Below are 72,089 nucleotides of genomic sequence, written 5' to 3' on the forward strand. Positions count from 1 at the left end.
ACAGTGAAGGGACAATGCTGTCCTCAGGAAGTAAGGGATTCATACAGCTCTGAACTCTGGGAGAAATATTTGTTTTGTACTTGTGATGCTTTGGGTTTTAATCGTCCTTTGGTTAATTCATTCCTTTGTGGAGCATGAGATAGCTGCCTGTTATTGCTGCTTAAAGATCTTAAGATTTATGATGCAAAGAAACATTTAGGGCTTGTCTACACTGGCAATTTGCAGCACTGCAACTTTCTTGCTCACCCCCCCTGAGCACAGCAAGTTTCAGTGCCAGTGTAAACAGTGCACAAGCGCTGGGAGCTACGCCCCTTGTGGAGGTGGATTTTTTTAGAGCTCACTCAGAGCTCTGCTGTGACTACACAAGCCACATTAAAACATTGCTGCTTTAGCGTTGCCAGTGTAGACTAGCCCTCAGAGTAGAGGCATTAACTGTGAGATTGCAATTCTAGAGACTTTAAGAAGCAGAACAGATTTTGGAAAAAAGCAGACTGGACTGGTGAGAAGCAAATTTGTATGATAGCATTAAAGAATATTTAGGCACTTCCTGTTGCTGAGACTTCAAAACAGTTAAGGATCAGGGTATTGAGTTTAAGTGGTAGATTCTCCATCTCTTCAAATGGAAATTGGATGTCTTTTGTGAAGACATGCTTTATTAACATAAGTAATGGGCTTAATATGGGGTAACTGTATGAAATTTACCAGCCTGTGTTGTGTAGGTCAGTCAGACAAAATGGTCCCTTCTGGCCTTAAAAAATAATCTATGAATAAAACTGTGAAAGAAGTTATGTGTATATAATTTTGTAAGACATCTAAAAGAACCAGCCACCTCCAAATGTGAGATTAGGTTTGTTCTTGAGTTTGATCTCTTGTTTTCCAATCAAGCAAAGAGTAGAAGTATTGTTGACTCCGCAAGTTTCTCTTGACAATGCAGGTGTAATATTGATAGTTTGTCAAGTCCCATTTGGCAGTTTTTAACCTGGAGAAAGTTTGCAGTGACGTGGAACTTCAAGGAAAGGGGGACAAAAATGATCTTATGTATATATACTGTAGCACCTTTCCTCTATGGAGATCAAGATGTTTAATATATGTATGAGTAAATGTATTGAGGAAATATATAGACAGGCAGATTCCTTTATAGATCTATGGTCCCCAGAACTGTGATATCTGAGCATCAACTACCGAAACATAACCACCTAACAAGGGTGCTGGAACCTTCATAGACATGATGGGGAAGGCAAGGCCAAAGTGGTAGAGGAATTAAAATACTACTTAAATATCCCAGATATGATCTGTACCTGCTAATAGTGGTGGGGGGAGAGGAGACGACAATTTAAAGGTTTGTGCCTGTCACTGTGCCTCAGTGGATCACAACTAAGAATACCAGATTCAGGACAAACTGCTGAGAAATGGGCAGACTCACACCAAAACTGGTGGCTATTCTTCCATAAAATATACTAAACCAGCAACAAAAAGTTAAGTTCTGGCTCACCACGTTGGCTAACCAAAAGTCAGAAATTCAGTCTTAGGTATCCTCGTCCTTGTTTCAATACTCAGACACTAGACAATCCTTTTGATCCCAAAGGACCAGCTACATAGGAAGATCAATACATAACTCAGATCTTACCCAATAATCATGCTTTTAGTATCTAATATTAACAGTTTATTTATAAGAAAAAAAGGTTAAAGGTCAAAAAAATCATATCTAGACAATAATTGCAGAGTTCTTGTATCAGGCTTGACACAGTGATGAAATAAACTGCTGGCTTGTTAAGTCCCTGGTAGTTTCATCCTCAGTCCCTTGTTTCTAATGCTCCAATTAGTACAAGTCCATAGTCCAGAGATCAGAGCAGGAAACAGGCAAAATGAGATATTTCCAATGTCTTTTATAGCTTCTCTCTTGGAAGGAAACTCATTGTTCCAAGCATAGCTCTCAGCAGAGTTTGTAGAGAAGTATAGGCACAAGATGGAGTCCAGTGTCACATGAGCTGGTCACATGCCCTTGCATACTTTGATGAATCATAGCCATTACCCATATTATGAGTAAAAGGGCCACAGGAAAGTCCATCGGTGGGGATAGCTTCTTCTGTGTTCCATTGTGAGTTAAGTGTTCCATGGGCCATCAATTTGATGAATCCATTCACAATGTTCTTGCTAGACCCAATGTAAACTAACTATCTTGTGGGTGTCGCCACAAAAGCAAACATTTGAATTACAGGTACAGAGTCAATATTCATAACTTCAGATACAACAGTGATACATGCATACATATAGGGTAATCATTCTGCAAATCATAACTTTTCCATTGACACCTTACATGACATACTGTGTATAAGATGTGTTGTAATTATATGATATACATGGTCATATTTCATTCATATAATGTCAGTGCCCCCCTCAACAGATCCCTTCTTAGCCTCAGTCTCCCGTCCCTGCAGCTCCCAGATGTTGCTCATGCCTCTCCCCACACAGCTTGCCAGCTCTAGCAGCTGCCATGTAGGAAAGGGGCCCAGCCACTATGTGACTAAGTGGGGCTTGCAAACCCTGGCAGAAATCTGGTGGGGAATACATGACACAATGTGCCCTCCCATATTGCCTCTGCACACAGAGCTCACATGTTTCTTTTTTGTTAAAAGGGGGGCTATGGCCCCCCTGGTTCTAGCACCAGGGCCACCTATCAAGTGAAACGCAGTAACTGCTCAGCAGTGTACAGCAACATTACACAGCAATTAGGACAGGAAAATGAAGGAGAATACTATAAACTGAAACTTCGGGGGAAGTGAGATAGAGAGAAAAGCAGCAGCTAGTGACAAAGGAAGACAAACTGCAGAATTTGTCCAAGAAATGGTCTCCCCTGACATCACTCCGCAGTAAAATACAATACATACCAATTGTGTTTCAGCTCTATTTTCCTGTAGTTATATTTTCTCTCCTGGCAGTCAGTCCCTCTCGTGCTCAGGGGTGAAAGTAACATTAAGCATTCACCAGTACAGGGGCCCAGCTCCAGGCCCCTAGAAGGGGTGGTGCCTCAGGGGCTAGCCTTCCCCAGCTGCCTGGCCCATGCTGCCCGGGGCTCTGGCATCAATTTAAAGGGCCTGGGGCTCCGGCTGCTGCTGTGGCGCTGGGCCCTTTTAAGTTTTGCTGGCCCCATGGCAGCTGCCCCTTCCCCCTCCCCCCCCACATATCAGCAACCCAGGGGGATGGAGCAATGATGTTAAAGTGCTGCTGCAGCAGCACTTTAATGTTGGCAGCGTACGGGCTGGTACTGGTGGCCACTTTTTACCTGTATGTGGTACTGGCCCACTTTCACCCCTGCTCTTCTTTTCTCAGGTCTCATGTTTGTGTTTCTTCTACTGTTCTTGTTTCCCTGTATTCTCACATGCCATATTCACTTACACTTCTTCCCATATGACTTCTGTGAACACATGGAAAGAGACACTGGCAGATCAAGTGGCAGCTCATGCCAAAGCTCTAAGGCCTCAATGAACACTGGCAAATGAATAGCTATAAACCAGTTTGGCTCACCTGTGTGTTAGTATTGTTAAAATAGATATTGGATTTATAGAAATGCGTTTAGACTTTATGAAATGCTTGAGAGTTGCTGCATGCATTAATCTCATTTATGATATCCAAATCCCATATTATAGGTTAATTAAGAGTAGCACCACTGAGGTCCATGGACTGAATCTTATCTGGCCAAGCAGAGTTTGGCACACAACTGGAGGGAAGAGGGGAGATGGCTTTATGCCACCTCTGCACATCCTGATTCTGCCAATTGGCTGGTTAAGCCAAACCATTCCCTAATTAAGCTATGTTTAGGGCTGAATTGTGTTGCTAAATTAGCATAAAGAATTCTGATTGTACTGGTGAGCCCAGCCCTAGACATTTTCCATTGTTTTAAAATGATCTTAGAATATATTGTGGGTTCCAGCAAAATTTTATTGTTCTGTTGCTTGCTATATAAGTTGTCTGAATGGGATTTGTATTAAAGACAATTTAACTTGAGAAGTTCTCCAAGAAAGGAGGTTCAGACTTTACTCCCAAATGATATAATTGGAAATCTTACTTTCTTTTTCTTATGCCTAGACCAGGGGTCGGCAACCTTTCAGAAGTGGTGTGCCGAGTCTTCATTTATTCACTCTAATTTAAGGTTTCGCGTGCCAGTAATACATTTTAACGTTTTCAGAAGGTCTCTTTCTATAAGTCTATAATATATAACTAACTTATTGTTGTATGTAAAGTAAATAAGGTTTTTAAAGTGTTTAAGAAGCTTCATTTAAAATTAAATTAAAATGCAGAGCCCCCCGGACCGGTGGCCAGGACCCAGGCAGTGTGAGTGCCACTGAAAATCAGCTCACGTGCCACCTTCGGCACGTGTGCCATAGGTTGCCCACCCCTGGCCTAGATGGATTTCATTGATTAAATTGACCAGGATTAAAAGAAATATTATACTGATCTTCAGATGATAAGAGCCATTTAGGAGAACATTCTTATTTTTCCATAGGTCATTTATCTTCTATAAGAAATTGCTCCCATACCTGTTGTTGAGGCAGGTATGAGTATATTTGGAGACTTCTGTTTTTAAATGAATGTAGGCTTTTTATTAGGTCTGGTAAAATTAGACACTAAAAATTATAAATGTATATGATCAAATTTAATTCTACAAGTCACCTACCAGTCAACATAAATGATATAAGTTAATATTTGAGAGTAAAGTGAAAACCTGACCCTGATAGTGCTAAAGGAGTTTTGCCATGGACTTCTATAGGGTCAGGATTCCACCCCAAATATTTCTGCAATTTGTAATTTTTTTAAAATTGTAAATGCTTTCATATGGTTATATTCTGTCTCCAAATATGCACGTGCAATCCCCAATGACTTGGCAATGGGAGTTAGGTGCAGATATCTGAGGGATATTTGTTCCCTAGTGATTGTTGGATACATCAGACTCAGGCCTGGTCTACACTAGGCGTTTAAATCGGTTTTACGAGTGTAAAACCGATTTAACGCCACAACCGTCCACACTAGGAGGCACCTTATATCGATTTTAATGGCTCTTTAAATCGGTTTCTGTACTCCTGCCCGACGAGAGGAGTAGCGCTAATATCGGTATTAACATATCGGAATAGGGTTAGTGTGGCCGCAATCGACGGTATTGGCCTCCGGGAGCTATCCCACAGTGCACCACTGACCGCTCTGGACAGCATTCTCAACTCGGATGCACTGGCCAGGTAGACAGGAAAAGCCCCGGGAACTTTTGAAATTCATTTCCTGCTTCGACAGCGTGGAGAGCTCATCATCACAGGTGACCACGCACAGCTCATCAGCACAGTTAACAATGCAGTCTCCTGAGAATCGAAAAAGAGCCCCAGCATGGACCGCTCGGGAGGTAATGGATCTGATCGCTATATGGGGAGATGATTCAGTGCTAACAGAACTGCGTTCCAAAAGACGAAATGAAAAAGTATTTGAAAGAATTTCTAAGGCTATGACTGCTAAAGGCCACAGCAGGGACTCCGCAGTGCAGAGTGAAAGTTAAGGAGCTCAGACAAGCCTACCAGAAAACCAAAGAAGCAAACGGAAGGTCCGGTGCAGGTCGAAAAACATGCCGCTTCTATGCTGAGCTGCATGCAATTTTAGGGGGCTGCGCCACAAGTACCCCACCCCTGACTGTGGATTCCGAGGTGGGGGTTGTAATCTCTGCCATGTCTGAGGATTATGCAGACGGGGAAGATGAAGAGGAAGAAGAAGAGGAAGACCTCGCAGAGAGCACACAGCACTCCGTGACCCCCAGCAGCCAGGAGCTTTTTATCACCCTGACGGAATTACCCTGCTCCCAGCCCTCGCAAGCAACTATTGCAGAGAATGACGCCCTGGAAGGGAGCTCTGGTGAGTGTACCTTTGCAAATAGCAAACAGTGTTTTTTAAGCAAGCCTTTTTTAATGATTGATTTGCCCTGAGGACTTGGGATGCATTCGCAGACAGTATAGTTACTTAGAAAAGTTTGTTAACATGTCCGGGATTGAGAGGAAATCCTCCAGGGACATCTCGATGAAGCGCTCCTGTAGGTACTCCAGAAGCCTTTGCAGAAGGTTTCTGGGCAAGGCATCCTTGTTCTGCCCACCGTGGTAGGACACTTTACCATGCCATGCATGTAGCAAGTAATCAGGTATCATTGCGTGGCAAAGCATCGCAGCGTATGGTCCCGGGACTGCTGGCATTCAAGAAGCATCCGCTCTTTATCTTGTTCTGTTATCCTCAGCAAAGTGATATCGTTCAGGATAACCTGGTTAAAAATCAGGAATTTAAGTAAGGGGGGTGGCCATTTTTCTACTGGGTTCGTGGAATGCAGCAGCTTAAAAACACTTTCCTGCACGTAGCGGCGGGGAGGGGAGGGGTGAAATGCCGATGATCTTTTCTGTTTGGTCACCGGCGAGGCGAGCTTCCCAAGCTACCGGACAAGCAGTGGGTGGGGGGGAGGGGGAAGGTTGTTGATTAGCAGGGAGCTAGCGTGGTATTAGCCATGCGTTGGGGGGGGAGGGGTAAATCACTGAGACAGTGGCTTACCATGGCCGCATGCAAGCTGAATCCTGATGCCTGGACCTGTGTCTGTGAGATCTGTAACCCCAGAGATGCAAGCAGTCACTATTAAGATGAAAATGCGACCTTGTAGGGAAATCACATGTGCTATGTAAGGTGAATAGTGCTTTTCACTGTGAAAGAGTATAACCATTGTTCTGTAAAATGTATCTTTCTAAATATTTATCTCCCTCATGCAGCTGCAAATTTTTCAAGCGTCCCTCCTCCATCCCAAAGGCTAGCACAGATAAGGCGGAGGAAAAAGAAGACGCGAGATGAGATGTTCTCAGATATTATGGAAGTTACACGCAATGAAAGAGCTCATCTGAATGAGTGGAAGGACGTGGTTTCAAATTACAGGAAAGAGGCCAGTGAACGTGAGGACAGGAGGGATGAACGTGAGGACAGGAGGGACAACCGAGATGAGAGGTGGCGGCAGGAAGACCGGCAGGAAAATCAGCGGTGGCGGCAGGAAGATCAGCGGTGGCGGGATGCAACTCTGGGGCTGCTGCGTGATCAAACTGACATGCTCCGGCGTCTTGTGGAGCTTCAGGAACGGCAGCAGGATCACAGAGTGCCGCTGCAGCCCCTGTATAACCACCCTCCCCCCTCACCATGTTCCTTAGCCTCCTCACCCAGACGTGTAAGAACGCGTGGGGGGAGGCTCCGTGCACCCGCCCACTCCACCCCCGTGGACAGCCCAACCAGAAGGATGCCGTTACTCTGAATTTTTTTTTAATGGCCTTCTCCATCCCTCCTTTCCTCCTCCCAAAGCACACCCTTACTTCTCTCCCTCTTTTTATAATGAAAAAATAAAGAATTAATGCTTTTTAAATGAGAGTGACTTTATTTGCATAAGTAAGCTGTACTCGAAGGGGGAGGGGGAGTTGCTTACAGGGACTGAGTCAATCAAGGGGGTTGGGTGTTCATCAACAAACACAGCAGTCACACTGTACCCTGGCCATTGATGAAGCTCGTTTTCAAAGCTTCTCTGTTGCGCACCTTCCTGGTGTGCTCTTCTAATCTCCCTGGTGTCTGGCTGCGTAATCAGCGGCCAGGTGATTTGCCTCAGCCTCCCACCCCGCCATAAAGGTCTCCCTTACTCTCACAGAGATTGTGGAGAATACAGCAAGCAGCAATAACATAGGGGACATTGGTTTGGCTGAGGTCTGAGCGAGTCAGTAATGTGCGCCAGCGAGCCTTTAAACGGCCAAATGCACATTCCACCACCATTCTGCACTTGCTCAGCCTGTAATTGAACAGATCCTGACCACTGTCCAGGCTGCCTGTGTATGGCTTCATGAGCCATGGCATCAAGGGTAGGCTGGGTCCCCAGGATAACGACAGGCATTTCAACATCCCCAACTGTTATTTTCTGGTCTGGGAAGTAAGTCCCTTGCTGCAGCCGTTTAAACAGAGTAGTGCTTCTGAATACGCGAGCATCATGAACCCTCCTGGCCATCCCACGTGGATGTTTGTGAAACGTCCTTGTGATCCACCAGTGCTTGCAGCACCATTGAAAAGTACCCCTTCCGGTTTACGTGCTGGGTGCCCTGGTGCTGCGGTGCCAATAAAGGGATAAGGGTTCCATCTATCGACCCAAAACACTTAGGTAATCCAAATGCAGCAAAGCCATCCACAAAGGCCTGCACGTTTCCCAGAGTCACAACCTTCGTAGCAGCAGCTTAGTGATTGCTTTGGCTACTTGCATCACAGCAGCCCCACAGTAGATTTTCCAACTCCAAATTGATTCCCGACTGACCGGTAGCTGTCTGGTGTTGCAAGCTTCCACAGGGCTATCGCCACTCGCTTCTCTACTGTGAGGGCTGCTCTCATCTTGGTATTATGGCGTTTCAGGGCAGGGGCAAGCAAGTCACAAAGTTCCATGAAAGTGCCCTTACGCATGCGAAAGTTTCGCAGCCACTGGGAATCGTCCCACACCTGCAACACAATGCGGTCCCACCCGTCAGTGCTTGTTTCCGGGCCCAAAATCGGCGTTCAATGGATAGAATCTGCCCCATTACCATCAGGATCTCCAAAGCGCCGGGGCCGCGGTTTGAGATAATTCTGTGTCCACGTCCTCATCACTGTCATCGCCGCGCTGCCGTATCCGCCTCTTACTCGCCTCGGTTCAAGGTCCTGGTTCAGCATATACTGCACGAGTGCGCGAGGTGTTTAAAACATCCACGATTGCGGTATGGAGCTGAGCAGGGTCCATGCTTGATGTGCTATGGCGTCTGCAAGGTTCACCAAGCAAAAAGGGCGCGAAACGGATGTCTGCCGCTGTCAGGGAGGGAGGGGTGAGGCTGTACCCAGAACCACCCGCGAAAATGATTTTTGCCCCATCAGGCACTGGGATCTCAACCCGGAAATGCCAAGGGGCGGGGGAGGCTGCGGGAACTATGGGATAGCTACGGAGTAGCTACCCACAGTGCAATGCTCCAGAAATCGACGCTAGCCTCGGACCGTGGACGCACACCACCGATTTAATGTGTTTAGTGTGGCCACGCACACTCGATTTTATAAAATCTGTTTTACAAAACCGGTTTATGCAAATTCGGAATAGTCCCGTAGTGTAGACGTACCCTCAGATGACCAATTGGCATGAAGGCATATCTGTCTAACCCTAAAATCATCTGGACTGTGAAATTAAACATTGCTGTAACTTGCTTAGCTTCAAATGAGGCATGTTCTCTCAGTCTAACATGTCTCCTCCTTATTCTACTTAGTCTTACCCCAGTTCTATACACTATATTCCAACCTTATTAAAATGAGGAAATTGATATCAACTTTGTTGAAATATTCCCAACACAAAAACTGATTGTCAAATCAGCATTTTTCCAATGGAGAAAACATTCCATCAGAAAATTTTCAATCAGCTGTACTCAGAAGAGTGATCCCAAATCCCCTGCATTGATTAGATCATATATGCTGAAAACAGTCATGTGATAGACCAAGTGGAAGTCAAACTAGTATCTGACCTTGTTCCCACCTTGTCAACTAAACAATGAAATTTAAAAAACCAGAGCACTAAAAGAAAAGATCACCAAGACTTTTGCTTGGAGGAAGTATTATCCATAAGCGAATAAATTAAGAAACCAAGTTTTGCTTCCCACAAAAGACATGGCATTTTTTTGCATGGAAACTGTGGAAGATCCACGAGTCAGGCTTCTGTAGCAGCTGAGTAATTCTGGTTTATAATGGGCCAAGCTTTGCTTACCCTGTTTGTTTTCAGGACCTTTTACAGTCTGTTCCTACTACTCTGAAGAGTCACAGTATAAAAGCCATGTTTCCTAAATTACCATTAGAATAGTGCATCAATGCCAAGCAATAATGCATCCTGCTTGCTTTGAAACAGACATCTCTATGCGAGCAATCTATTCTTTTGGACGCTTTTGTGCTAGATTTTGTGCAAAATCTGTTTGGGTTTTGGCATTTCTTGACTAGCTCTAATGCTAGGGGTCAACAATGGTACCTGGAATACAGGCAAGCAGCAGACATTCCCCTATATCCATGTCTCCATCTCCCTCCTCCTCCCCCCAACCCCCAGATACACTAGTCTTACACTTTCAGATTCATGTAAAAATCTTTCTATCTTAGGTACTTACATGCCCCCACCCCCATTATCAAGGGGTTTGAGCACCTGACAATTTAATGTCTTTAGCCTCACAGCATATTCTTTTAGCCCATTTTACACACAGGGAACGGAGGCTCAAAGGTCCAAGGTGCCCAAGGTCACCCAGGAAGTCCAGATGGAACACAAAATTGAACCCTGCTCTTCCAAGTTCCAGGCTAGTGTCCGAATCCCTGGACCATCATTATTTTCTAAGCATAAGATTTCAGTCTTAGCCTAAGAGAAGTTACTCTTCCCAGAGGTAAGAGTATATAGCTCATTCAAAAATATATAATTATAGCAGACAAATTGTGTCAACCCCTGGAAATCTTGAATTTCATGAAGATCACATGTGCTATAGTTCAAATATAGTTCACCTTTTTTTATTATTACCTACTACCTGTTTTCCACCATGCAAAAGTGTCTTGGCACTTCTTGGAAGACATTAAAAAAGCAGTAGTCCCTACCCCAAAGACCATACAACCTAAAATTGTAGCCATAACATAAGTGAGGGAAAGAAACTTTAGGGAGGGAGTGGATGAGGATGGATGAGAGTTAAGCACCACAATTTTGCAGGTATTTAGTTTATTCATGTGACTATTTTGATCATTCCGTAAAATATTTTACATATAATTTAAATAAACATAGAATTCTAAAATAGTGAATGTTATTGATTCACTCATTGTAGGCATTGAGACTAAAGTAAGCATTCAAGAGGGAATTCAGTGAGAAGGTGGTTTGACAGACCAGAGTAGGGATCATGGTGACTGTTGCATCTCTGACCCCTTCTCTGGTCTGAGTGCTCCCCCTCAGCATGAGGCCTTGTGCCTTCACTTCCTCAGGAAGAAATTCTGTGATTCTTCACCATTTAGACCAGGTCCTGGCCTATATCACCCTGTGAGTCCACCATGCTTACTCCAGCAGGTCAACTGAGATTGGGTACCTGTGGTTCTTCCCTTTGAGAGCTTGTGCCAGTGGAGTATACAGTGACCAAACAGCCTTCTTAAGTCAAAGCATTGTTTAAGATTAAACATTAGGAACACAGTGTAACACAAGAGAAAGAATTCTAATACAACAAAAGGTCTATGCACCTATCCATCTCACCTAAAGTCCTAAGTATGCCTATGTAATCCTTCTACCATATGATGTCGGCAGCAAAAAGGGCCAAATTCAATTTTACTTAAACACTAGCTTAAGTCTTCAGTCAAAAAGCTCAGAAACAATATATACCACCTGGGCACTCTTGCTGGTCAATCAAGCCTTTGTTCTCACCTCTGAAGCTTTTTTAGTCCTGCTAGTCCAAAACCAGTTTGGTGGCCTCTGCAGGTAATTACCTTGATGCTCTGGCTCCAAATAGGTCTTGCATTATCTCAAATGTTGGTGGATAAGTGGATAATTGGTACTAGCACCCACACTTCCTGGGTGTATTTCCTGGCAATCCTGTGATTGAATTAACTCAATATATGGACTCAAGTACATATTCCAGTAACCAGGTGAATATTCATAAATTACCTTTTATTTGATTAAATTGGTTGTAAAAACCAGGCATCTTTAAGTCTAGTGTTTTTGGAAATGATATAAAGACTGGAATGCCTAAGGAAACTGCTTTTCTGGCTTCTTGTTAGCCAGTGTGGTGAAACAGAAGTTAAGATATACCAAACCAGCAACAAAAGTTATGAGTGAAGATCCAGTTTTGGGGTGTGTCTGCCCTATTTCTCAGCAGTTTGTCCTGAATTTGGTATTCTCCGTTTTGACCCACCAAGGTATGGTTACACCCAGTTCTACTGATTCTGAGTGGGTGGGCAATATGTACCCCTTAGGTATTACAAGTGATTGGCACTATCATGCTAACCACAAAAACTGGATAGATAGGATCAGGCCAGCTGAGTGATTCTCAAAGATTTTGGAAAGGAAAAGTGGCTTTTCAAGCCACTGCAACCTTTGGAAAATAACTAAAAGAAGGGAACTCGGATCTGTTATGGAGTGGAGTGCTTCTAGAGACAAAAAGGGCTCAGCACCTGCTGAGGGAGTTGATGACATAATTCACCTGATTTGTAACAAAACCAGCAAGTTACACCCAGATTGGCTTCAGTTCTGCTTTGGGTTCCTCCAAAACCAAAATGTAAACAAACTCCATGTGCAGACACCCAAGCGTGCACCCTAGAGGGAACTATCCACAGACCACCTGAATGGAGCTTGTGGACCACTGGTGGTCCACGGACCACAGTTTGAGAACCTCTGCCTTACATGACATTATTTTGGTGAACTCAGGGGACCCTGTAACCTGTACATTATTTTGCCCTCTGGCATCAAGAGGTCCTCGGGTCACAGTGTAGGTCTGATTCCTGTTACTGATGGACAGGTACCCCATATGTGCATGTGGGACATGTATATTCCATAGAGCTAATTTACAGGTATTTTATTAGCAGGACTGCAAGAAACCTACAGCTTTACATTAGCTTAAGAAGTCAGCATAAGGTTTTGAGACCTATGAGCCTTAACAAAAGTGAGTTGCCCAATGGTGACCCTGAGTTATTGCTTAGAGGATTTTGGTGAAAGCTTGTATAAAATGATACCAGGTAATTGCAGGAAATTAAACTTACACCAGGTTTGGATATTTTAGGATAGGAACATCAGCAAATGTATAACCAGTTCATTGCCAAGGCAACAAATTGACAGATATGACGATAAATTGAGATTATGAATATACTGAGATATACAATAAGGACACTCCAAAATTGTTAGAGTGAGGAAGTCATTTATGGACAAGAAAGGCTGAGAATTTATCTGAATATTCATGTATCAGAGGGGTAGCTGTGTTAGTCTGGATCTGTAAAAGCAGCAAAGAATCCTGTGGCACCTTATAGACTAACAGACGTATTGGAACATGAACTTTCGTGGGTGAATACCCACTTCGTCAGATGCATATAGTGGAAATTTCCAGAGGCAGGTATAAATATGCAGGCAAGAATCAGGCTAGAGATAATGAGGTTAGTTCAATCAGGGAGGATGAGGCCCTTTTCTAGCAGTTGAGGTGTGAACACCAAGGGAGGAGAAACTGCTTTTGTAGTTGGCTAGCCATTCACAGTCTTTGTTTAATCCTGAGCTGATGGTGTCAAATTTACAGATGAACTGAAGCTCAGCAGTTTCTCTTTGAAGTCTGGACCTGAAGTTTTTTTTGCTGCAGGATGGCTACCTTTAAATCTGCTATTGTGTGTCCAGGGAGGTTGAAGTGTTCTCCTACAGGTTTTTGTATATTGCCATTCCTAATATCTGATTTGTGTCCATTTATTCTTTTCCGTAGGGACTGTCCAGTTTGGCCGATGTACATAGCAGAGGGGCATTGCTGGCATATGATGGCGTATATTACATTGGTGGACGTGCAGGTGAATGAACCGGTGATGGTGTGGCTGACATGGTTAGGTCCTGTGATGGTGTCGCTGGTGTAGATTGGCTCCATTGTTGATCATGTCCTCAGTGAGACTAAGGATAGAATGGCCTTGGAGTCTGATCTATCCCTCCAGATGTGATCTTTCCAGAACTAAACTGAAGCATATTGGCAAAGGGATTCACAGAGTTTAATGCCAGATGGGACTATTAGCTCATCTAATCTGACCTTCTGTTTCTTACAGACCATTAAATTTCACCCTATTACCTCTGTATTGAGCCCAAAATTTGTGTTTTTCTAAAGCAATAAGTCACCAGAACCAGATGGCATTCACCCAAGAGTTCTGAAGGAATTCAAATGTGAAATTGCAGAACGACTAATTGTTATCTATCAGAGGGGTAGCCGTGTTAGTCTGGATCTGTAAAAGCAGCAAAGAATCCTGTGGCACCTTATAGAGTAACAGACATTTTAGAGCATTACTGTTATCTGTAACCTATCATTTAAATCAGCTTCTGTACCAGATGACTGGAGGATAGCTAATGTAACACCAATTTTAAAAAAGGGCTCCAGAGGTGACCCTGGCAATTACAGGCCTGTAAGCCTGATTTCAGTACCAGGCAAATGTTTATCCCTAGTAGATGTTGTTTAATGTCCTACTTAGTTACTAATGAACTGGAAAATACTTCATCATTTTCATTTTATATAAGTACATCATCCCACTTCTTTTCAAATACAGAACATAAATATTTATTGAATGGTGCTGCTTTTTCTGCCTCATTAACAATTTTACCATCTCCATCTAGTAGCAGGGGTGCTGGAACTCGGGGTGCTGAGGGAGCAGCAGCACCCGCTGGCTTGAAATGGTTACCATTATAATACAGGGTTTTTATAGTTTTGTTCAAAGGCTTTCAGCATTCCCACTTTAAAAATTGTTCCAGCGCCACTGTCTAGTAGTGGGCCTACACCATTGCTGGGATTTCTTTTGTTCATAATATATATTTTAAAAACTCTGTCTTACTGTTCCCAGTCCTACCAGCCATGAATATTTCCTTGATGTCTTTAGCTTCCCTTATCAATTTTTGCACTTCATAATTTCTAATTTATATCAATTGCTATTGTGACGGACTTAGGCTGGAAGGATATAAGAGGATAGTGGAAGGCAGGTATATCAGCCTCAGAATGAGCAAGTCCCTAGTTCCCTGGATAGCCAAACAAGGGCTACTCCAGGCCAATCAAGACACCTGACGCCAATTTAGTCAGTTAAGGCTATTAGGCTAATGGAGACAGCTGGAACCAATTAAGGTCCCACTTATACTGCTTTAAAAGCTCTCCTTTCCAGTTCTCTCAAGAGGAGCCCAGGTGAAAGGAGCTGGAGGAGAGGAAGCGTTACTGAACCCTGAGGTAAGGGTGAAGCTTGGAAAAGAGGAGCACGGGGAAGTGGCCCAGGGAATCAGAGCAGCGTCAGTGGAGGAGGGAAGTCGCTAACAGCTGCTATTATTAGGGTCCCTGGGCTGGAACCCGGAGTAGAGGGGGTTCTCCCTTTTCCCTCTGCATGAGCTACAGAGATCCCTTTGAAAGGGGAAACAGACTTTAGTCCAGGCAGGAGACCGAACTGTGCCTACGGAGCTCTAAGGAACAACAGAGACTGTGGGTATTCCACCTTCCCACCTCCCATACCGGCCTATGATGAAAATAGGTCAATAAGCTGTAACCTTTGCCACCATACTGGGAAAGGGCGGTCATATTGAAGGTCTTAGTGAGCTTCTGAGGCCACTGTATCTGCCAGGAAGCACGGGACCCACCAATATAGGCATGGCACTTTGTCACACTATCTATTTCTCCCTTTTTCCAATTTGTTATCGATTACTTCTTTATTTATAAATGCTGCTTTCACTTTGTCACTGGACCAGTATGGGTTTTTAGCCAAAGTTGTCCTCTTTCTTCACTGTGGAATCACAACTTTCAAAGGAGGTGGGGTGGGGATGGGGAAGCTTTCACTGCTCTCCACAATTATTCTGTAGATAAAGAAAGAAAATAGTTCAGAATTTCCAGTGACATGAATCTGGCACCTTTCATAAGCCATTGAAATTCACTTAATAAAGTAACTGTAGCACAAAAGCTACATAAGTTTAGTACTAATTCTCCCCAAACCCTTGTAGCTCTGTCAGATCTCACCACTTTTGCTGGCATATTATTAAGAAATTATTATTTTCTAGGGATGAATTTATACCTATTAGATATATATATATTTTACTATCTATCTGCCGGAAAGGAAGGTTGCCCAGGTTCTTATTCTCTCTAATGACTGGAATTCTGAAAATATATCAACTATATAATCATCTTCTCAACCCAATATAGCCTGTTCATTTAATTGACAGCAGTATTCAAAAACATGTCATTCCGATGCACCTGCTGACCTGTTTCTCTGAATTTTGTTTCGATAAGCAGAATCAACACAATGTTAAGCCACATGATGCTTTGTGAAAGAGTTGAATATGCAATTTACACAAAACTAGTCCCAATTAGAACAAACTAGATCTTATATATGTTGCCATATCCATAATTTTTAATTTTCATGGGTTTTTAAATAAGAAATTGTAACATTATTAGATGATAAGAGCAAGCTGGTCTCATATACAGAAGCAGGATGTTGCTGGTTACTTTTATTACCACAATTTCCTTTTCAGTTTTCCATTTGAACAGACATCTAAGATCTACATATAACTGGAAATGTTGGGAGATGCTTCTTTCACCCTCAGTCATTAGAGGTTCATAGGGGAAAAACAGGTGAGGGGAGGAGGAGGGTTCTTTCAAATACTCCTGTGAACATATCTTCATTTCCTCTCATCAATTATCAATTCTTACTCTTGTGGGGCAATGGTGCCTTTAAGCTTCTTTTCCAGGTGACTGGCTGTCATTTAGCTGACAGATGCTCACCTCTCCATTTGAAGAGTCTCCACATCTGTTGTTTCCACCTCTTGTGTCTCATCTTGTATGCTGTAAGTTGTTTGGGACAGGGACCATCTTCTCCTTGGTATATTTTTGTACCGTGTCTACCACAACAGGCTGGGGCCTCTAGATGCTACTACAATTAAAGACTAATAATGCCCTGCGTGTTTAGGAATCTAGAGATCTGCAGCATCAAAGAGTCTACCCCAGGACAGGATGTGAAATTCACTATTCCTCAGCCACTGGAGAAGTGATATTTCCCCCCTTAGTATCAAACACAGCCTCCATGGCAGCACAACCCAGAAGACCCATGGTATTTCTTTGGGTCAGATGCCATGAAGGTTACATTCAACTGCACAAGACCCTGATCTTGTCTTCTGTGGTCAAGGTTTTCATTAGGCATTTTTCTGCTTTAGATGAAGGGCTGGAGACTCTTGCTTTTTTAAATTTATTTGTTACATATTGGACCATATATTATTTTTAAACAGTTAGACTTCTGTGGAAGCTTGGAACATTGTGCTTCTATGGTCATACATGGGTTTTCATGCCACAAATACTGACCATACCCTTTGATAAATTGGTCTTATTACTAGGACCTTTCACAGAATAACATATATTTGATATGGAGAGAAAGAACACAGTAACTCTTAGATAGACAGACAATTTGTTCCATTGAGAGATTCATAGATTCCAAGGCCAGAAGGGGCCACTGGGATCTAGTCTGACCACAGGCCACAGAATTACTCAAAACAATTCCTTTTGAACTAGAGCATATCTTTTTTTAAAAATCAAATCTAGATTTAAAAATTGCCAGTGATGGAGAATCCCCCATGACCCCTCGGTAAGTTGTTCCAATGGTGAATTACCCTCATAGTTAAACATTTATGCTTTGTTTCTAGTCTGAACTTGCCTATCTTCCGTTCCAGCCATTGACTCTTGCTATACCTTTCTCTGTTGGTTGAAGAGCCCATTATCAAATATTTGTTCCCATGTAAGTACTTATAGTCTGTGATCAAGTCATCCCTGGTTAAGGTAAATAGACTGAACTGCTTGAGTCTATCACTCTGGCATATTTTTCAATCCTTTCATCATTCTCGTGGCTCTTCTCTGAACTGTCTCCAATTTATCAACATCCTTCCTGAATTGTGGACACCCGAACCGGACAAAGTATCCCAGCAGTGGTTGCACCAGCGCCAAAACCAGAGGGAAACTAACCTTTCTGTTCCTACTGAGATTCCTCTATTTATGCATCCAAGGATCGCATTATCTCTTTTGGCCACAGCATCACACTGGAAACTTATGTTCAGTTGATTATCCACCACAACCCCCAAATCTTTTTCAGAGTCACTGCTTCCTAGGATAGAAACTACCACCCTGTGAGTATGCCCTACATTCTTTGTTTCTAGATGCACACATTTACATTTAGACTTATTAAAATACATATTATTTGCTTGCTCCCAGCGTACCAAGAAATCCAGATCGTTCTTTCACAGTGACCCGTGCTCATCTTTATTTACATCTACCACTATTTTAAAGACTTTTAGTAAAACACCTTGCAAAATTCCTCTCATCCACTAACTCAGAGCAAGTAACTTTTTATTTTAAGGGACAATTAAATATTTCCCCACCAGTCATCCTCTTCAAGATGGTAAAGGATGAGTCAGGAGATTCTGAATCCAAGCTGGTAAATTTTCATGACACTTCTGTAAGGCTGCAATTCTGCTTATCACAGTAGAATATTTAAAGAAAAAACAGAGTAAGCAGGATTACAATTGAAACAATTTCTGCTGACAAAACTGCAAAGGACTATGTGAGAAGTATCCACTTTATAAGATTATCCCCTCACTTCCTAGAGGGAAGGGGTTTATGGAAGCAGCATAAGAAGCCTGATATTGGGAAGAAAGAAGAACACCTTGTCATTCGGTTGATTGGTAGCACTGTCATCTCAGGAGAAAGGTACCATCTATGTGCAGCCCTTTTAGCTGCAGGGATGTCTTCCATAATATAGGTTGTAAAAGCGGTCGTGGTAAACAAAGAATAATCCCAGAGAAATCCTTCCCCCAATAAGAATAAAAAAAATGTAAATTGATAAATAAAACAAACTGTAACAAAAAAGCTGACATTCCACCTCTAACTCATGCAGTGAGTATAAAAAGAACACATAATGATGCAATTTCAAATAGATAAAGCTATTAGCTCTTTTAACACTAGGAAAAGAAAGAGTGCAGTCTCTTCTTCATCAGCTCTTGAGTAAAGATACATTTAAACCCCAGAAAAAGCTGCTTGAACCTTTTGCAACCAATGCAATCCATTTTCTCAGCCTCTGCAGCAGCGGGCACACTGCAAGGCCTATTCATCTGTCAATGCTTAGGCAATCTATGCAGATAACTCAATACAACACCATTTTATTTTGCATAAATCAAGTGATGAGGCTCAAGATCAGAGAGTGAGTCCAGGTAGGTACTCAGGTAGCTCAAAAACATTTCTACAGGTTTGTTTGTTTGTTTGTTTTTTTGTAAAAGTGTCTTTTTTAATTATGCTAAAATAATATTTCACAATCTGCATAGAGTCTAATGGGCAGAGGCATTATACCATCCGTGTTTTAAATAAAGCCAGATTGTAATAATAATATAATAATAAAATATAACAGTAATAATGAGCTAGGATCCTTGACGGATCCCAGGAACAATACCAGGAAAGTGATAGAAGCCAAAGAAACAGACATGGCACAAGAGAGTGACTCAGCACAGCGGACCACTAGACCGAATGAATGATCCTAAAAGGAGCCCTTTTTTAGCAAAGGAGTCATGTCATTTTGATTTTTGCTTTCAATCATCTATGCTCTTTTACCTTCCTAAATTCGTATTAACATTACTTTCAGGATTTCTTGACTCATTTTTGCCTCTGTGTGTTTTATGATTTTATTTCCTCCATATCCACTTTTGCATGTCCTTTACTTGCCCTCCTCTAACTTACACTAATTTCTCCAGAGATATCACTGGAATTACCAGCGATGGTGCTGGCGCACAGTATTTCTTCTTTAAAAGGCTGCCTTGATGTTTCTTTAAAAGCCTGTGTGTCTTTGACAAAAGATATGACTCACCAGCAAAATGTCTAAGTGACATAAAGATGAAAGATCCGCTTCCAAAGACTGAGTTATAGGCTTCATTTCACAAAATTTGCAGAGCTTTAGTGTTACGAGTACACAGTAACATTTTACTCGTTGGAGGAAAAAAGAGCTTTATTGATGATTATTCCCAGGCTGAGTTAAAATAATATCTTTCTGGAAACTGCAAAAACAACAAATAACTCCACAGTATATGTGCACCCACCAAGTCCATTAAAATATCATTATCAAGCACATTGTAAGCATGCAGTGTCTGATGGCAACAACAACAACAAAAAATAAAAATAATAATTCTTACAGACTCTACTACTGAGCATGATTTGAATCTTCAGTCTTGCACCTGAACCAAAACATTTGTCATAGCTGGTTGCAGCATGTTATATGAGTAAAGTGCTCCATCTGCTGGATAAATCAGCTACTATTCCAGATGACTCAGGGTAAGACATTTACATAATTACCATCCGTGGTGCATTGCTAAATGTTATCTGGATTTGTAACTGCCAGTGTTTGGAGGGGGTCTTGCACGCTTGGTTTGAATACCCAGCCAAAAAGATTAAAGTGGTTAGCTTTTCAGGTGTAAAGGTGATGGACCAGATATGAAGGAATGTTTCCCAATTAGCAAACAGGAAATGTCGGGAGCTTCAACCATCCCCACTCTGAGATATTTTCTCATAGGTTTCACACACAGTTTAAAACATGATGTTATTTACAATGGTTGCAATAAAAATGCGTACTTGCAGTATATTATTCAGCCACTAGATATTAGTGCTCTGCGTAGAGATCCAGGCAAGGTGTTGTCACCGGTAACTAACAAAAACAAAACTGCAACTCAAGCTCTGTAGACTTGTTTGTGCCTATAGCTGTAGTTCTTTTCTAAAATAACAGCCTCCTTTTTTAAGGTCTCTGATTCCATACATAATGCATTGAGGATATACTGGACACATGAGAGAAAGGGATGCATGTGCATTTCAAGGTACATTATATGCAATGGCTTTATTATGGTTTGCCTTCTGATTTCTAAGTTCTTGTGCTTGGCAATACTTCCATCTTTCAAACAGGAACTGACATTTCAGACTGTGCTACACTGTGTCTCTTCGACTGTCCCTGCCTACCCCTCACATGGACTGAGTTAGTCACACAAGTCTTCCTGATAAGCAAACTGAGTTTATTTCACTTTGGTATGCACACTGCCTCTGCTGTCTGTTATTAAAAACACTTTCCTGTTCCTTTACAAGAAGCAGTGGGCATTTTACATTTACTTAAGAAAACTATCTTTGCCCTTAACATTTTGTTATAAACTAATACCATTACATCATCAGGCAATGACAAATGCAATACTTCTGAGATTCTGTTGAGGCTCGGCAAATGCAGCTTACTTTTTGTTTGTTTTATTAAAACCAAAAACAGGCAAATGCCATTCTTTTAGTTAACCTGTTTTCCTCTGATTTCTAACTTTTAACACAATCTGATTGTTATGTTAGTGCTTTAAACTGTTTAGCACCATTACTTTGCTAGGTAGCGCTAATTGTGATATCAAAAACTACTGAGATTGGGTGAGGAGGAAAGAAGAGGTTTGTATGAACCTGGCCATGTCTACACTTGCAAGTTAAAGTGTATTAAATCAGCCCCGGATGCCATAACTCCTGAGGTGTCCACACTGGCAAGACACTTAGAGCACCCGGACCCCACGCTGGAGCACTCCTGATAATCCACCTCCACGAGAAGCACAGAGTTTTCTGCACCCTGGCTGGAGCGCCACGGTGTCAGTGTGGATGACTGCACTGTGATTGGCCTCTGGAAACATCCCATAATCCCCTGTAGTCAAGTGGCCACTCTGGTCATTGTTTTGAACTCGGCTGCAAGCATGCACATATCCCCTTTCAAAGCTCCGTTTCTGACAGCCGGCATGCTTATCTGCTCTGGGACACAAAGCAAACCATTACTGTGGAATGCTCCTTCTGCAGAGGGTGTGTGTGTGTGTGTGTGTGTGTGTGTGTGTGTGTGTGTGTGTGTGTGTGTGTGTGTGTGTGTGTGTGTGTGTGTGTGTGTGTGAGAGAGAGAGAGAGAGAGAGAGAGGCACAGGGGGTGGGGGCTGATGTCGGGTTTCACCTTTCCTCCAGCCACTGTCTGAACTTACAAGATAGCATGCTGACACACTCTGCCCCCCAAAACACACTGTCTCTCCTCCTCCCCTCCATACACACAACACACTCCCTGCCACACTCCTCACCCCTCATTTGAAAAGCAGCTGGCAACCTAGTAGGATGCCCATGGAACAATGGGATTGGGAAACCTGCAGCATGTGATGCTGTGCCTGCCCCATTAGGCATTGCAAACCCTTTCCAAAGCATGCTGCAGCCACTTGCACTCTGGGATATCTACCACAATGCACTGCTCTCTGTGGCGTTGCAAGAGCTGCTAATGTGGACATGCTCCACAGGCACAAGGAGCACAGTGTGAACACACAGCAGCACTTTCCCTGCTGCTGTCTCCGAGGGCTGGTTTAACTCCTGGTGCTCTACATCTGCAAGTGTAGACATATCCCCTATGTCTAAAGCTATGTGAAACTCTGCAGTTGTGCACACCTTTACCCTACTTTTACAGTAACTCCTCACTGAAAGTCATCCCGGTTAACGTTGTTTTGTTGTTACATTGCTGATCAATTAGGGAACACGCTCATTTAAAATTGTGCAATGCTCCCTTCTAACGTCATTTGGCAGCTGCCTGCCTTGTCCACTGCTTGCAGGAAGAACAGTCCCGCTTTCAGCTCTCCCTATCAGCTCCCCACTCCCCTAAGTTCCCTGTGCAGCAGCTGCCCAGCAGGCTAGCAATTGCAGCTGTCCCTCACCCGACTGCCATGTGCTGCTCCTGCCCTATGCCTTGGAGCTGCTCCCCAAGACTTCTGCTTGCTGTGGGCGGGGGGGCAGGAAGAGGGACGCTAATGTCAGGGTGTCCCACTCCCCTCTGCTCCTGCACCCCGCTTACCCCATCTTCCATAGAGAAGGGGGGACATATGAGGGAGCTTCCAGGCAGCTGCAGCTGCGGTCTGGTCTCAGCTTGCTGATTTAATTAACAAGGCAGCGTACTACTGACCCCACTCTTCATACTTAAAGGGAATATGTGCATCTCTCTCTCACACTCACACGCACACACGCACACACACAGGGTATGTGTCTCTGTCTGCCCTCCCTCCCTTCCTGCTGCCTTGTATAGTAGAGTGTGAGAGTTAACCCTTGAGGGCTCAGCCAATTGCTAGTTCATAATTTAGCAGTAAGGCATTCCCTGGAAATATCCCACCCTCTGACTCTTCCACCTCAACCAAGCTTCACAATCATCATCACTGTGTACCAGTATTAAATTGTTTTTTTAAAACATATACTCTGTGTGTGTGTAATCTTTTGTCTGGTGAAAAAAATTTCCCTGGAACCTAACCCCCTCATTTACATAATTCTTATGGGGAAATTGGATTTGCTTAACATCTGTTTCACTTAAAGTCGCATTTTTCAGGAACATAACTACATTAAGTGAGGAGTTACTGTACTTATAAGCTTACATCCCCTTTGTTTCACTTTAAGGTTTGAATAGATCACCACAAAGCAAACCTGCTGAGTTCTGCAAGGTTTGGGGTCAAGATTATCTGGAATTTTATTGTTCCAGAAAGTTTCCAGAGCACAGTAACCATCCTTGAGCCAGAAAGATAGAAAAAACACCTAGTGCCAATTTTATAAGGGAACTTGTTGGGACTAATTGTGGTGAAGCAATTGGAGGGTTTAATTCACCTGCTCTAGGCTCATAAGGATTTACTTGTAAAAATAAAAAACATCATTGTGGTGCTTAGGGAGAGCCAGAGCTACCAGGGTGTTTGTGTAGGGAAGCAGACCCAGATCCTCAAAGGTATTGAGGCTCTTAAATCCATTGAGATTGTCTAGCTGGATTGTCCAGGCGTATTGCTTGCCCCCTGGCCTTGACCTATTTGTGGTATAACATTTTTGATGAGGTTTAAATGAATATTTGTATGATCTGATATATTTTTGACATGAAATAAACACTTCCCTACAGAAGAGTTGTAATACTGGGATTGTCTAATTTACGCCACCACAGTTTCCACTTCAAACAATAAGTTGGAACCCTTCCTCTCTATGTCCCTACACCCGAAGTTCCTCCTTCTCATAGGCTTGAGCTCCCATCCCCTGCTGTTTATTCAAAGGGCTGGCCTTGTGGCCTGCAACATGTCATTTTAAAGGTCTAGATCCACAGTGGGATTTAAATGCTTAAGTCACAGATTCAGCTGATACTGCAATGCACAAAACCTTTGCTAAACCTGCCACCGTGCCTAAATCTTTGCTGTAAAAGTTTCTTCAGCACCTACATTTCTGCCTCTGGGCATCTGCACTTCTGTCTCAGGCTGGCATGCAAGTATCTATCTCATGCCTAAGCCTTAGCATGCTCCTCAAATCAGGTGGAGATAGGCCTGCAGGGCCCGATCTGGTGGGCATGCTTCAGGCACACCTAGCTGCATACAAAATGGGGGGGAGGAAAAGGAAGATTGTTCCCTTATAACCTCTAGCTCAGTGGTTAGGGCACTCACCCCAGATGTAGAAGAGCCCAATTCTTTTCCCTCCTCTCTCTGATGTGGAGAAGGGATTTGAATAGGGGTCCCTCACCTATTAGGCGCATGTCCTAACCACTGGGCTGAGGGATATTGTGTTATGGGACTCTCTCCATCCCTCTTGTTAAAGCTGTTCCACCTTATATTGCATAATTAAATAATAATTAGGGGCAAAGAAAGAATGTGAGTGGCTCTATAGTCTGGTGGGCAGGGCAAACATGTGAGAGGTATCCGGCCCCTTCTCTATAAATCCCAGTTGTTTTGTGTGGAGCAGGCACCTAAACCATTCTTAGGCAGCAGATTCCAGGAGAGGGTTCCTGGATGTTGATCCCAAGCAGAGATACACTCCCAACCCTGCAGCCTGGATTTAGGGGACCAACTCCGAGGGGGGCCAGGGTTTAGCACATACTCCTCTTACCCCTTTGTGGATCCAAGCCAAATGTCTCTGGGAAGTGTCAAGCAGGCCCTTTGATTCCCTCCTAGGAGTTTGGGGGTGCCCAAACTGGGGTTTTTTCCCCCCATTTCTGTTTTTGCCTCCACCCCTTGTTAGCTTGATGGGTCTGTTTACATTATATGTAAATAAATTCTCATTATCTTTCAAAGGACTTCACAAGTAACCCCCAAGTGGGGAAAACACATTCCAGAGCTGTTTACTCACCCCCGGGCCTCGTAATAATTCCAGCATATGTCATAAGTCTTAATACACATCACACGCATACATTGTGCAGCAATATTAATGATCAGCACATTATTAATTTTCAAATGATATCTCACATGGCATATTTTGTACGAAGACTATTACAGTAATGAGTAGGGTGTGAATACAGGGATGCTTAGAGTCACAGCTGGTTCTATACGAGCTGAGCACAAGCAGCTAAGGACAACGCTGGCTGTTTTCTGATTCCTTTGGCCAAATCCAGAGGCACACAAAGAGGCAGGATCACAGCTCTGTATCTTTACACTGCAGTTTATTTCCTTTCCATATAAATTATCCAATCTTCCTAATAACACTGTGACTTTGGAGGGGTTTTTAGATCATCACTGTAAAGGTTTGATTTTTAACAGATTCCCAAGTAAAGACATTTTTAAAAAGCACATGAGCTGCAGGCCAGCAAACTCTTTTAGGTAGTTATTGGTGTTCTTCAAATGTAGTTGCAATATTTTTAGTTGGGCTTGTTAGGGTGGCATTGTGGCTAAATCAGAGGGCAGTCCCAAGGGGGTCTTATTATGAAAATGGTTGAGAACCACTGTCCTATCATAATTCAATACCATAGTTAAATGGACGTGATCACAGTTCTGCTATGGCTATGGTTTCACAGAACGTAAATGACTTGTTACTTTTGCACTTGAGAAACCACTTCTCTCTTTGTGCCATACTACAACAGCTGCAGTCCAATGGATTGCCCTTCATTTAAATGAAAGGGAGCAGACAGCAAAACGCTCTCTGCAGTGAGCCCTCAGCTCTGGAACACGCTGACCCCCTGAGCCAAAATAGCCCAGGTTTGTTTTTCTGTAGGGTGGGCTACAAGGCACATCCTGTCAATGGGCTGGGGGTTAGATTTAGGGCCAGTTGAGAAATTTCAGTGAAATTGTTTTTCATTAGAAATGTCAGTTCATTGAAGGCAAACCTTTTTGCAGGGATGTACCCTGGTTTGATTAAACTTTTGTCAGGAGTGGGGTCTCAGTCCAGGATGGAATTTCTGGTCAAAACCAGAAAGGGAGGTTGAGAACCTGAGCCCCCTGCCAATAATATGGTGGTGAGGGGCCCTCGCCTGAAATGTAAGAGATCCAGGTTCAAGTCTTTGCCTGATTCAGCGCAGGAACTTGAACTTGCATCTCCCACATCGCAGGTGAGGGCCGTAACAACCAGGGTATTCTGGGATGGGTCTTTCTCAATCTCTCCTATTGGAGTTGTTCTACCTTGTATAAATAATTAAATACTTATTAGAGAGCCACTGACTCTATAGCGCAGTGGTTATGCCACTCTCTTGGGATATGGGGAACCCAGGCCAAAATCCTTGTCCCGAATCAAGGAGAGCAGGGACTTGAATCTGAATCTCTCTCACTCACTCTCTCTGGTATTTCACACAAAAAAAACTTTGAAGGGGCTTGGGTTCGTTCTGGTGCAGAACAGGAAAATTTTTGAAATCTTAAAAAGTTCTGAGGGATGGAAAGTTAGACCTGCCAGGAAGAGGATGGAGTTCTGCTGTCTGTTGAGGGATAAGTAGCTATTTAATTGTATTTGGTTTATTGTTGTTGGTTTTATAGCTTATACCAGAGAACCTAAAGCTTTGGAGAGGTTCTTCTTCTATTTTTATTTTTTAATAAATCCAAATAAATAAAATATAGGGCCACATCTTGAGATACTTAAAGGAAAAATGAATTGGAATTTTGCCTTAATAAGGAGTGGGTAAGGACAGCAAGATTTGAGCTAAGCTATCTAAATTTCCAACGGGGCTTTAAACGATGTACTGTATGTTGAACATAATTAAGAGATTTCTGTATCTAATATCAATATCCTTGTTATGGTTTGTGTACTTCAGCCATAGTTACTGGGTTTCTGGACGTATGCACAAAAATAAATGATTGAAAATTTCACTGTCAAGAGTTTGTGGGATGTTTCTGAGAAACAAAGAATACAAGAAAAGCAGGCGTTTGTTAGTGCTAATGTAGGACTAGACTGAGCCTAAATTGCTGCAGGTGCCCTGGGCAGGACGTCGAGGTGACTTTGCCCTCCTCCTTGCATGCCCCACACAATACCAGATAAGCAGTCCCTGTGCTTGAGGGAAGGCAGAGGCTGCTCCCTTCCTCTCCCAGCAGTGACACAAATATCTGAAAGGGGCAGAAAGGAGAAGTCTCACCATTCAGCAATAGCCTGCACAGCTGACCCATATTTACAGGGATCAGGATGCATTGTCCAAAGCATAGTGCCCCATATACACTCCTCCTTCCTCCTGAAATGGGGACCAATTGTGCACTCTGAGGATCCATCCCTCTTTGGGCATGGAGGCTCTGCACCCCCTGCAGGCTTGTATCTATCTGGCAAAATCTAGGTCATATAAGGCCTAACCCAAAGGTCTGAAATTCATGGAAAGTCTCCCTCCCACTAACTGTAATGGGCTGGATCAGTGTCCTACTAAAACTATCCTGCTCCCCCATTCTCCATTCCATCTGCAAATTCCTAGACACTCACATGCATACACTTGCATCTAACAGCAAAAACTAGGATGTGTTATTTTGTAAGCCTAAGCTTTGCAGAAATGCAGGAGACCCTGATATTTAATCTGCAGCTCCCAGTCCTAGTTCCCAACTTCTACAGCCATCTGGAGAAAAGTTTTGAAGCTCACTGACATGCTGAAGAAGTGGACCTGATTGAGGAATGGTCAACAGCTGCTGAAGGGTGGGGGGAAGGGGACATTAAAGTCTTCACTGATGGCTCCCGCATTCCCCAACAGTGCTACTAGCAAGTAAAAAAATATGTCAAAACCTACTGATCGTGCCCAAATTGCATTTGGTAGATTAAAACATATCAGCTGTTTCTTAACATTTTATTTCCTGTCTCCTTTGGGTCATAATTTGGCCTAAGGACTACATCTGTGATGAATTCCTTATAACAGAACCTTGCCATTTGGACTACAGTTGTCAGTGAAATATTCCAGCATGCTAGCACAGGCTCATAGATTTAAAAATATATATATCACTTAAAAGTTAGTGTAACAAAATGACTATAATGTAAAAATCCAGTCTATACTGAAATTCAGTTGATGCATCTCTCCAGCCAAAAACATTTTCTGCATAGTTATATATTCTGCATATACAATTTTCTGAAATAAAATCACTGACTATTCCTTATGGTATTTCATAAATATGGATAGATTTTAATTCAGTTGTAAGGATGTCACTGAAATTATGCTTTAAAGCGTATTTTCTTGATGCAAACTGTTTAACATTCGCAACGTTAAGCATTAATATTATTTATTAAGCATCAATATGCTTGGTGCTTCACAGGACACAGAGGGTTTCAAAGCCACAATGGGAGTTAAGCACCCAACTGCATAGTGTACAAAGATAGAATAGGGAGTACCTATGAACTGATGTTTGCCTAAGATGACTTGCAGCTCTTTCATTTTGCAACGTGCTTGTTAGGTGTGAATAAATGGGAAGAAAACATTGACCTCTCCCAAGGTCTTATATATCCAGTGAACATGAAATGAACTCATAACTAGGCATTTTTTTACAATGAAGTATAACTAGCCACCTAGCGCAGTAATATGTGTGCACATATCTGACTGAATGTCATATTAGAGAGACACGGTGGGTGAGGTAATATCTGTTATTGGACCAACTGCTGTTGGTGAGAGAGACAAGCTTTTCAGCTATACAGAGCTCTTCTTCAGCTCTGAATGTCATAAGGCATTTCAAACTACAGGGGAAACGACTAATTAGTATTGCAACACCAATGATACATATGAGCAAACACAAGATGAATTCATGTATAATGACAACTAGTTAGGGAAACAGGGCAGGGCATGTGTTTAGCTCTTTCCCCTTGGAATGGTGCATCTAATTATTGTAATCATTTTAGTAGAAATAAACTTGATTTCTGAGGGTCTGATCCTGAGCTCACTTCCATTGCTCTAAATAAGGAGTAACCCCATGAAATTGGTAGAGTTTCATGTGGGTAAAGTAATTTTTTTTTTGGCTTCAACACAAAGGTAGTGAGTGTTGTCAAAAAGTTCAGAATCTGTTTTTGTTTTTCACTGTAGTATTAGTGTGATCAGTGTTTTGCAGTCTGATCTGGAAAGTGTGTGATCAACTAGTAGGTTAACTCCCAAAGAAGTGTTTTTAGAGTCAGGTTCTTTAGTGAGAAATCAAAAGCTAAAGGAGCCCAGGGACCTCTGAAATACTGCTGAATACCAGAGCCAGGTGTGAAGTACAATTTCTCAGGGTGGGGGGTTGAGTATTTGAGAAGCGCTGGCACCCTGACTTCCAAGGTAAAAGTCTCTCTCTCTCTCTCTTCCCCCCCCCCCCCTCAAAGCTTTACAAGAAGTGGGAATTCTCTGAAGTTTCACTTTCAGGTACAGAATTACAAGTGACTGTTTTTCATTATCAAAGGGGTAGCCGTGTTAGTCTGGATCTGTAAAAGCAACAAAGAATCCTGTGGCACCTTATAGACTAACAGACGTTCTGCAGCATGAGCTTTCGTGGGTGAATACCCACTTCTTCAGATGCACTTCTTGCATCTGAAGAAGTGGGTATTCACCCACGAAAGCTCATGCTGCAGAACGTCTGTTAGTCTATAAGGTGCCACAGGATTCTTTGTTGTTTTTCATTAGAAAGTCAAACTTCACAGAAGGCAAAGAAAGAGGAAAACATTAAGAAGTAATGCATTAGCAGGTCAGCTCCTAGTCAGTGATATCAGACAATATTTTTCTAAGGAAGAATAATATACTTCCAATAGAAAATTCCAAAGGGTGGGGGAATTGTCTTTTACTTGTTTCATAATCCAGTTGTCTCTTGTCCCCCATCCCAATTGTGACAGATATGACAATTTCTTGCAATATCCTTGAAAAACCTTATTGAATTAAGTTCAAGTATCTTTGGAATCCTTTATATTTATTGCAAAGGTTATGTATTATTGTGGCCCTGGATGATCAAAGAACTATATTGAATAATGTGGTAGACAGGAATGGTCATTTGGGACAATATATGTGAAGTGGATTTCCTGGGAAATATCTAGGGGGAAGTGAATGCATATTCCCCACCCCTGGTTATACAAAAACCCAGTATTTTGAAGCTATGCCCCGAAGAGTGGGTCTTTGTCTGCTGATCACCTGTTACATGAGGCCAAGATCAAAGGCCCAAGCTATATAAAGGAAAGACTCAATTTTTCATGGTTGTGTGAGTTCTAGCTAACGTACACTGCATTTTTATCGGTAAAACTTTTGTCCCTGACCAACAAAAGTTTTACCAACAAAAAATGCCCGTGTGGACAGCGCTTTGTCAGTGGGAGACGTTCTCCCATTGACAAAGCTACTACTGCTCGTTGCGGGTGGTTTCATTCTGCTGGCAGGACTGCTCTCTTCTGCTGGCAGAGCAGCTACACAGGAGACCTTACACCAGCACAGCTGTGCCGCTGTAAGGTATACAGTATAGACATCACCTTAGACTATTATGAACTTGTATCCACAGAAAAACCCTTTGGTTTGAAGGACTGACTCCTACCAGAGCCTTTGTTGGAGTCCAGGAATGATGTCTGGTAAGCTTATTAACATGTGTATGTGGGAGAGGGTTATTGTTTTTATATGTTTTCTCTGCAATGCTTTCACCTTAAAAAGAATTGTGCTTGCTTAGGTAACTCATGCCTGCTCAGTGTGGCACTCTGTCCCCCTCTAGTGGTGTCTGGACCAGCTAGAGCTTGATGAGCCTGCTACAGTGCTGGCTAAGAGAAATGTGTCTTTTAGCTCAGGCACTAGAGGCTCATGCATTAAGCTCAAGAGGTCACAGGCTTGATTCCCACAGTCAACAATCCTCCGTGGGGGCGTCCATGTTACAAGTGGTGGCCTATATAGGAAATTCAACTGGGAAGCCTCTGAATATCAAGATGCCCTTCCCAGCCCAGGGGGAGTATGTAACCCATGCCTGCTTGGTGTGGCACTCTGTCCCCCTCTAGTGGTGGTTAGACCAGCTTGACACTGATGAGCCTGCTACCAGCTTGGCTAAGAGCTGTGTGTCATAGCTCAGGCAGTAGAGGCTAAGCTCAGGAGATCCCCACTTCTGATGACCTACCATTGGTGCATTGGCATTACACTTAGAATGGGCTATCAGGTCACTTATCGCTGCTGGCAATTACAGCTGTTCATAGCAAAGAATAGATGTTGGACTATTCTGGCTTGCTGGGACTATCGCAGTGTAGGCAGGGAATTGTGACTTCACCTGCTGGTACACATAGCAGCAGTTCACTTGCAATTACCATTTTTGCTACATAACAATTTTATTAAAGCCTGAAAATGGTATACAAGTTCTGACATTTTAATTATCTAAATATATATCTTAGGAAAGAACCTTTTGAACCATAGTGATACTAGAAAGGCTTTTGGGATAATGTCTTTCCTGTAGAATTATAAAGTTTGTTTTTCTACATCAGTCATATTTTTCCTAGAGTACCGGTATATACCAATTTTCACTCTGAACTCTCCCAGTCCCTTTTCTGCAAAAAGGTCTGTGAAGGTTTCTTCTTATACAGAGGCAAATTCCTCCATCTCTAGCCGACTCTGGAGCTGTAAATCTCTCATCGCTGGCAGATTATTAGGCAGGAGGTAAATCTTTCCTCCTCTAAGAGACTTGTAGGAGGAGGGAATTCTCCCCCATCTCCATAGGTTCTGGGGTAAGTAAAATTCCTCTGTCTCTAACAGAGTCTTAGGGCAATAAATCCCTCCATCTCTGGTACAGAAGACGCAGTAAATCCTTCGATTGCTAGCAGATTCTGGGACAGTACTTCACTCAGAAGTTTCCACTTGATTTAGGCTATGTCTATGTAATGCCGACAGACCCCAGTCGTCGGCAGGCAGGATCAAACCATGGACCTCTGGAGCTTAGGGCATGAGCCAAAAGCTAACTTCCTGTTAGCTAAGGGCATAGCTACACTTGCAGATGTCAGGGCCGGCTCTACAGTTTTCGCTGGCCCAAGCAGTGCACCAAATTGCCGCCACGGACAGCGGGGCCAGTCCGTGTGCCCTTAGGGCGGCAGGCGCGTTTCCGCAGCGGCAGCAATTCGGCAGCAGCTTCAATGTTTAGCTGAAGCCACCGCGGACAGCTAAACATAGAAGCTGCTGCCGAATTGCTGCCACAGCGGAAACGCGCATGCCGCCCTAAGGGCACACGGTCTGCTCCCGCTGTCCACAGTGGCAATTCAGCGCACTGCTTGGGGGCAAAACAACCAGGAAAGCCGCCCCTTGCAGAATGCCGCCCCAAGCACCAGCTTGGAATGCTGGTGCCTGGAGCCGGCCCTGGCAGATGTAGAGCGCTTTGAGTTAAACCAGCCTTCGTAGAGTGCAGTAGGGAAAGCACTGCAATCTGTCCACACTGACAGCTGCAAGCACACTGGCATGGCCACATTAGCGCTCTTGCAATGGCCACAGAGAGCAGTGCATAGTGGTAGCTATCCCAGCATGCAAGTGGCTGCAAGGTGCTTTTCAAATGGGGAGGGTGGGGTGGAGTGTGACAGGGAGTGTGTTGTATGTTGGGGGACAGAGAGTGGGGTTTTGGGGGGCTGATAGCATGTCAGCATGCTGTCTTGTAAGTTCAGACAGCAGCAGACCCCTCCTCCCCTCTGCCTCTCTCTCTCACACACAGCATTCCACAGTAATGGTTGCTTTGTCTCGGAGCAGATAAGCATGCCGGCTGTCAAACGGAGCTTTCAAAGTGCATATCTGCATTCCTGCAGTGAATGCAAAACAATGACAAGAGTGGCCACTGGACTTAAGGGGATTATGGGACATTTTTCGGAGTGCAGTAATGAAACACTTTGTTCACACTGACACCCAGGCGTTTCAGCCAATGCACACCAAGCATTAATCTTCTCGCCAAAGTGGAGTACCAGAAGCGCTCTAGCCCTGGAGTCAGAGCGCTCTACGTGCCTGCCAGTGTGGATGGATAGTCAGCTAGGGTGCCCAGGGCTACTTTAATGCGTTCTAACTTGCAAGTGTAGCCAAGCCCTAAGGCTGTAGAGCAGACTCATTTTATATCTCTAAGTGGTCTCAGTGCCACTAGATGGGACAAAACACCATATGCAGAAGGTGGAGGGGTTACATCTACACTTGCAGAGTTTTTGCGCTGTCAATTTCAACGGTGACAGAGAACCAGTGAAAGAAAAGAGCTGGTTTGTGTACTCACTTACTTCCACAGGAATCAGAGAGTGTTTACATTTGCAGCACTTCCAGCACCATGAGAGCAGCGCAGAGAGGGCAGCTATCCCACCATGCAGCTCTCTCCATTTTGACCATGTGTCTTGTGAGAAGGGGTGGGGGTAGATTGCGGGGCATCCTGGGTCCTTGCACAGTCTCCTCTCCCCAAACACTGATCAGCTCCAGTAGGTCAGCATTGCTCCAAGCAGGGGATCATTTGCTCTGTGAAGCAGCCATTGTCACTTGGCCAGATGATAAGTGAGCACTTGCCAAGAAAACAGGAAGGGGAGTTCCAAAGTTCCCGGGGCTTTACCAGGGGAGGGTGGGTGTCTGTTTAGCTGGCAGCAGAGCAGTAGAGCTGCTGGCCAAAGTGGTCACTTAGGCACTGTGGGATAAAAGTTCTGTAAACAGGAAGAACGTGTCTTCACTTGCATATCACTACAAAAGCATCACCGGTAAAAGCTGTATGCCTCTCATGGAGGTGGTTTTCTTTTTGCCTAGAAACTTCTGAGTTTCATCACAAAAAGTCATTGGCAAGTACAGACGCTCCCATGGTTTTTGTGCAAAAAAAGGGACTTTTTCCACTTTAAATGGCAAGTGTAGACATGCCCTTAGGCACTGCGAGGGGTGGCTCCAGGCCCCAGCATGCCAAGCACATGCTTGGGGCGGCATGCTGCGGGGGGCGCTCTGCCGGTCGCCGGGAGGGCAGCAGGCAGGTTGCCTTCGGCGGCATGCCTGCGGAGGGTCCGCTGGTCCCGCGGCTCCAGTGGACCTCCCGCAGGCGTGCCTGCAGGAGGTCCACCGGAGCCATGGGACCAGCGACCAGCAGAGCTCCCCCCGCGGCATTCCGCCGTGCTTGGGGCGGCAAAATGTCTAGAGCCACCCCTGGGCACTGCCTTCAATTTCTCAGGTTCACAGAGATAGTTTCTCCTGCATTTGACAGATCATCACCCCATCTTTTACAGTTAGTACTTCCAAACATTTCTGAGATGGGTGTTCCCTTCAGCTGCTCTGTCTCCCATACAGAGAGAACCTATTTTATTGTGTTGTCTACTCTTCTCTGTCCAGCTGACAAAGAAAGAAACTTGGGGTTCTAAAATGGTATCAAAGTTCCATTTCTTGTAAAGGGGCAGACACCCTAATTAGGCTTTCCTTTTTGTAAAAGTGTTTTCTTTTTCTTCAAACTGTCTGACTCTATAAAAGTCTGCCATTTAATGGGCTGACTTTGCCCTTATGCCAGGTGATGGACAACCCTCAATAAATTCCATATTGAATTGAATAAGTGATAAAAAGCTTTTAGAAACTGGACTGAAAATCATGTGAGAACAGATTTTCTTCACAGTATTCCTGCACTTACCTTTCCAGCCAGAAAATGGAAATGAAAAATAAATTATTTTATAATTTCAAAACATCAGAAAAAATCTGTTTCTACTATCTGGCAAAGATTCAGAGACAATTTTATTTTCTCAAAGCTGGTCATCCAACCCCTGCTTTTTCATCACTAGGGACATAAAGGATTTTCCAAAGCCAAAATGCCCAGTTCTTTCAATAGAAAATAATCACACTCCACAGAATTTCTTCAGAAACTTTTTCCACAAAGGAAACTTAACTGAGGGATATTAACAAACAACATATAAATACCAGGGAAGAGGAGTTATTTCAGTTAAGTGCTAGTGTTGACGTAAGAACAAATAGATATAAATAAATTTAGGCTTGAAATTAGATGAAGGTTTCTAACCATCAGACGATCAAAGTTCTGGAAAAGCCTTCCAAGGGAAGCAGTGGGGGGAAAATACTTAACTTGTTTTAAGATTAAGCTGGATAAGTTTATGGAGGTGGGGATGGTATGATGACACTGCCTACAATGGCCTGTAGCCAATCTGTGACTGCTACTAGCAAACATCTCCAATGGCTGGTGATAGGACACGAGATTGGGAGGGCTCTGAGTTAGTACAGAGAATTATTTATCAGATGTCTGGCTGGTGGGTCTTGCCCACATGCTCAGGGTCTAACTGATCACCATATTAGGGGTCAGGAAGGAATTTTCCCCAGGTCAGCTTGGCAGAGACCCTGGGGGGGGAGGGGGTTCACCTTCCCCGTAGCATGGGGCACGGTTCACTTGAAGGTTTAAACTAGTGTAAATGGCAGATTCTCTGTAACTTGAAGTCTTTAAATCATGTTTTGAGGACTTCAGTAACTCAGCCAGAGGTTATGGGTCTATTACAGGAGTGGGTTGGCAATGTTCTGCGGCCTGCAATGTGCAGGACGTCAGACTAGATCAGTGGTGCCCAAACTTTTCCTGTTGAGCCCCCCCACCCCCTTACCAATAATGGAATCTGGCCATTCACCCCCTCCATTACAAGACAGTTGGCTCAGCCGAGGAGCTTGGGCTGAAGGCAGAGCTGGGGGCAGAACTGGGGATGAGAGAGAAGCTAGGGCTAGAGGTGAAGCTGGCCTGGGGAGAGAGAGGGAATGATGGCAGAGCTGGGGTGGGCATGCAGCTGCAGTTGGGGTCAGAGCTGGGAGTGGAGCAGGGCTCTGTGGTGCTCCATCCCCACCCTCTGTGGGGGCTGGCCTGTCCCTGCTGCATCCCTCCTCAAATGTTCCTCTAGGGTAATGCCCCACAGTTTGAGTACCACTGAACTAGATGATCATGATGGTTCTTCTGGCCTTAAAGTCTATGCATCTATATATGCTGAATAGCTGAAGCCTGAAACTTCAATGTTCAAACTTTTGCCCTTCTAGCACACAGTTTCAGTGTGAAGCTTGACGCTTTCGGTACTTGATTTTCATTCATGTTATATACATCACCTCACAATGAAAAGGTGCCCCTTAAGAATCTCCTCCTTTCTGACAGATCAATGTGGACACAGCTGAGCGTATTTTTGTGAAATAGTGACATCCAGTGGCTAGTCAAGCTAATCCCAGGTGGATGTTTACAGTATAAGTCCCAAGGGATGTACTGTATTGTGTCCCGCTTCCTTCTACTGAAAAGTGACAATCAGAATAAATCATCTGTCTCTGTTTGGCATGTACCTAATTTAGAACAAAACTGAATGTTAAGCAAATTAAATGAATTGTTAAACAGATATATAAAGACTAAATACACTAAGAAATCTGTCGTGCGGTTAGTTCTTGTCTTGGTATTTAATAAAATCATATTAGACTTAGATGCTTATTAGGGCCCCTGAGCATAGGAAGTATTTTATTTTTTGTTTATAAATATGTCAAGTATTCCCTTCTGTCACTGTGTTCTTGTGCAGCTGTTAGACTGGGGACTGTTTCAGAAAACTGCACTACAGGGTGAAACTGACTGTTGTCAGACTATATAAACCATCTGGAGTAGCAAGCTGCTTTTCATGCCCTATGATCTCTAGGATCTGATTTGTACAATGCATATAAAATTGACATGTTCATATAAAAAGATGGGAAGTTTCAGAATTGTGTAAGGGTCTGATCTTATTAAAGAATGCGGAGATTTCTTGATACCGATAGACAAACGTAAATATCAGACCTTTGGTTATTGTTCTTTCATCTTTTATTGTCAGCTAGATGGATGTCTTGAGGAGGCATCTATTGAATGCAGGATTAAAACCAAAATTTACCTTCAAAAGAAATTTGCTGCATCATAGTCCTGAGTATAAGAGAAACATAGCTCCAAAATGGGAGTTTCTCTCTAAAGCATACAAGAAATGGTGAAGGTAGGCGGCGCTATGTGCTAAACTTCAAAAAGATCTTATTTGATGTGAGAAGGGATGATAATAAAGGGAATATCCCTCATGTGAAAATTAGAAAGCTCTTCCAGCTTGCCTTTTCCCTTTCAGAGAGTTACCCTGGGTGTATATGGACCAGAACCACATGTAAATTTGCAACTGAAAATTCTGAAACTGGGGCAGTTGGCAGGCTTGCAAGTCCATATACGTACAGCACCTTGGAATAGGGCTGGACGGAAAACAAGAATTCATTTTGCAAAACATTTGGGGAGGTTGTTATTTGGTTTTATTTTGCACCAGGACTTTTCAAAACTTTTCATGACTAAAGAGAGACCCATGCCAGAAGAGCTAGTAGTGGTCAAGGCACTCATCTGGGATGTGGGAGACCCTGGTTAAAATCTCTGCTCTGAATTAGGCAGAAAAGGGACTTGAACTTGGGTCTTCACAATAACTTTTAATTTTGATGACTTGTCATGTTCTGACCCCACAAAAAAGCCTTTAGTTGAAAAATCCCTGATCAGCTCTGACTGGCAGCAGCAGTTTTAGAAATAGGACTGGTGGGACAGATCCCCTTCCTTGAAGAAGCCCATGAAAGGAGGGGGTCAGATGAGGAGGAAAATTCCATGAGGTTTGCCATGCAATTTCCTGTAGACCATACCTGACAGGGTGAGGATTCTGGTATAGTTGAGGTTTCCCAATTCTGTGGCTACTGTGAATCCTCAAGGAAGGGCATTCCCACCTCTTGCATGTGCTGTGCTGGCATTGGCTGGATCATCTTTCAAATGCAGAGTCGTCATCACAACGGGTACCTGGGAGGAGTTCATACAGGCTTGACTCACTACATGAAACTCCAGCTCAGATATCTACTTGGATATCCATGCGTTCAGTAAAGGACAGTGCTGCAGAGAGTAACCAGTCCTCAACTTCAAGACCTCCTGCACCCAGCCCCATCACTAATCCAGGTGCAGAGACAATTATGGAATAACAGAGATCAGGAACGTTTCTTCTGAATTTCATCAGTTAGTGGTTAGCTTGTGTCCTGAAGCATGAGAATTTATATTCCTAATTTTTATCCTATTTAATAGATACATGAATATAAGACAATTATAGCTACATTGGTTACTATGGGTGAACTCCTGACCCCAATGAAGTCATTGGGAATTTTGTCATTGACTTCAGTGGTGCCAAGATTTTGCTCTGTTTTTTATTGCTAATTCAGTTACACATTCTTTTTATTAAAATGCAACCAAGTCAAAACAATATCTTAAATCAAATATATAAATGCCTAGGCACAGGATTGTACAGCATGTAGAAAAATGGGCTCTTATCAGCAACTGTGCTTTAGCCTGAGCTACCAAGTAACTGCCATTCCTCCATAATATTTACTTGCCCCCATACCTGTGATGTGTCCTAAGTTTTTCGGGACATTTGTGATGTCATTAGGGAAAAGAATTCATGTCCATTTTAAACCTACAACTTTTCTTCATTAAAAACTGGAAAAGAAAAACATTTTTTTTAAAGTTTGTTTTGTTTTTTTAAAAAAATCCTCTCTTAGCTGAAAGCCTTCTGGATGTTTACTCAGTTTTTCTCAATCCTGATTTCTGAAAAAACATTTTCCACAATTTCCATATCACAGACCATGGTACTTCTAGACTAACTTAACATGTCTTTACTTAAATGGCTTAATAGATTCAAAGGAAAAGACAACATCAGAAGTTATTTACCTTTCAATGATCTAGAATCTGCAGAGTTTCTGCCCAAAGCTACACTGAAAATAAAATAAACTCACAGAGAGAATTTGAGAATATATTTTCTTTAATATGCCGGGATAGGTGGCGGCCTCTGGATAGATTACAAAATCTTTGCGAGGTTGGTATTGTAATCATACCACTTCCCCAGGGGTGAAAGTAACTTCAAGGACTTACTGGTACACTGCACGGCCAGGGTCCTGGGCAAGGTGGGGGAGCAGCTCTGGGCCCCTGGAAGGGGCAAGGCCTCAGGCAGAAGCAGCAGGGCTGGGGTCAGCGTCCCCCGGCCAGCCCATCTGCGCTGCCTGGCCGGCACCGCCCAGGACTCCGGCAGCGATTTAAAGGGCCCAGGGCTCCGGCCGCTGCCAGGAAACCCAGGCCCTTTTAAATCACAGGGCCCCAGGGCCGCTGCCCCTTTGGCCCCCTTGTCAGCGGCTGTGCCAGTATGGTGGTTAAAGCGCTGCCGCAGCAGCACTTTAACGACAGCTGTGTACCAGCCCATACCGGCGGCCCCTTTCTTACCAGTAGGCCATACCAGCCAATACCGGTTTACTTTCGCCTCTGCACTTCCCATGATTTGTCACTGATGCTACTATTATTATTATCCCAGACAAAGTTAAGATGGATTTAAGGTTGAGAGTATGTATCAGTAATTTAATGCTTAAACCAATTCAGAGTTAATGATGCACTTAAGAGAAATCCAAACAGGTTAAAGGTAAGAAATATACCCGAACTTAACTCTGCCCTGTAGTGATGTCGTGCAATAACCAAATAATTATGATGAAGGCATTTTACTGTTTGTGGTCCCAGATTAGATTAAACTGATTTTTAAAGACACATTGTTCCCCCCCCCCTCACATATTTTCTTCTTCATGGTATTATTCAGAGGGGGACTCCCCACTGGCATAAAGCCAGTGGAGCCAGCTCCTGGAAGCCATTCTCTCTGCTTCAGCATATGGAGTGTGTCAGGATGTGACATGGCAGAGATCTGCTACATCACTTTTCCATTGGTGTAAGATCCCCTGGGGACCATACTACAGAGGTGTGAGTTAGACCAGCCTGTAGGCTTCTCTAATTAATGCTAGAGCCTGGATAGACTGGCTCCTAGAATCGGAAAGCCGTAACTTCCTACTCTGACCTGTGCTGAGCAGAACTCGAATGCAAGAGAGAATTTAGTCTGCAATAGGTACACCCTCAAAGCCAGGGTTTAATCCCCACAAGCAGAGAGGGATCTTTTGTGGGGGATAGATGATCTTTAGGTGGATTGGGAACAGGGCCAGTGGATCAGAAATATGCAGATAGATCTAGCAATGTGAACACACACACACGCACACAACCAGACATGAAGAAGCATAGGAACAAAGTTCCCTACCAGCTATTGTAGAACTTCTCTATTCACAGCTCATTCAGGCTGAATATGCCTTTCTATTGCTCTGTGAGAAATTAAAAGGCCATGCAAATATTATTAAAATAATAACATTTTAAGTTAAAAGTAGAAAATAACAATTGCATTTATGAACAGTTACAACATAAAATAGAGCACTGAAATAAAAAATATAAAAAAATTAAACAATTAAAAAATATAATGATCAAGAATTTTTTGCATTTTCTATATTAAAATCATTATACCTGGACTTTGAAAAATTAGGGGCTTTGCCATTAATACCCTTTTTATTTATCTTCAAATATGTCTAACCTGCATGTATAATAAAAGTCATAGTGCAGAAATGACAAAAACTAGAAATTCAAGACTGCCCCTTTCAGTCCCTCTTTGAGCATTGGTCTTGGGGTACTCCATTTCTACATGACTCCACTGAGGCAAATAGATTAGGCATCTAACATTATTTTAGTTAGAATAAAATATAATAGCTCTTAGTCCCAGTGCTATGGGACATAAAACTATCACCATCTGGAAGGAATTTATATCCAAAGTAGAATACTGAAGAATTAGGAACATTGCCAGAAGGAGGACAGATATGTCTTCTGAACCACCCTGCAGTGGCCACCACTGGAAACACGAAGCCAGAAGAGATGGACCGTTGGTTTATTCTACTGTGGCTGTTCACTGCTGTGTTTTGGTTTTTTTCCCCAAGAGTGAGAGTTAAGAATAGGATTGCTTTATTCTGAATATTTAGTTTTCAAGAAACAAGCTGAAATAAATAGCTATCAGTGATCTTTCTCTCCCACTCGCCACCACAGGGGTTATGTCCGAAATATTTGTAGCACTCTTTTTGGTGTCCCTTTTTCATCTTCCTTTACCTTCCTTCCTCATTGTTTTTTTTCTTTCTGATACAGGCTATGCTTCTCTCTTTTCCTGTGACTGTCTCTCAGTCTCCATGTAGCAAGTTCCTCTCTCTCTCCCTTTTTTTCCCTCAGACCAGCCCATCCCTCTTCTCCAGAGAGTCCTCCCTAGCAGCCCCTGACTTTTTCATCTACTTTGTTACTTTTTCTTGTGTCCCCAGAGTGCTATTTTCTTGCACAGAGCTTGTACTGCCAGCATCACTGATATGATACTGCCTGACTCCGGAGATTTTTGTCACTGCTGCCTTTCCAATGTGCTACCTAAAATGCTCCAAACGCCACTGTTATCTATTCACTTCTTTTACAATGGCTGAGGAAAAGAGAATTTTTACTCATATGATCACCTGCCCAGACAGCCTTTGAGGAAGAGAGTATGGAAATGGAACTTCAAATTGATGTCTCCAAAGGTGCTGGAAATGTTTGAACCCTTTAAATTCTAGCATGTTTGAAAGCCTCTATCATACCCAAGTTTGCTTTTATTTTAATTCATCAGTCTTGCTATTTTCATTTGCATTGTCTTTTGGTGTTAACTAGTTGGTTGAAATGTTTTGTGTAATTGAACTAAGCAGATTTCTGTTGATAGTAAGGCAAAACCCTAAAGGTCCAAAACTCAGTAGCCTCAAAATACTTGCAAAACTTCCTTCTTACCAAATGCTGCCCCTAGCATATGAAATCCATTTTGTGCTCCATTAGGCTCCACTGTCTTCGTTTTTCTTTGTTGTGTAGCATTTGCCTGCATCGTATTCCTTAGCCTCCTTCCTTACATGCACTTCCCTAGTGCTTACCATCAAAAGTGCAGCTCATCAGAAAAACCTGTCAATGCAAGAATTTAAAGCTGCTAAAATTAAACAGTAATACCAGCTTGGGGCAATGTATTTTATGTATGGAAGAGTTTGTTCCTATAAATTTGGGTCCTTGTGGCCAATTATCAAACCCGTCTCCTTGACTTATTCTAGAAATGACTTTCTAACATAGTGACTGTGGCAGAGACCTGTAACATTTCTGACATTCATTCTACTGATGCAGCTTTGCTTCAATGTACAACTCCAGCTCCCCTAAATGATGTCAAATGATGTTCTTTTACAGTAGTTCAAGGGGTAACACATATTCACTGTTCTGTTTGTATTTAAAATATGATTAAAACAGGTAACATTTTTAAACTGTTTTTAGGAATTTTAAAATATATTTTCAATTTCAGTTGCTTTGTGGTTGGCTTACTTAATACTCTTGATCCATATAGTCCACATGTATGGAATTTTATGTGGTTTGTGCTTATGTTACTGTCCTAATATCCTGAAGTGCTAAAGTGATATTAAAATTGCCATGCATCTAGGAGTACTGTATTTACTAAGTGGACTCAATTTATAGTCAAACAATCTGAGCTAAGCAGTGATTCAAATGTCATATCAGCCTTGTCTAGAACCCAAAAGAGGAGATCGTGTTATTCAGGGTCCTAGCAGAACTGGCCAAAATTGAATCCTTATCAGTCTGTGGTGGAAATTTGCTATTACCTTTTGTAAATCAAGCGGTTTTGGATAAGTGTTATATATTACCAAATTATAAGACTCCATACAGCATGTGAGCATCAAACCAGTTCAATACAAAAACATCAAAAGGTTTCCAAAGATCAGACAATGAACAGTCTCCTCTGACTATCCCTAAAGACTAAGGGCTCCATGCATCCTTATACATCCTAGCACACAGGGAGCTTCTGCCCACAGATTTGGGCCTTCAGAATGAAGAAGCAAAACATGTTTCTGTGGCCTGCTTCCTCCCCAGTGCTGATGATTGGAGACCTACAGAATCTGGGATACAGAGCTGGAGACTTACTCTACACTTGAAACGAAATAAGCTGCATTCCAAACCAAATAAGCTATGATGGAATACGGGTTTTTATAACAGTATAACTGTCTCTACATTAAGGTTTAGAAATGGCATTAAAAAAAACCTCACCCCCCTAACCAACATTGCCACATTAGGAAAAGTTTCTAGTGTAGACCTGGCTGGAGTTGGTGGAGGGGCAGACTGAGCTCCTCAGGATTCTTCTTCCACTACTGTTGAAGCCCACATGGCAAACCAGCAGGGGAGAACACACAGACTCACTCCACACTAACTTACTCTGGCTTGCCCCTCTGTGCCTCCCAGGGGCATCCTGTGACAGCTGCAATAGTGGTAGGCCCTGGAAGTACAGGTCCTGCAGAAATCATATGGCCAAAGACCAGGAAGCAAAGGAAAAGGCATCCATGCTGAAACCTTGCCTTCTGCACATCTCTTCAGATCTCTGGGGATCCTTGGACTGGACCAGGGTGTGTGTAAAAGCCCCAATTTCTTCCTATGCCCTTCTCCTTGATGGAAATAATTTTTTTCAGCAAATATGCTACTTGTCAAAGAGACTTACCCCTACATATGCTAAATGTCAGGATTTCTCTCCTTTCTTTTCTTTAAGTCGTACAAAAGGGATCAAATCAGCCTTATTATAGCATTGACATTGCAACCTTAAATATGGAGATTATGTTCTCTCCATCATAAAATAACACACACCTGCTGAACTTGTAGAGAGTAGCTTTAAAATGCAGGCCTCCACCACCAGATTAAATTTACTGTGCAAATACCACAGCCAGTCAACAGATATCAATATACTCTCTCTCTCTCACACACAGGAATTTTACGAAGGGGGCAATTTAGATAAACTGAAGGAATGTGAGCATTCAGATTTGGATGCTCAGGAATTAGAGGGGATTTTCAAACCACAGGATGGGAGGTGCGGAACTTCTCAAATTAAGCTCCTGATCTATGCTCAGACACAGTAGCTTCTGCTGCCTTCACCTTTTATGAAATGCAAAATGGCTCTTAAAGGACTGAGCAGGAAGACACAGATTCTGTGTGATGATCACACAGTACTGGGCCCAGGATATATGCAAGACAGAGCTACCAGTGTTGCTTGGCTAAGTATGGGCAATTGCTCATACCACTCATATTTTACCTGTCCAGGCTAGCTGCAGGAGAAATATTGCCATAAAGGAGTGTACAACAGGTTAGCGGGGCTGCTGCTGCATGCTTTCACCCAAAAATGATAATGTTCCAATAAAAATTCAAGACAACGCAGAGCTCCATCATTTGCAAGCAGCATCATAGACTAGTAAATATCATAGTGACCACATTATGGTAAAATTCTGATCTGTGATATGCAAATGGACCATGTGAGACGAGGAAAGGATAGGGAATGCACCCTGTGAGATGGGCAGGTAGCGAGGTCACAGTCTTCTTTTTTTCAGGCATAGAATATAACAATAACCAGGGAAAAAGAACAGGAGTACTTGTGGCACCTTAGAGACTAAGAAGTTTATTTCAGCATAAGCTTTCGTAGGCTACAGCTCACTTCTTCGGAAGCATAGAGTGGAACACACAGACAGGAGATATTTATACATACAGAGAACATGAAAAGGTGGAAGTAGCCATACCAACTGTAAGAGTCCAATTAATTGAGATGAGCTATCATCAGCAGGAGAAAAAAACCTTTGAAGTGATAATCGAGATGACCCATAGAAGGTGAGAGGAGAACTTAAAATGGGGAAATAGATCTCTAAGGTGCCACAAGTTCTCCTGTTCTTTTTGCGGATACAGACTAACACGGCTGCTACTCTGAAACCTGTCAAATAACCAGGTTATTGTAATTCCATCTACAGATAACTCTACTCATAATTTCCCTGCCCGGAGCACCAATGAATGTGAAATTATCTGGCCCTGGGTCTCAGGGGAAGCGGGGTTGGGGGGCGGACTGTAAATTATCAGTGACTTTTTTAAAAGGTAATTTTACTTTCAGCTCTTGTGATCAGCCAATATTTTATGGTTAGCATCACAAAAAGAGTGCTAGAATCTTACCATTTAAAATCATGAAAGTTAAGATTTCTGTTCTATTTTGTTCATAACAACAGTCATGTTATCTGAGTGCCTACATTTAGAGATTACTTATCCCTTCCTGGCTAAATAACATAGGAGACCTGTCCCCCTGACTCCTAGGTTTTTTATTGCCAATGATTTCAATACGAATGCCTCTAAAAAAGAGAGCATTATCCAAGTGCAACTGTAAGGAGTAAAAAAGACCCCAAAATAACCTGATGTAGTTTCCCCACATCTTGATTGGGCTAAAGGAAGATCTCTTTTCTGTACCAAAGCAACTGCTGCTTCCATTCCAGCCTCAGACAGTGCCAGTGCTCATCTTGAGCTATTTAACCCTTCTGCATAAGACTTCCAACTTGACCCTGCCAGCAGGTAGGGGATCTTGGGGGACAACTACTGCACTGGTGGGGTGCAAAATAAGCTTTATTAAGAAAAATGCAAAAACAGGGAAAATTCAATAGTGAGGGGTATGGGGTTTGTTAAGGTAGACAATTGGGGAGGGGTTTCTTTTAGTAAATAGTATAGGGGGTTTCAATAGTGGGGTACAATACATTTGGTAACCAATTAACACTGAAGTATAAATGTAACAGGTAGCTAACAATTTCTGTGTAAAAGGTGTGTCACAGCAGCATATAACCAACTAACAGTTATGGGTAAAATGTGTTAAATAACCAACAACTCTAGGTAAAAATGTGTTACAGTGGTGTAAATGCAAAATGTGAGGTGTGTCAGAGAGAAAAAGGGTAACCAATGGGGTTTTATGCTAGATTTCAGCAATACAATTGAGGTTTGGCAGCAGTAGGAGCGGGGTGAACACGTGGGGGAAGGGATTAAAAGAGAGAGAGAGAGGGGCAGTGGTAGAGGAATGAGGTTGGGGGATGGGGGGAGAGGAGCACGTGGTGGAGCAGAGACCAAACGCAGAGGCGCTGCGGAGGGAGATTTAAACTCAGGGAGACACAGAGAGCAGACAGGCTGCAAGTTTAAACATCAGAGAGACTGCAACGAGTGACTGGGGAGCTCGCGGGGAGACACGGGCAAGCTCGGGGGGGGGGGGCGGGTTAGGGCAGCGGGAAGACAGACTTAACCACAATTATACAGAACACAGCAAAATCTTATCTATGATCTAACTTAACCAAGACTACACAAATTAGCAAGCAACAGAACACAATGCAACAATTTTTTAAACTTAACTTACAGAGCACAATACAAACAATTCTTTAAACCTAACTTAACCACAGCTATGCAAAATGAAATTACAATTTATCTAGACTAAAGGCTAACCCTAACCTAATGGGTGCACCTTATACTAGGGGTAGTTCCAGAGGGCAGAGTGGTGTGTGCCCAGGATACAGCTCCAAGGGCGGGGTTTAAGGTGGTAGCTGCAGCAGTGGGACGACTGCAAGTAGGCTGCCCAGGATAGAGTCCAGGGAGGCACAGCTTAGCAGCGGCACAGGTTTATTTCTAGCAGCAAAGGCACTGCGGAGCTAGAAGCAGAGCAGTTACAGAGCACAGACCACGGAGTTAACTTGGGTCTGCCTGCTGGGGAAAGAAAGCCAGCAGTTAGAACAAGGGGAGTGTGCAAGAGGTTTTCCTTACCAATCCCCAGGACAGCAGCAAGCACAGAGACAGGAACAGCAGCAGCATCAGAGGACGCAGAGAGGACTTGATTCGCTTACAATAATCAGGAGATCTCCAGGCAAAATTCGTTGTTCGTGGGAGGGGAGTTTAAAAACGGGGGTACGCTCAAAAACAAACGAGAGCGGGGAGAGGGCCCCCCAAAGACCCCTAGCTGATCAGACCAGGTGGCAATGCAGGAACCTCTCCGGGGGTCTGATCAGAAAATGTCTGGTTTTAAAGGCAAACTCAGGCAGTTTCCCGCCAGTAACTTTGATTGGTTCCCCTTGTTACAGGGGAGGAGAGAAGGCTGCAGGTGAGCACAGAACATGCCTGGGCAAGTTTTTGAGCCACAGGTATGACTCATACACTCAGCTATTTGGCCACTTTAGGTCTTGCATTCCTGGGCAGAGCACCCTACACCGAGCTGGGTCTGAACAAAGAAGCTAGACAAAGGAGCAAGAAGTCTCCCCCCTGAGCAGAGCAATGGCTCCAGTCAGTCTGCACAAGCCATCCCCATGAGCAGGGCCAGGCTGTGACTTTGGTCAGTTCAATGGCCGGGGGGGCGGCCACTTAGCACAAACAGAAAGGAGGGGGGGGGAAGGAATCCAGCAGGGGGACAGCTGTAACAGACACAACTAACCCTGCCTGCCATAACCAAACAATAATCTACTTTAGACCTGTCTTTTCATTCCCTTGCATCACAACTAGGCTTCTTGTCAGCTTTCATTATAACTGAATAATAGGAAAATTAGAAGATATACCCCAGGCTAAAAAAATAAATCCAAGCTTTCCAGAATGATCAGACAAAGTTGTAGATAAGTTGCATTACCGAGGAACAATATTTAAGACACCATGTTATAAAAATTAAATGAATTCAGTAGCAGTATGTTTTGCGGGGAGTGGAGCCAGGAGAAAAAAGCCATGTTTGCTTTTTAAGGATAGATTTGTAAGAAGCCACAATGGCTCATAATCCCAAGAGAGCTTTGATACCATATCAAAATATCCTGCACAACCGGGGACTCAAAATGCCATTATTTTGTTTATGTTTGTGACATTTGGCTTTTTGTTATTTCACCTAGTGCTGGGTTATTGTCCAAATACTACTGCCCCTTTGCTTAAAATTGTAGGTCTTTACTGTAAGACTGACAGCCTATGAACTAAACACTCTCACCACTGCAGGCAAAGATGTGCGTCCTTATCATCACTCCCACAGAGCTCAGCTCTGGAGCACAAACCACTTTTTTGACTTCACTATGTAACTCTTTCCTGGAGCACCCTTGGTCCCTAACTATGGGAGAGCACCTTATTCTTCCCTCCTCTGGGGCCTGATGACTCCCTTACGACCAATGGGCACTGGGGCCCAGATCCCCAAATGTATTTAGACTCTTCTTAACACATTAAAATCAACGGGAATTAGGTGCCAAAATACTTTTGAGGTTCTGGGCCAGGATTCTTTGTGATCAGCTCTACCACCTACTGGTCAGGTGCATAATTTAGATGTCCTCAGTGACATTATTTATGATAATTACAAATAATTAATGAACAGTCATTTATAAAGATAAACCCAAAAAATTATTACAAGGAAAGACAGGGGAATCAGGGATAACAATTAACTAACTGACTACATAGCAACAGTTAAACGCTGCATGCCCACTGTGACAAATAGGGCAATCTCCAGGATAAACCTTATTGAATTAAGTTTAATACCTTTGGAGTCCATAGTATTAAAAATGCAGTTGTTTATGGGTTATTGAGCGATTGCATGTATTTCAGTGGGAAGGGTAAAACTACAGCTCTTCCAGGAGCTGAGAACAGTGGGGGAGAGGTGGGGATTAGTCAAAGTCGCTCAATTTCCAACATCTCCCAGAAAGCACCACCCTCCTGGAGAGGTCTGCATAAATGATTTCAAAGAGGCTTCTCCAGGGACCAACATACAATGAAAGGATAAATGGGATAAATTTTAGGTTATTTTAGGATAAATAACCTGGTGGTAAACTGACTCAGGGCCATCTTTCTGATCCAGCAAATGGACAGGACTTTCTGTCCCAGGGAGGCCCCAATCCTTACAGAAGGAATGGAAGGACTTTGGCCTATTGAGGCCCCATAAGACTGTTTTTGTGAGCAAAGGGTGCTATGAACTTAAAACCACAACAAAACCCTTGGTAGGGTTTGAAGAACTGCACACTTGCCCGATCACAAGGCTGGAGTCAGGGTGTGATCTCTGGTAGGCTTATTAGCATGCATATAGGTTCTTTTATTGTTTATTATATGTTTTCTTTGCAATGCTTTTACCTTTAGGATAAAATGTGCTTACTTAGAAAGAGTTGTGTGGTAACTTAACTGTGGCAATTACACTGAGTATCATCTCTGAGGAGAGAAGCAAAGCGAAGCAGGCCTGTTTGGGTGACCTATCTTTTGCTGGGGATATCACACTATAGTCAGAGAACTGTTCAGCCCAAAATACCCCAGTCATAGGGAGAGAGATGTAAGTCTCCACCCAAGAGAGACAGTGCTGGGGAGCTGGGATCCTAGAATGAGTGCCTTTGCCATACTGTAGAGGGGGAAAATAGGTGCAGTTGCCCTGGACTGAGATACCTGCAAACTCAATAAAAATAACAAAAATACCCCTCCATAGTTTCCCAAGAGCCTGTAGCTGAGTGATGGAGTTGGAGCTCAATGAGGAGGGTTGTTATCCGTCTCCAGAAAGCAGATGCTTTAATGTATAAAGTGCTGTATAGTGCAAAGTACTCTGAAAAATCAAATTCTCAAATTGGGCACCCAAAAGTTTGACTTTAATCTCTGTGCCTCAGTCCCCTGTTTGTAAAATGGGGATCTTACCACCCCTCATCTCATGGAAGTGTGGTATTAATTAACAGTTGTGAATCACTCAGATTTGATAGTGATGAGTACCATACAAAAGCCCTGAGGAAATTAACAATTCTGTCTTTGGACCAGGGTTTGAACAGTTTGCAGTAAATAATGCCTAGGGCCACGCACTGAAGAACGAGGAGAAAACAAAATATTGAATGGCTGCTCATTCAGTGAGCATCCTCCACCCTGTGCATTAAATGAGGCAAGGGTCCAATGGAAAAGACAGTATATGATCATGTAATTAAAAAAAGGATCATAATGCATATTCAGAAGGGAGCTGACTTATAAACATAAGAGCTAACATACTGGGTCAGACCAATGGTCCATCTAACCCAGTATCCTGTCTCTGACAGTGGCCAGTACCAGAGCTTCAGGGGGAGTGGACAGAATAGGGCAGTTGGAGTAGCCATTCCAGTACTTAGAGATTTAAGTGATGTGAAAAAGAAAATCCTCTTGTTTATATTAAACCCACTGCCTATTAATTTCATCTGCTGTGCCCTGGTTTCTGTATTGTGGGAAAGGATAAAAAATGCTTCTCTATTCGCTTTTGCCACCCATTCATGATTTCATGGACCACTATCATGTTCCCCTCTTAGTCACCTCTTTTCTAAGATAAACAGCCCAATCTTTTTAGTCTCGCCTCCTATGGAAGCAATTGCCTGCCCTTGATCATGTTTGGTGCCTTTCTCTGAACCTTTTCTACTTCCACTATATCCTTTTTGAGATAGGGCGACCAGACCTGGACATAGTATTCAAGGTGAGAGTACACCATGGATTTATATAGTGGCATTATACTATTTTCTATCTCTTTTCTGACCATTGTTAGTATTCTGTTAGCCTTTTTTACCTTGGTTGTGAATTGCGCTGAAGTTTTCAGAGAACTATCTATGAAGACTCCAAGATCTGTTTCTTGAGTAGCAACAGCTAATTTAGAACCCACAATTTTATATATGTCATTGGGATTATTCTTTCCAGTTTGCATTACTCTGCATTTCTCAGTGTTGAATTTCAGCTGCCATTTTGTTGCCCAGTCACCCAGTTTTGTATTTTAGACTTAATTATCTTGAATAATTTTGCTTACGCTTCCTTAATTCTTGACTTTGCAATTTTAATGTTCTTTTAAAATAGCTTCTTTTTTTTGTATCTATTACCCCACAACTACAAAAAGTATCTAGCATACTAGGCATCTTTGAAACCATCACAAAATACACTTAATCCACATAAAACTATCTCCCACTTTGATTTAATCACTAGGTATGGAGAGTGGTGCTATCAGGATCACTTGTATATTGTAGGGTTTTTTTTTTTCCTTTTATTGAACTTGGCATTAACTAATTCTCTCAGTTTCTAATTCACTTAAATACCCATCCCCCCATTGTATTCAGCAGCTGTTACTGGGGAATTGCAGCTCATTATGGGATAGTCACTACCGAGACATCAACAGATCAGTATCCATACCTGTTGCTGCTGTGAGTTCTAATAGGAAGTCCCCACCCAGCTGCCATGAAGGAAGAGTCTCAAGGACAGTCAAATATTGTTAACCCCCTTTAAACCTGAGCAACTTGTCAGAGTTCAAGGCCCTGCAGGTTTCCAACTCGGAGAAGAAATTGATGATGGAGTCATAGTTTCGACACACTCTTGTTTGTTTACAAGGAGTCCTGTTTCCCTGTACACAGGAGAAACCAAACAAGAGATATTTTCTTTACTCACAGCCCCAAACCTCTTTTAGCCAGCACCACACCATACTTGTCCAAGTTGCAACTCTTTTTAAGTCTGTTCCTGTGTACTTCATCTGTTCACAGAAAACATACACCCTTACACAAAATACCCAGCAAAAGTATTTTGCCCACATAGTTCTAATTAGTGGTGGGCTCACATATCCCTTTGTTTTAGGTGGGTGTGGCTATAAAGCAGCTTAACTGTTTCTACAGGTATCTTAAGTGAAGGGCAAGAGTTATATCCACCAGTTTTAATGATCTTTCACCCAACCCACAACAATATCAAAGAGTTTTTATTTGAGCCAATTTCTGTGAAAGTCTAGGGGTTGAGAGTGAAGCAATGCTTCAGTGGTTAGGTCACTAGCTCGGCTCTGGGTTCAGGTACCTTCTCTGCAACAGACTTCCTTGGGAAAGTCACTTAGGGCCAGATTTTTAAAGGTATGTTGGCACTGTGACAAAGTACTGTCCTTAACTCCATGGATCCTGCATTTCCTGACAGATTTTGCTAGCCTCAGAGGATCCCTGTGACCCTCCACATAGCCTCTCTCTCCCCAAAGGCAAGGGTCACAGCTTACTGAGTCATTTTCATCATAAGCCAACAAGGGAGGTGAGGAGAAGCAACCCTCCCTCACACAGTCTTTGTTGTCTCCCAGTCTCAGTGATTAATGGGGGGAGGAGCCCAAGGACCCTACAATTAGCAGCTATGGTAGCTGACTTTTTGGAAATAGGACATGTACAATTCCCTGGGCCACTTCCTCACAGCAGCCCCCACTCAATATCACCTTCACCATTACCTCAGGGCCTCCTTCCTTGCACCTGATATGGCTTTGTACTGCTTCATTCCTCCAACAGCACAGCACCTTCCTGACTAAGTGGGAGGCTTTTAACTAGTTCAAGCCAGCCCATGATTGGCTTCAGATGTCCCAATCAATCTAGCTAGCTCCACTGCCTTCTAGAAGGATCTTAATTGGCCCCAGGTATCATGATTAACCTGGAGCAACTGCCATTTGGTTACCATGGTACCAGGGATTTGTTTAGACTGGGGCTAACATACCTGTTCCTCACTACTTTACTGTAGCCATCTGGCCTTGCCCCATCACAGCACCTAAAGATGCAGCTAGGCATCGAGTGGGATTTTCAAAAGTGCCTAAGTGCCTAACACTCAATGGGCACTTTTGAAAATTCCACTGGGCACTTATCCACATCAGTAGGTGCCTAAATACCTTTTAAAAATCTGGCCCTTCAACTCTTTGTGCCTATGTCCATCATCTGTAAAAGTAGTACTTCTCCTCGCATGCGTGTTATGAGGACAAATACATTCAGACTGGGGCACTCACAATTACTACAGTAATGGATGCTATGAAAGTATCTCAGATGGACAGAACAATGAAAAAGAAAAACTTGCAGAAAAACTGCAAAAGTCTTGCAATAGACCTAGAAATTATTACAGTTAGAAACCAGTAAACAAAGATGGAAACAAAATTAATAACTCCATCTTGCTCTTATGTGCCAATATCATTGGAAGGTACCTGAGTAGAGCTGTGTAGAACCAGAATTTCTCTTTTGTGGGAAATTCCATGAATATGAAATTTGTTTTTGTACCAAATTGGAGTGAAACAGTGAATTTCAAGATTTCCCATGAAATGAAGTTTTCAAAAATACACATGCTTAAAGTTAAGCATGTGCTTACATGTTTTGTTGAATTGGGACCTAAGTCCAAGAGACTCCCCCACTGTCAAAAGTGATTTACATATATATGAGATTAAGTGCCTATGGAAAAAGCTCTCTGCTACACTGACAAACACAGAATTTCCATTTAATATGTAGGCATCACAGAATTCAATTTTTATTTTTGATAAGCATTGATATTATCTGTCAAAATTATAAGCACTTTTTAAATCATCAATTTAAATTTTCACAGTTGCAGGAAATTATGGGGAGCTCAGACAATGAGGGAGTCAGACAGTAATTATTTAATGACAGTAAACACTGAGATCCAAAAAGTTAAAGCTTTATAAATGTTAAAACACAAATTGCCAAGATCACATGTCAAAATATACAAAGTAAATATCCTTAAATTAAACTAACAATTTCTCAAGCCACATATTACTTATGGTGCCTATCTGTAAATTTCAATTATTATAGATGGAAATAGTTTCAGTTTGTGTTTACAATGTTGTCATCAGTTATTGACATTTGCTGATAACAAATATAATCCTGTCAAGCCTATTAATATGGAGCCTCTTCTTGCAGAATTATCAGGAGAATCCAATCTGATCTATGTACATTCAGTAGAAAATCTTTTGATTCTTAATATTTAGTCCAATTGAAAATTCCAAAAATTTTGTTTTGTCAGTTGAAATATTTTGTTCTGATTTGGATGCTGTTATTTTATATTATAAATATAAATAATTTCAAAATGAAAAGCAATTTCAAAATGAAAAATGGAAACACTCTAATCAGGTTGAACTGTAATGTTTTGATCAATAGAAACACTTTATTTTGATTTGTTTTTAAATAAAATGTAATTAAAAATGACATTCTGTGGAAAGTTTAAAGTTCGATGAAATCAGATTTTCCAATGGAAAAATGGTCAGAAAATATTTGGCCAGCTCTATTACTGTGCAACGAAGATTAAATATAGAGAAATAATTATTATCTTCCACAGTGTGAACTCAGAGTTCGCTGCTGTGATTTCTTCAGAGAGAATGAACTACCTTGATTAATTTTTTGTTGCTCTTTATCATTTCAAGAGATATTTTCATACTTTTAGATACTTAACATTTGTTATGTACTACAAACAGCAATAGAATGCACTGAAAAGAATACTAGGCTGGAATCCAGTGTCATTTATAAACAGCGTACATTATGCTTTCATGGATTATAACATTGACAGAGTCCCTCAAGTGAATTACAGCATTGTATTCTCTATGAAACCATCTATTATCCTCTATATAATAGAGTCTTCAGCCAGCATATGGGACCTTTAAGATAAAGCAACATTTAAAACCTGACAAAAGGACATCAGCCAGTCAAAGCAGGCAATTAGCCGCTAAGCAGCAAATCAGGATTGTAATTTGCTGTTGTGAATGTGGAAAGAGACCAGATAAAATGAATATTTTAGAATAAAATGAACAGATTTATAATTTTTATTTATTTGTGGAATAAAATCTTGTCTAGCGGGGGGTCATGTCTGCAGTTGGTAATATATGTTGCTATTCTTTGTTTTCTTCTATTCTGGAAGGAAAGAGAATAGAAATGATTGAAATAACCAGGTTAAATGGGTTAAAACAAAAGCAGTAACACATTGTATTTATACCACTGCCCACTCTCTTAATGGTTAGCCTGAGTGCTTTATAAAAAAAAAAATCAAATTAAAATACAAGAGAAATCAATGAACACATTAAATAAAAATACAATTTGGTACAGCTAACAAACATACATATTTCTACACATTGCTTTCTCGTCTGCCAAACTAAATAATAAAGTTGTTTAAGGCCTCCATTCAGTAATGCACGTAAGCAGGGGTGACCCCAGAAATTTTTTATGTTACATACAGTTGAACCACTCTCATCTTAACCTCACATGGTGACACTCATATATGGCTCAGTCGCCTCTCTGTTGTGATGTATGGCCCCCAGGCCAAAGTTCAGTGAGTGGCTTTGTGACCTGATGCATGAGGTTGCAACACCACTTGTTTGGGGGCCCTTTCAAATGGAGGTCCTCAGGCAAACTGCCCCTTCCGCCTCCCTTCTGGATAGCCTTGTTCTTGCCAATGATATGCACCATAGATAACATGTGTAGGCCTGTGAGCACCAGTGCACTTAAGTACATGCTTAACTTGAAGTCAGAGTTACCCTTGTGCTTAAAATTAAGCATGTGCTTTAAAGCTTTGCTAAGTAAGGACAGACTTAAGCAGATGCTTAAAGTTAAGCATGTGCTTAAATGCTTCTGAATTGGAGCCCAAGTCTTGCTCAGGACACCCTAAACTGTAAGCCACCATGTTACCCCTCTGCCTCAGCAAGAGGGAACTTTGCTACTGCTTTCCTATGTGTCAGCTTCCTGTCACATCAGCCTGTCTGCCTGGCCAGCCAACTCTTCAAGAGACTCTGCCAGTCTAAACCTTGCCTTGACGGTAGCAGACAGTGAACCCCAGTTCCCCAGAGACATCTCCCTACAGTGTCCAGTCCCTCTCACTGGACACTCACACAAATTAAGTTTGCTGCTTCCAAAGAAACAGAGCACACACCAGCCTGTAAGGTTAGCTGAAGACTCACACTTCACTTTAATAGACAGAACTGAGATGGTTTTGTAATAAAATTAGAATAAGTTTATTAACAAAGAACAGAGATTTAAGTGATCCTAAGAATGAAAAAAAGGGACAGGTCCAGTTACAAACAAAAACAAAACACACTCTAGGGACTAAAATTTAATCTTAGCAAGTTCCAATCTTTGCCTAAGCAGTACTTACTTATATCAACTGACCAGCGTCTCCAGACTAGAGGATCCAATTTTCACAGGCTCAAAGGGTGCTGTACCCTATATCCCCTAAGTGATGGATAACTAAAGTGTCTTTTTACTCCCTTTATATTATCCAGAGTCCATTGTCTCTGCCTTAAGAGTCAGAAAGGCATGCTGAGGCACAGATTCTGTCCCCCACTGTGCTTACTAAGTTGTCTCCTCCACTTGTTAACTTTTGTTTACCTAATACGTAAATGTACTTTCATTGTCCCCTGCCTATAATCAAGCTGGTCAGACAGACAAATCCACATTCCTTTATCTAGACTTGGGGTATGCACTGCATCCCAAACCCATTTTAAGAACATATTTCCAGCACACATATATAACTCTGTATACAACCTATACATACATCACACAATGATTTGAGACCAGCGCCTCACCGGGTTACCTATGTTACCTTACATGGTAGCTTTTAAATACATTTTATGATAATACTGTGTTGGGGTAGTGAGCGTGTCAGGCTTGATATGAGTTACAATATAGGGAACCCTCTGCCAGTGGGCATTAAGAGGCTCTTAGGGTTACAGTCTGAGGGTACGGCTACACTTACAAATCTGCAGCGCTGGTAGTTGCAGCGCTGGTCGTCCAGCTGTGCAGGGCCAGCGCTGGTGTGTGGCCACACTCACAGCTACCAGCGCTGCAGTGTGGCCACATTTGCAGCATTTGCAGCGCTGTTGGGAGTGATGAATTATGGGCAGCTATCCCAGCATTCAAGTGGCAGCAACGTGCTTTTCAAAAGAGGGGGGTGTGGGGCAGTGTGACAGGGACCGGGGGGGGGGGGAAGAGAGAGTGGATTTTTGGAACTGACACTGTGCAAAATCAGAAAATTTTCCCACCCCCTTACTGTTAACTGCAAACAGCCTGCATCCAACATACTCTCTTTCTCCCCTCTGCCCCCTCCCACCGTTTCTCTCAAGCAAAACAAACACTCAACCCCTGTGAATGACTCCTTTTCTTGCTGCTGGTCAAGCAAAATGCAAACACTCAACCCCTGTGAATCATGCAGGGAGGAGGATCTCATTTGCTTGTTCACAGATTGATCACAGCAAACAGGAGCTGATAAGCAGCTCCGGTAGAGCAGCTCCGGTAGCAACGGAGCTCCGGAGGTTCACAACAAAACAAAGAGAGGCTGCATAACAAAACAAAGGGAGTAATTTAGTTAAAAGCATTCTGGGATACACCCTTATACCCTGGAGGCCAATAACAGCGCTGGTGTGTGGCCACACTTGATGACCAGCGCTGCAATCCTTATTCCCCATGCTGAGTGAGGTGTACGGCCAGCGCTGCAGCCAGGGAGTTGCAGCGCTGGAAGTGCCCTGCAGGTGTGGCCACTTACTAATTGCAGCGCTGGAAAGCCTCCACCAGCGCTGCAACTCGCAAGTGTAGCCATACCCCAAGAGAGACTCCTGTTGTGTCAAAAGCGATTTGTGACTTTGTGCCCCTGGAGAAGGCTTTCTTCTACACTGAAGAACATATGCAAAAATTCTCTTTAACATGGAACTTCTTTTTGGAGAACCGTAACAAGAATCCAATCTGGTCTATGTAAATTCAGTAGAAACTCCTTTGGTTTTTTACATGATCAATCCAGTTGAAATCAAGGACTGCACAATTGGATCCACACTGATATTTTGTTTGGTTTGAGCACATTAAAAATAACCTTAATCTTAAATGGAATTTCCATGTCACAGGAGAGTTATCTACCTGACAAAAGATTCCCATCTTACCTCTTTGCCTGCTGCAGATCAAACTAAGGACATACAGCAGAATAGTATGTGAACGCTTGCACTGCTGCCCCTATTTCATGGATAAAATATTCCAGTCTCCAGTTTTGTCAGGCTGGTACCTCTCAAAAACCATCACATTCACTTTTTAAAACTATATATTAAAACTAATTGAAACAGTAGAAAAGGTTGGTCAGTTTAATGCAAGTCGTGTATTCAGAATATGCATTTACACTGACTCAAAAGATTCAAATCTCATATGCATTGTTATTGTTCTCAACTCTTTCCTGTTAGTAAGTAGTATGTATTGCCTCCTATGTAAACCCCTGCTATGTGTTTTGTATTGCTATACATTCACTGCACTCCTGAATTTGTATATGTTGTTCTATAACTATCACTGATATGGTCAAAATATGCACTTTGGCAAGTTGGTGCCATGCTAAGCTGAATGAGCTATTCCAAGTGCCTTGCATAATGTTTAGATGCATGAACAGGCCACCAAGCTATGAATAGTAAGAATTTGGATACTGAAGGAAGGAAATAAAAGGAAATCAAAATGATTTTATGATGGACTTCTGTAATAAAATCCCTTTAAACTACGTTTTCTACTTGTGTCTGTCAGAAGACAAGAATCATCTTAATAAGGTAACTACTGATAGTGTATTTTGCTTATATTTATTTAATCTGAGTTCTTTTTTGTCTTTTCTAGTTGGCTTCCATACACAAATGATATCTACAACTCCAGATAATATATGAATGAAAGAAGAAAAATATATAATCAGTTTTCCATCAGAGGCATTACTTAAAGAAAAGAATTATGATTTTGATCTTCCTGTAAAAGTTATACCAGAAGTGTTAAGAAGAAAAGATCATACCTCAGAAAAAGAGTGAAGAATGAGTGTTAGAAACTAATCAGAGGGTATGGCTACACTTACGGTTTGCAGCGCTGGTCATCCAGCTGTGTAGAAGCAGCGCTGGTGTGTGGCCACATTTGCAGCATTAGCAGCGCTGTTGGGAGTGATGCATTATGGGCAGCTATCCCAGCATTCAAGTGGCCACAACGTGCTTTTCAAAAGAGGGGGGTGGAGTGGGGTCTAGTGTGACAGGGAGCGGGGGGAGAGAGAGAGTGGATTTTTGGAGCCAACACTGTGCTTCCTGCCTTGAAAAATCAGAACATTTTTCCGACCCTTTAGTCTTAACTCTTAATTGCAAACAGCCTGCAGCCAACACGACTCCCCGCTGTTTCATTCGCTCCCTGCCTGCCTCTCATTTGATTGTTTACAGCCAGGTACAGATGATCACAGCAGACAGGAGCTCTGTTTGTTTTTTAGATAAGCAGCAATGGCAACGGAGCTCCGCGGAGCTCGTTCACAACAAAACAGAGAGAGTAATTTATAAAAGCATTCTGGGATACACCTTATACCCTGGAGGCCAATCACAGCGCTGGTGTGTGGCCACACTTGATGACCAGCGCTGCAGCACCAGCGCTGGAATCCTTATTCCCCATGCTGAGTGAGGTGTACGGCCAGCACTGCAGCCAGGGAGTTGCAGCGCTGGAAGTGCCCTGCAGGTGTGGCCACTTACTAATTGCAGCGCTGGTGGAGGCTTTCCAGCGCTGCAAATCGCCAGTGTAGCCATACCCAGAGAGACAAGAAATAGGCACCTATTGAAAATGAAAACACTGGGGTAAGAGCCTCACCCCTGTTTCATCTTCTCTGTGCTGTGTTAAAGGGCTGGAGTGTTGTAACAAATTTCTTCTAATTGCCTGCATTCGAACTGTCTGTGATGTAAATTGCCTGCATTCGAACTGTCTGTGATGTAAATGGGGCTTGCTTGCAGACATTAAACTGCTGTAGTCAGTGACAATTTTGAAACAACCTACTTCTTGATGTCTAATATAGAGATCTACTGGCAATGAGGTTGTCAGCCCAAAGAAGAAACACAAATATTTAAATTATGAGTTTTTAAACAAACATCTGATTCATGAACTGACAACCTGCAGCTGGAATATTCATTACCATAATGCTCATGGGTTTCTGGTCCTATAAACAATGTCTTTTCTTGTAAATCGTTAACAGTCACAAGAATAAACCACAATAATGTGATGCAACACAACCTGATACTATGCTACCACTAAAATATAAAGAACATTCTATTAATTAGATCAGGGTAGGCAACCTGCAGCACGCGAGCTGATTTTCAGTGGCACTCACACTGCCTGGGTCCTGGCCACCGGTCCGGGGGGCTCTGCATTTTAATTTAATTTTAAATGAAGTTTCTTAAACATTTTAAAAACCTTATTTACTTTACATACAACAATAGTTTAGTTATATGTTATAGACTTATAGAAAGAGATCTTCTAAAAACGTTAATATGTATTACTGGCACGCAAAACCTTAAATCAGAATGAATAAATGAAGACTCGGCACACCACTTCTGAAAGGTTGCCGACCCCTGAATTAGATATTCACTTTAATTTGTGTGCTAGTTTCAACCAGCTCTTTTTTATTAAAAAAGCATGAAAAATACTTGTCCTGTTTGCATAACTTTGCTATACATGCATTCTAAATTAGTTATTCAAAATATCTCAAAACAGTTCAGCACATTTTTAATCCTTACCTTTGTCATCAGAGATCATATAGTGCTTAACAATAAGAGATTGCTCTGGGCAAGGTGTCAAAATAATTATCTTCCATTAATAAGCAATGGCTGTAGAAAATAAACTTTATAGCCCAATACTTGCAAAGTGCACTGAGTTGCAAATCAATGAAATTTATCACTGAGCATTTTCCACATGCACACTGGAGCCTTTGGGTGACTTAATGCCTTCAAATAATACTTAACTGGATTTCATTTATCCAAGAGGAAACAGTTAAAGCATACACTAAAATTAAAAGTTCACACAAACTTAACTGTTTGTTTGGGAGGAATGCAGAAATCAGACTTCCTGGTTATTAGGAGCAGTATAATTTCTGTTGAAATTCTTCTCTGATGGAAAACTTGAGTTTTCAGCTAAGCTCTATTTTTCATGAAAAACATGTCTGAACAGCGAACTGCAGCCACTAGGAGCTGTGGAGGGCTGTGCCTGCAGACAGCCAATGACAGCAAAATGTTTCACAGCATGGAATCAGATTACCCTCTTGCCCACCACTGGTCTAGACTGATGGGTGGTATTTTTCTGGAATGAAGTGGATTGGCTGGAAGTGTTCTGGTGAAAATATCTGCATCAGGAGCTGAAATAGTGGGTGAAGCTTGGTAATAGAGGAAGGCTGAATGCCATCTGAAGTTTACAGAGATGGCAGAATACCTCAGCCATCAAGCTTTCTTTATTTTCAGTCCATCAGTACTCCCATGTGGAGGAATTTGTGTTACCATTATTATTGATTTTGTAGCACGCAAAAGCATGGTCAGTGCTTCACAGAAGCCAAGAAAGATATTGCCTTTTGTCCCAAAGGGTTTATGGTCTATGGGTCTGATCCATAGCTATGCTTTAGTCAAACACAAGTTATTGAGCTCAATACAGGTCTGGCCTGTATTATACAGGAGGTCAGACAAGATGTTCTGATGGTGCCCTCTGGTCTTAAATTTATTAATCAAAGTCCACTGAAGTCAATAGAAGAAGGACTCTCTCGGACTTCAACAAACTTTGGCTCAAGATCTAAGCCCCAGTCTTGCAGGTTGCTCCTCACAGGTTAACCTACTTTGCAGCAGCTAGCAGGTTCAGAGCCTAAATGTAAGATACAATGCAACTAGTGGGGAGACAAACATTAGCTGGAAAATGGGGAACATGGGTAAGGGTTACAGAAAGAATCACAAGGTTATCTCTATTGTGTTATTATATCCTTTATACAGCCACTATACAGGATATCAGAACTCCCACACGCATTGTGTAAGGTACTAACTGCAATAATACTATGAAATTCCTGGGACAGGAATTTGGAATAATTCATTATATCTTTCTTTATTCTCCTACCCACTTTCTGATTTCTTCATGTCTTCCAATTTATTATATTCTCCTTCCTGCAGATAAAAGCATCACAATTCCTTTTAAAAGTAAAATCAGAAAATACTCACTTTTGAGTTGAAAGCCACATTATCAGAGAGCTGTAATTATTGCTGTTGGAGTTGCTGAAGAGCCAAACACTCAATTTGTATTATGTAACAATAATTTAGAGATGAGGAGGCATATTTTTAATAGTCTGAGCTAAGCTCTTTCCTTTCCTTTGTTAGTGTTCTGTGACACACACAGATTCAGGGATAGCACCGGGGAAGAAAAATAATCTCTGCTAATTTGGCTGGCAAGGAGGTCCAGCTGAAATGTATTACAATGGGATAAAGTAAGCTTGACACCTGTTAGAAGGGAGGGGTTTGGGCCCCTATATATACAGTCATTGCCCCCTTTTTGTGGGAGGAGGATTTTAAGTGATAGTAAGTGTAGAGAAATAGCCTACTAAGAAGCAATAGATCTAAAATCAGCTAGCTAGAGTGGTTAGGTTTTTGTACTGGTTAGAAGCTGGGAGGGACATGTTTATTTCTCTTTGGATTTTAGAAGGAGAATATTTTTTAAAAACACACACAATCAAGGATTCTTTCATAGAACTATAGCTCTGTGTGATAAACTAGGAAACTATAGTGCTGCAAAGTCATAAGTGTTCTCTTAAACCAGTGTTCAAGGGGATAATTTACCTTCAATGAAAGTTCTTAGGGTGCTATTGATGACTCAGACTGTGGTTTTAGGTTTTTTGTTGTTTTTTTTTTTTTGGAGTGGTGCAGCAGATACCGTATATACAAGAGGACCCACTAAAAATTTGGACTAAGCTGTTTTGTTATCTTCTGTGGTCTTAATTCTTTTTTTATCTATTTATTGTCTACTCTAACCCCAAAAGTTGCCCCTCTATTCTTAGCCTCCCATATGGAAACATTCACATGTGAATATCATAATCATTGACCCACCCTGGCCTAAATCCATATTCTGTGTAGTATAAGCACCTCTGAATATTCATCTCTAGTACTATGCCCTGGAATTTATGCTTCCAATATTTGTTCAATGTAAGATACATTTAGGCTCCCAAGTTGTAGAGGCTTGTGCTTTATACATGCACTCGCTCAATAGAGTAAGAAACAGGTAAAATTAGAACAACCTGTAATATTTATAGATATTCAAAAAAACCATTAGCGCCATGAAGAACTATATACAGAAACAAAATAAAATAGCACAAGTACAGCTAAGAGTTGTTTCTGTCAGAAACATGCAGTATCTGAGGAGGAAAAGATAGATAAGAACATAAGAATGGCCATACTGGGTCAGACCAAAGGTCCATCTAGCCCAGTATCCTGTCTGCTGACTATGGCCAATGCCAGGTGCCCCACAGGGAATGAACAGAACAGGTAATCATCAAGTAGCCCATCCCTGGTCACCCATTCCCAACTGTCATGGAGTGTGGGGGAGTCAGGGCCCTGCACCCCCCACTTCCTGCGATTCACTGTGACTCTCAGCCAGCCAGTAAAACAGAAGGTTTATTAGATGACAGGAACACAGTCCCAAGCAGGGCTTGTAGGTACAACCAGGACTCCTCAGCCAGGTCCCTCTGGGGGGCAAGGATCTTAGACCCCAGACTTGGGGTTCCCTGCCTCTTCCCAGCCAGCCCAAAACTGAAACCAAAAACCTCTCCAGCAGACTCTCTCCCGGTCCTTCTCTCCCCCTCTCCCTTTGTTCACTTTCCCAGGCAAAGGTGTTGACTCACCCCACCCCCTTTCCTGGCTCAGGTTACAGGCTCAGGTACCATCCCTCACCTAAAGTCATCCCCTGCTCTCCCATCCCCCATGCAGACAGTTCCAGTAAAACTAAATGACATTCCCAGGTCAATCCACCCCGCTCCCTACTGCATCACACCAGCTTCTGGCAAACAGGCTAGGGACACCATCCCTGTCCATCCTGGCTAATAGCCATTGATGAACCTATTCTCCATGAACTTATCTAGCTCTTTTTTGAACCCTGTTATAGTCTTGGTCTTCACAACATCCTCTGGCAAAGAGTTTCACAGGTTGACTGTGCGTTGTGTGAAGAAATACTTCCTTTTGTTTGTTTTAAACCTGCTGCCTATTAATTTCATTTGGTGACCCCTAGTTCTTGTGTTATGAGAGGGAGTAGATAACACTTCCTTGGAGTAAACTATACTTCCTGTACTTAAAACTTTGGTTAAAAGCCCAATTCTGAACATCTCTCCCCACCCTATCCCATATGCCTATACATGTATAAGGGAAAGCCAGAAAAATGTTAACACATGGTGTGTCTGATCACTCGAAACTATGCATTGAAGAGTGTCAACAAATCTTTGACTCCATTCTTTCATAGTTCTTTTTCCCACTGTATAGCAATAAAGGGACAATGCAATTTGACATGCACCCGACGAAGTGGGATTTCACCCACGAAAGCTCATGCTCCAATACGTCTGTTAATCTATAAGGTGCCACAGGACTCTTTGCTGCTTTTGCAATTTTACAGAGACTCTAGTTATTGTATTACTGAAAGCATAAGCTAACTAATTACCCATAGAAGGGTTTGACAATCAATATGATGTTAATGATATATCCAGTGAAGATAAATGAGGCAGATTTTTGCTCTGGGTTCCATTTTTAGAGTGCCAGGCATGGACGGTGGGTGAACTGGCCATTGGGGGAGGCTAGTCCCTGGCCCCTCCCCTTCTGCCTGAGGCCCCACCCCTCCCTGTCTGCCCCTCCCCATCTGCCACCCTCCCCCACCGGAGCCCAGAGCACCCCCATCATGGCCACCGGCCCCCTAGCCGGGGGCCATCCCAGCACCCCGGCCCCAGAGTGTGGGGTGGCAGTGCCCCCAACCAGAGCCCCGGAGCGCTGGGTGGGTGACATCACCACAGTGCCCCAAACCCCAACCCTGGAATGCAGCATGGGCACCGCCACCACAGCACCTCCAAATGGAGTGCCTGGCAGGCACCAGCTCCAGCCTCCCCAAGTCCAGGTGGCAGCCTGTACGGCCCCAGCACCAGCCTGGGCCAGGAAAGAGGCGTGGGAATTCAGGCACTCCTGGGGGCAAAGCATGGGCGGGGCCACTCCAGGCTGTTTGGGGAGGCTCAGCCTCCCCTGGCCTATGATACCCACCACCCGTGGTGCCAGGTAACAGTTCTGCGCAGCTAGAATCTGCATTTGTACATCCATGGTCAGTTAGCAAGACCTGAATCCATCTCAGATAAATGGCAGGAACCAAGAAGACTCAATCTGTACATGAAATTGACATGAGCAGGCTTGTTAGGAGTACATTTTTATCAGTAAATGTTGGCAAGCAGATTTCACCATAACACAAACCAACAAAAAAGTATTTGTATCCATTATAGAAATGTACAGGTAGGCAAAGTAAGAAAAATACTGCTTGAGAACATAGAGTAAAAATCTAGTGATTTAGACTTTTGAATTAGTCTTGTTCCAAAGGGACTAGCGAATGAATAGTAAAAACTGGCATGATTAATGATTTAAGGATATTTACTTTGTTTATTTTGACATCTGATTTTGACAATTTGTGTTTTAGCACAGTTTATATAGCTTGAACTTTTTGAATCTCATGGTGTCAAATAAATGTTGATTCCCCCCTCTCCCCTGTAATTTCCTACAAGTGTGAACATTTAAATAGATAAAAACTAAAAACATGCATAAAACACAAACATCGAAATTATCCATCAAACTTATAAAAAATAAAAATTTAAGTCTGCCAAGCCTGGATATAAAGCAACTTCTGCTAGGATTGAACCCTATAGAGTTCCTAAGAGCTGTCTGTGCGTACATGGGCTCTGTGGTGGATTGGATTACAGCCAGTTAATGAGCTGTCAGTCAGCACAGGGAAGAAACTTCCTCCAGACAGGAACAGCCATAGGAATCTTTTGTTTTCTTAAGCACAGGACATTATGGTTCCTTTAAAGCTACAAGTTCCTTTTTGACATTAACAGTAGCACAGAAGCAATGATACCATTAATGGGGGCAGGAGGGGAGGGGATTATACAAACAGTTTCTGAAAGAGGCTTTTCTTGGATGCCAGGCCAGACTGTTAAAAAAATGCAGAGCAGTCTCACCACTTGAAATTTAGTGAAGAGAAAGCAGGATGAGACAGAAGATAACTAAGAAGAATGGTAAGAAAGTTGTATAATATTGAATGACACTAGAACAAGAAACCTATTGAATTCTGCTAATTTTATAGGATTAAAAATAAAGGCCACATCATGCATACACAATTGGACTGGAACTTCTGACTCTGTCATTCAAGTAAAGAAATGTAAAATTGCAGCTTAGTAATGATTCTTTTTTTCAAGTTGGTTACATCAAAATAAACCAAACCAGAACTAGAGCTCCACCGGCACTGCTTAGAACAACGAAGCATGACAGACTCTGGAGTTCAGTAGAGAATGATGGGTGAGGGAGAAAATTCTTAACACTAAATAATGCATGCAGCAATCCTTGTGGGAGAATTCTCAAAAAGAGAGATTCTGCCTTCTGGTGGCCTGGCTGAAATCCCTACAGAATTTTGCAAAAATACACCCAAAGTTGAATTATTATACAAGTGCTAGATAAAAGGAGTGACCATCTAATGCGGCAAAGAACCAAACAGACTCACTAACTGTCAAAACCATTTTTTACTGCAAACAGAAACCACAAAGGAAGGCAAAGAGCTTAACTGCAGTCATGTAAAGCTGGAACTGGGAAAAATGGGGCAATTCGACATTAGGAAACATATGAAGAGCTTTTATCTGAAATGATGCTCCTCAGAACAGAGATCAGAGTCTCTTCACATTAAATACATAGGAAAAACAAGGTATATTTGTGACCCTCTGTACCTCAAAGTAGCATCCTGGAATCCTCATATCACCACTGTGAATATGATGATGACATGTTTTGTATAAAGTATGCCTTGTGAGGTATCATTTTAAAAGTCTTAATCTCTTGAACATTAATATCCTGTTGGATTGTATGTGCTATCATGTGAAGTTATGAAGTATTGCTATACATGTTACTGAAATATGTTTGTGAATTTGGGAAGGCCCACAACCAGTTTTTCAGTTACAATAAAAGCAGGGCTGGCTTTAGGCCTATTCCACCAATTCCCCTGAATCGGGCCCCACGCCTAAGAGGGGCCCCGCACCCAGTGAGAATCCCTTCCCTGGCTAGCGGTGCCTTTTTAATTTTTACTCACCTGGTGGCACTTCGGGTCTTCAGCGGCACTTTGGCGGCGGGTCCTTCAGTGCCACTGAAGTCCTGGAGCGAGTGAAGGACCCACTGCTGAAGTGCCGCCGAAGACTCGGAGCACCGCCCAGTGAGTACAAGCCCCACGTGGTGTTTTACATGTGTGTGTGTTTTTTTTTTAAAGTCATCCCTGCCGGGGCCCCGTCGAAACTGTTCGAATTGGGCCCCGCACTTCCTAAAGCCGGCCCTGAATAAAAGAGTAGTCATCAATAGCCAGACAGCATTAATGGCTCATCAGCACCCATCAAGAAAAGAATCCACTATCCCAGAGACTTCTCGGAGAAGGCATGTATGCCATGGAGACAGACTAACCCACCTCACAGTGAAGAAAGTATAAAAGAGAGACAGTGACATCACCACTTGAAGCATGGTCCCAGGCTGGAAGGTAGTCACAGCCTGTGTATTGAGGAACTGTAAGCTGCTTGTGAGAAAAGCTGTTTGATTCAACTCTTGCTTAGACTAAAAGTTTAGGATTTAGAATGCATGTTCTATTTTTATAATCACTTAACATCTATTTTTCTGTATTTCAAAATCCTATTTTAATGTTTTATCCTGATCAATTAGTGTGTCTACAGTGCTTGGGAAATCTGCTCAGGTTACAAAGGCTAGTGCATGTCCACTTTCCTGTGAAGAAGTGGTGAACTAAGTAATGAATTTACACTAATCAGGCTTCTGGTCAGTGCAAGACAGTACAGTTCTGGGGTGCAAGGCTGGGGGGAATTGGTTAGAGCTTCCCTATTGATGGTTCATAAGTGGCTGGGAGATCATTCATGTACCACAGTTGGGTGTGTCCCTGCCTGTGGCTGCCTGTGGACACCTGCCAGAGGTTTGCAACTTGACATCAGCATCACAGTGTAAGGGCCAGCCCAGGTGTGTGGTACAGAGGGTTCAGTGGTCCCACAGTCCAGGTTGCACCCCGGGGACCCTGTCACAATATTATCTAAAATCTAAGATGTTTCATCTCATAAATGAGAGAGAAATTATCTTGTAGGAAGTTTTGTTAAAAGTCGTAAAGCACAGAAGATACTGGTGGCATATAATTTTATAGTCAGATGCAATTTCTCCAGTGCTGAAAAGGTAGTAGCCACAAATACTAATGAATATTAGCATTTGCATAGTATTTTACATATTCAAAATACTTTACAATAATTAATCATATGGATGGGTGATTGCTCATATCTGGACTAGAGTGAAACTCATTTGGAGGTCCAATTATTTGGTAGTGGTAAGATTTGGAAATACTTATGAGGGAAGCGTACACCTGATCCCAAGCCCCCTGAAGTCAATGGAAAGACACTGATTAAACTCAATGGGCTTTGAATCAAGCTTCATAACATAAGACTGATTTTTCTCCTTTCATTTGCAGCCTTCTTGCAATCTTTATGGCAGCAAAGGAGCTAGATATGTAATGAGCAGTAGTGCATTGACAGTATGCTGGCATAAGTAGTCATTAACAATTCTGTGCCACAGAAGTAAAGTCAGGCTGGACACAGAAAGCAGCATATACAGTAGCAGCAGCATCTCAAATATGAGGTCCTCTCTCATCTTTGTGTTTATTCTAAGTGGGCAAAGTACTCTTCCTGAAAGCAGCTATGGCAGTAGCAACAGGCTTTTAGTCATTTTTGCAATAGTCTGTACAAGTTGTCCGTATAGAAAAAAGAATATTCAGGAAAAAAAACAAACAATTGTTAATAAATCAAGGAAGTCTCAAATGGGCAAAGACCAGAGATGACCCTGTTTTCCAGTTCATATTTGATTTAATGGAATAGTAGATTATCATTAACTATGTGCAAGTACCTAAACTATTCATAGGGTTATAACCACATGAAACCCAGAATGCTATATTGAGGATCTTTGTCCCCCTCTAGTGGTTAATCTAAATGCAGCTAATGAGTCTGCTATACCTGCTAGCTAAGGAAAGTTAGTACTTTAGTTCAATAGGTAAAAGGTGGCTCAAGCTTTTAATGTGAGAGGTCTCAAGTTCAATCCCTGCTGATGACTCATGCTAGGTATTCAGTATACTCAGGTATCTAAGTTTAAATGGGAGAGTAAATCTGAATCACTCAGTCATTTCCCTGGTGTCATTCTTTGTCTCCAAGCCTGATTTTGCCAATTAATATGGAATCCTGACAGCCTTCAAATTCTATCAATGTTTTATGACCAGGCTGTCAAGCAGTGGCTGTTCATACAGCTGCCACAGCCACCACAAAGCCCCATAGCTGGTGCCTTCACGGCCCTGCTGAGTCCCAGACTCAGGGGAGTGACTGCTTTTTTCCTGCCTACCTTTGCTTGCAAGCACTGCCTACCATCTGCAGGTTCAGGGAACTCTCTCTTCTCTACTCCCCACATTCCCTCCAGTTCCTGGGGAGAATACAATCAATCAATGCAGAAGGAGAATCTTCTGGGGTGGTTGGCACAGAGAGAGAAGGGGAAGAACTCAGTTGGGGTGGAGGGGAGAACAGAGGAAGAGCAGGGGAAGAATATCCATTGTGGAGAGCACAGAAAAGGGGGGAAAAATTCTGAAGAGAGTGAATCCCCAAGTGATATGTGCTTAGAACAGCACCAAGGATAACCCTAACCTCTCTAAACTGTTGTATTTTGCAGGTCAGTGGTTCCATAGCCAAAATAAAAGGAATAGAGGCCATCCTTGTCTAGTGTTAGTTACTAAGAGGGAAGTGTGACATCCCCCAGGGTACAGTCTAGACTGTTGAACCACGGTGTCCCTTTAACTCTCCAGCCCAGGGTGCCTTTTACATTGCTTTGCTAGTGACAAGCAGCCTCTCCAGGCTCCGCTCACACACAGCCATTAGCATGTAGTCACTCCTAGCTAAGTTGTATGAATGTTCTCTCAGCCATGAACTACATAGAGGGCAACACCTGCAAATTCCCCAGCTCCAGCCTTGCACCCTAGGATGTGCATTTTATACTGCTCAGTAGACCCCTGTGCAATATAACCTCATATTAGTCTGACATTCCAACAAAGGGTAATGTTTGTATGCACCAGCCTTGTTGTCTCAAGTGGAGTCCCCAAGCACTTTAATCCAAACACACACTGGATTAGGTAAAAAAACAAGTTTATTACCTAGAAATGGATAGATTTTAAGTGATTATAAGTGATAAAGGCATAAATGTCAGAACTGGTCACACAAGAAATAAAAGAATAAAACCGCAAACTAATTCCTAACTAAATTCCCAAGCTAAATATTTGAAAGCAAAAAGGTTTCTCTGACCCAAAAACTTTCAGCAGTCCATATTACCTGGAAAGCCTTCCAGTTAAGACCATTCCCCCCCAGTTCAATGATGCTCCTATTGTCTTTCAAGCAATCTTGCTGCCATGAGTAGAGATGGGCGAGGAGAGATGAGGAGTAGGTCACTGTCTCTTTTTTATCCTCTGACCCTTTTCATTGGAAAAGTCATTGCTGGGTCACAGGGTCATGCTGTTCCATTCCATATGTGCTCTGCCAGCTGTCCTTCAGGTGAATTGTAAATACTTTGTTTACAACTCCTTTGCTGGTGAATCTCTGATTAAACAGGTAATAACTCTTTAGCACCCTGCTGGCATGCAGGTGTATCTGTCTCTGAAAAACTAATTTGAGCCTGCTTTTCTAACTTTGCAACATGTTACAGTAAAATCATTGTTATACAGTAGAGTTTAATAACTTTACATACATAGTTGTGATATGTATTTTACCAGGATAATAATGTTCAGTAAGTTATGAGTTTTCAAATTATACTTCACAAGACATACTTTGTACACAATATATCATAATCATATAACAGGGTGAAACTGGGGTATAGTGTGTTAAAGGAAGATCACTTGTTTACCATTGTAGCTGTTGAGTTACACTTTTATCCAGTTAGACAGAGCATTTTTATGTAAACCCAATAACTTTTACCCACCCAGATACGTTCCCTCAATCTAATCATATAATTAGGTGAAATATTATTTATTTATGGTCAAACACAATACATGCTGGATGTCTTCCAGACAGATAATTATTTTGGTTATGTCTAGCAATAGTCGCAACCCTGTCTTCTTTGAGTTTACACTTAATAATGAATCAAACAGTAAATAATAATATTTATTGATTTTTTTTAGATCTATAGATCTTGAAAAGTGAGTAAACATTATCTCCATTTAACAAGAGGGCAGCCTGGACTTGTCACTCCGCCTAATGCAAATTTCTGACAGGGAAGATTATTTGTTTACCAAGGAGAAAGATAGATTATATAATTTGCCTAAGGACTAAGAGCTAGTCAGTGGTAGAGCCAGGAATCTAATCTGGATTTCTATTTAGCCACACAGTAGATTTAAGCAACGACTACAGAACATCAGGACAGTAAAACAGTATGCCCAATCTGGCATAAAATTGCTAGTTTTAGACATGAAATGCCAGTGTAACATATAAACAAAATAATCCTATAAAATTTTGGTTTATGGTTACTTTGGTACCCTGGACAGTGAATAGATTAAGGCTACATAGGATTATGTTTATCTAGGACCCATTTTGAATTAACAACGAAGCACAACATTCATTCAGTTTTGGGTCACAGGTTGACATGTGAGATACTGAACACTTTGCCTCTATTATACAAAACAATTGCAGTTGATGGCACTCAGCCCTAAGGAAATATGCCAAGTAGAAGACAAAAATAAAAGAAAAAGAAAGCTAAAATAAAGGCAATGGGAGAAAAAGGGAGAAACATTTCCATATAATATTCATATTCCTAAATAATCAGGAAAGACACTTATGCCCAAAGACACCTAATCTCTTCTGGGTGTCATGAAATATTTACCAATACAAGCCTTTTTTAGTACAGTACTTCAAAGAGCAGATGTAGAGTATACATTGATCTCACGTCATTATAGACTAACAGCAGATGGAGCCATTTGCTAGTTTTTTAACTACCTTTCTCAGGCTGTGGCTTGGCTGATCTGCTGAATATCATTTTGCATTTCTTACAGGTTGCATGCTAAGCATTGGTAACAATATTTTACATTTGAAACTAAGAAGTAGAGGGGATAATATCTTCTCAGTGCTGAAAGGTTGTTATTTCCTTTGTGCGTTTATGCCATATATAGGTCCCAATGAGATTCTTTCTATTGACTTTAACAAGAATTGGCTCAGACAATAATTGTGGCCGAAAGTCTTTGCTTGAGATCTCAGTGGATTAATAAAAATACATTTATCAAAGTTAAGTGGTGTTTTAATTCATGTGGAGAAGCATATTTTACCCATAGTAGTGAACAACTACATTCATGGTAAATATGAAGGATCAAATTTCATCTGAGGTGTAACTTCTATGATTTTGCATTTTAAAACATTTGCTCAAATATGTTTTTCAATTTTTTTAAATTCAAAGCATCAACCTACTAATCATCTCTTGCAGAAACTATTCTAAAGGTGGGAGAAGTAAACTTCTCCCATTACAGCTGTAGCCACATAAGTTGATAAAGACCTGTATCAGCTTTGGTTTTAGCCAATCAAATCTTTTAAAAATCTGCTGTGAGGGAGAACCAAAAGGAATAGATTCCAAATTTCC

The 72,089-nt window shown here is 42.3% G+C and overlaps 1 long non-coding RNA gene across 1 annotated transcript; it reads right to left on the reverse strand.

Moving 5' to 3' along the window:
• Positions 1 to 15,464: 15,464 nt before the first annotated feature.
• On the reverse strand, positions 15,465 to 50,981 carry LOC120402123. Its single transcript, XR_005596994.1, has 5 exons — positions 50,780 to 50,981; positions 41,582 to 41,746; positions 40,005 to 40,065; positions 37,543 to 37,693; positions 15,465 to 15,595 (listed from the first exon to the last, which is right to left on the reverse strand). It is a non-coding gene; the product is annotated as an uncharacterized LOC120402123 (long non-coding RNA).
• Between the last annotated feature and the right edge of the window lie 21,108 nt (positions 50,982 to 72,089).

Source organism: Mauremys reevesii, linkage group 3 (assembly GCF_016161935.1).
Source record: "Mauremys reevesii isolate NIE-2019 linkage group 3, ASM1616193v1, whole genome shotgun sequence".
Classification (NCBI taxonomy): domain Eukaryota; kingdom Metazoa; phylum Chordata; order Testudines; family Geoemydidae; genus Mauremys; species Mauremys reevesii.